This window comes from Phyllobates terribilis, unplaced genomic scaffold (assembly GCF_046119375.1).
Source record: "Phyllobates terribilis strain yellow unplaced genomic scaffold, ASM4611937v1 Scaffold_9__5_contigs__length_417890890, whole genome shotgun sequence".
NCBI classification, from domain to species: domain Eukaryota; kingdom Metazoa; phylum Chordata; class Amphibia; order Anura; family Dendrobatidae; genus Phyllobates; species Phyllobates terribilis.
In genome coordinates this window covers 359,375,303-359,447,391 of record NW_027362769.1, presented here as the reverse complement: position 1 = coordinate 359,447,391, position 72,089 = coordinate 359,375,303, and the positions used below count along the sequence as shown (strand labels likewise).

Genomic DNA, 72,089 nt, shown 5'->3' with positions numbered 1-72,089 from the left:
TGATCTATATACTGTACACACTGCTCTATATACTGTACAGGCTGCTCTATATACAGTACACACTACTCTATATACTGTACACACTGCTCTATATACTTTACACACTGCTCTATACACTGTATATTCTGCTCTATATACTGTACACACTGCTCTATATACTGTACACACTGAACTATATACTGTACACACTGATCTATATACTGTACAGGCTGCTCTATATTCTGTACAGGCTGCTCTATATACTGTACACACTGATCTATATACTGTACAGGCAGCTCTATATACTGTACAGGCTGCTCTATGTACTGTACACACTGCTCTATACACTGTATATACTGCTCTATATACTGTACACACTGCTCTATATACTGTACAAGCTGCTCTGTATACTATACACACTGCTCTATATATTGTACACACTGCTCTATATACTGTACAGGCTGCTCTATATACTGTACACACTGCTCTATATACTGTACACTCTGCTCTATATACTGTACACACTGAACTATATACTGTACAGACTGCTCTATATACTGTACACCCTGCTCTATATACTGTACAGGCTGCTCTATATACTGTACACACTGAACTATATACTGTACAGGCTGCTCTATATACTGTACAAACTGAACTATATACTGTACACACTGATCTATATACTGTACACTCTGCTCTATATACTGTACACACTGAACTATATACTGTACAGACTGCTCTATATACTGTACACCCTGCTCTATATACTGTACAGGCTGCTCTATATACTGTACACACTGATCTATATACTGTACACTCTGCTCTATATACTGTACACACTGAACTATATACTGTACAGACTGCTCTATATACTGTACACCCTGCTCTATATACTGTACAGGCTGCTCTATATACTGTACAAACTGAACTATATACTGTACACACTGATCTATATACTGTACAGGCTGCTCTATATTCTGTACAGGCTGCTCTATATACTGTACAGGCAGCTCTATATACTGTACACACTGCTCTATATACTGTACAAACTGAACTATATACTGTACACACTGATCTATATACTGTACAGGCTGCTCTATATTCTGTACAGGCTGCTCTATATACTGTACAGGCAGCTCTATATACTGTACACACTGCTCTATATACTGTACAGGCAGCTCTATATACTGTACATACTGATCTATATACTGTACAGGCTGCTCTATATTCTGTACAGGCTGCTCTATATACTGTACACACTGCTCTATATACTGTACAGGCAGCTCTATATACTGTACACACTGATCTATATACTGTACAGGCAGCTCTATATACTGTACATACTGATCTATATACTGTACAGGCTGCTCTATATTCTGTACAGGCAGCTCTATATACTGTACACACTGCTCTATATACTGTACAGGCAGCTCTATATACTGTACACACTGCTCTATATACTGTACTCACTGCTCTGTACACTGTATATGCTGCTCTATATACTGCACACACTGCTCTATATACTGTACACACTGCTCTATATACTGTACACACTGCTCTATACACTGTATATACTGCTCTATATACTGTACACACTGCTCTATATACTCTACAGGCTGCTCTATATACTGTACACACTGAACTATATACTGTACACACTGATCTATATACTGTACAGGCTGCTCTATATTCTGTACAGGCTGCTCTATATACTGTACACACTGCTCTATATACTGTACAGGCAGCTCTATATACTGTACACACTGCTCTATATACTGTACACACAGCTCTATATACTGTACACGCTGCTCTATATACTCTACACACTGCTCTATATACTGTACAGGCTGCTCTATATACTGTACACACTGCTCTATATACTGTACACGCTGCTCTATATACTCTACACACTGCTCTATATACTGTACAGGCTGCTCTATATACTGTACACACTGCTCTATATACTGTACAGGCTGCTCTATATACTGTACACACTGCTCTATATACTGTACACGCTGCTCTATATACTCTACACACTGCTCTATATACTGTACAGGCTGCTCTATATACTGTACACACTGCTCTATATACTGTACAGGCTGCTCTATATACTGTACACACTGCTCTATACACTGTATATACTGCTCTATATACTGTACACACTGCTCTATATACTGTACAGGCAGCTCTATATACTGTACACGCTGCTCTATATACTGTACACACTGCTCTATATACTGTACAGGCAGCTCTATATACTGTACAGGCTGCTCTATATACTGTACACACTGCTCTATATACTGTACAAGCAGCTCTATATACTATACACACTGCTCTATATACTGTACACACTGCTCTATATACTGTACAGGCAGCTCTATATACTGTACACGCTGCTCTATATACTGTACACACTGCTCTATATACTGTACAGGCAGCTCTATATACTGTACAGGCTGCTCTATATACTGTACACACTGCTCTATATACTGTACAAGCAGCTCTATATACTATACACACTGCTCTATATACTGTACACCCTGCTCTATATACTGCACACGCTGCTCTATATACTGTACAGGCTGCTCTATATACTATACACACTGCTCTATATACTGTACACGCTGCTCTATATACTGTACAGGCAGCTCTATATACTGTACACACTGCTCTATATACTGTACAGGCTGCTCTATATACTGTACACTGTTCAGTATACTGTACAGGCTGCTCTATATACTGTACACACTGCTCTATATACTGTACACCCTGCTCTATATACTGTACACACTGCTCTATATACTGTAGAGGCAGCTCTATATACTAAACGCACTGCTCTATATACTGTACAGGCTGCTCTATATACTGTACAGGCTGCTCTATATACTGTACACACTGCCCTATATACTGTACAGGCAGCTCTATATACTGCACACACTGCTCTATATACTGTACAGGCTGCTCTATATACTGTACACACTGCTCTATATACTGTACAGGCAGCTCTATATACTGCACACACTGCTCTATATACTGTACAGGCTGCTCTATATACTGTACACACTGCTCTATATACTGTACACACTCTTCTATATACTGTACAGGCTGCTCTATATACTATACACACGGCTCTATATACTGTACACACTGCTCTATAAACTGTACAGGCTGCTCTATATACTGTACACACTGCTCTATATACTGTACAGGCTGCTCTATATACTGTACAGGCTGCTCTATATACTATACACACGGCTCTATATACTGTACACACTGCTCTATAAACTGTACAGGCTGCTCTATATACTGTACACACTGCTCTATATACTGTACAGGCTGCTCTATATACTGTACACACTGCTCTATATACTGTACAGGCTGCTCTATATACTATACACACGCTGCTCTATGTACTGTACAGGCTGCTCTATATACTGTACACACTGCTCTATATACTGTACAGGCAGCTCTATATACTGTACACACTGCTCTATATACTGTACAGGCTGCTCTATATACTGTACACACTGCTCTATATACTGTACAGGCAGCTCTATATACTGTACACACTGCTCTATAAACTGTACAGGCTGCTCTATATACTGTACACACTGCTCTATATACTGTACACACTGCTCTATATACTGTACAGGCTGCTCTATATAGTGTACACACTGCTCTATATACTGTACAAACTGCTCTATATACTGTACACCCTGCTTTATATACTGTACAGGCTGCTCTATATACTGTACACACTGCTCTATAAACTGTAAAGGCTGCTCTATATACTGTACACACTGCTCTATATACTGTACAGGCAGCTCTATATACTATACACACTGTTCTATATACTGTACAGGCTGCTCTATATACTGTACACACTGCTCTATATACTGTACAGGCAGCTCTATATACTGTACACACTGCTCTATAAACTGTACAGGCTGCTCTATATACTGTACACACTGCTCTATATACTGTACACACTGCTCTATATACTGTACAGGCTGCTCTATATACTGTACACCCTGCTCTAAATACTGTACAGGCTGCTCTATATACTGTACAGGCAGCTCTATATACTATACACACTGCTCTATATACTGTACTCCGGGACTAAACATATTTTAGAAAAACATAACAAGATAAAAACAATAATAATACAATAAGAAAAACATATAAAGATGGTTACGGCATGTCCGTAACCGGGTGCAGTCTTTGAAGAAAAGCAAGGTGTCCATTTCACCAAAACAGGGAGACCTAACCAGGTAGGGGTTTGTCCTACCCCGAGTCCTTAACAGTCTTTAGTCCGTCCTGGGTTGCGCTCCAACTATGTACAAGGATTCCTGGTAAATCCACCAAGGACTCCTACAAATAACTAGAAACACAAAATTATACACAAGCAACAATACACAGGTAAACATAAATAAAACAATTTATACACTTCAAATCCTCCACAGTGCGGGTAACTGGCCTCTAGTGGCCCTAGTGGACCTACGGAGCTGACTGCCTAGCCCTGAACTACAGGGTGTAGGAGCTGTCAAGGGTAAACTGGGCAGCTGTCTACCGGCTCTTTGGCTCACTAGGGATATGGCAGGCTCACTGCAAGCAGAGAGTTGATTCTCCTGGTCTGCGGGTGTGGGGTCTTCTGCCTCCTGGACCGGCTGTTCTTCCAGCTCTACCTGTTGCTCCGTAGGTGCTTGGGATGCTGGTTGGAGGAAGGTGAGTACGGGTACCACAACTGCACCATTGACTTGAGTCCAAGACCGAGGGAAGTCCCCGAGCACAGTACTAACCATATCTTCCCTTTCCTCTACGGGTCGATGGTCTTCTTGTTCCTCTTCAGGGTTCCTCAGTTGTTCGGGACACTTCTTCAGGTGGTCCCGGGATACAATAGCTGTGGTTTCCCCTCCGTCTTTACTGATGGTACAAACCTTCGGGTTCTCGTGGCTTGAGGGCAGTACGGTGTACGGGTCCTTTTCCCACTGGTCGTCCAACTTGTGGAGCCGTCTCTTCCTCTTCAAGACCTGCTCTCCGGGTACCAGGGGAACAGCGGGAGCATACTGGTTGTAAGTTTTCTCTTGTCTTTCCCTAGCCTGACAGAGACTTCGCTCCACGCTCTCCTGTACTCTCCGGTACTGCTGCTGCCTCTCCGTGTCCCAGTCTGTTTCTGGTGAAGTGTCCTCGGGTGTCAGGACTCCCATTTCCAGGTCAACAGGTAACTTACCAGGTCTTGCCCTCATTAGGTAAGCCGGGGTACAGTTGGTGGAACCTACCGGGATGTGGTTGTATAGGTCCACCAGATCGGGCAACTTCTCAGGCCACAGACTGCGTTCTTCCAGGGGCAACGTTTTTAAAAGATCCATTACCACCTGGTTCATTTTCTCACAAAGTCCATTAGTTTGCGGATGGTAGGGTGTCGTCCTTATCTTCCGGCAGCCATACAGATTGCAGAATTCCTGGAAGACTTCCGCTTCAAAGGCAGGTCCCTGGTCCGTCAGCACTTGGTCCGGGTACCCGTGTGGACGGCAAAAGTGCTGCTGGAAGGCTCTAGCTGCTGTTTGAGCCGTTAAGTCCTTGACGGGGACGACAACCAAGAACCGGGAGTAATGATCCACGATGGTTAACGCGTAGACGTAGCCACTTCTGCTTGGGGTCAGTTTTACATGATCCAAGGCTACCAGTTCCAACGGTTGCCGGGTGACGATGGACTGCAGGGGAGTCTTCTGGCTGGCACGGTCCTTCCTTCTCAGGTTGCACGGGCCACAGTCTCTGCACCACTTCTCAATGGTTCCCCTCATGCCTACCCAGTGGAATCGCTCGCGCAGCAGGAACTCCAGCTTCTTCCACCCGAAGTGTCCAGCTCCGTCGTGGTATGCCTCCATCACCATGGCTGCGTCTCTTCGTGGCACCACTACTTGCCAGAGTAGTTCATGCGTCCGGGAGTTAACCATTCTGCGGCACAACTTCCCCTTGTAAAGGAACAGTCGACTCTTCTCTGCCCATAGTTGTTTGGCTTCCTCCGGAGCGTCTGGTTCAAGGCAAGCCTCCGGGCGAGTCAGCATCTCCTTCACCAGTCGGACGGCAGGGTCGCTGTCTTGCGTTTCCGCCCAGTTGTAGTGAGGTAAGGGGTTCAACGTAGCAGCCTGCTTACTCCTTACCCGGTGGGAATACTGGATAGTCCCATGACGGTGGAACGCAGGGAGTTCAACTTCTTCCAGTCCCTCCGGATCTTCTCCTTCGTCCGGCAGGTTGGGCATCCTGGACAGGGCATCCGCGTTGGTATTGGAGCGTCCGGCCCGGTATTTGATTGTGAACTCGTAGTTGGACAGACGGGCCATCCACCTCTGCTCCAGGGCACCGAGTCTTGCCGTGTCCAGGTGTGTCAACGGGTTAAACTCTAGCTTAAATGAGCTGTAATTCTCGGGGTTCCTTTCGGTGGGTCGCAGTTTTCGGCTGGCGTAGGCGATTACTCGTTCCTTCCCCTGCTGGATCTGGGACAGTACGGCTCCTAGCCCGATGTTACTGGCGTCGGTGTAGAGGATAAAGGGCTGGCTATAATCCGGGTACGCCAGGATTTCGTCCCCCGTGAGGGCCATCTTCAGCTGGCGGAAGGACTCTTCTTCCAACTCCTCCCATTTGAAGGGCGGCTTCTGGTTCTTGGCCTTCCAGGACTGGCCTATCAGGAGGTCCTGCATAGGTGCTGCCTTTTTGGTGAAACCGGGAATAAACCTTCGGTAGTAGCCTACGAACCCGAGGAACTGCCGCACTTCTTTTACGCTGGAGGGGCTTGGCCATTCCTTAATTGCGGTGATCTTATCAGGGTCGGGAGCCACTCCGTCAGCGCTCACCACGTGTCCCAGGTACTGCACCTTTGGTTTCAGGAGGTGACACTAGGAGGGTTTCACCTTTAGGCCGTAACTCGCCAGAGCTTCGAACACTTCCGCCAGGTGTTTCAGGTGGTCCTCATACGTCTTGGAATATACGATGACATCGTCCAGGTACAACAAGACCGTCTCGAAGTTTCTGTGGCCCAGACAACACTCCATTAGTCGTTGGAAGGTTCCTGGTGCGTTGCAGAGTCCGAACGGCATGCAGGTGAACTCGCTAAGTCCCATCGGGGTGGTGAATGCGGTCTTCTCCCGGTCCGCCTCTGCTACAGGAACCTGCCAGTACCCGCTAGTGAGATCCAAGGTAGAGAAGAAGTTAGCAGATCTTAAAGCAGCCAATGACTCCTCTATCCTTGGTAAGGGGTACGCATCCTTGTGTGTGATACGGTTGATTTTCCGGTAATCTACACACATCCTCATGGTGTTGTCTTTTTTTCTGACTAAGACTAGTGGAGCTGCCCAGGGGCTACAGCTATCCCTGATCACCCCAGCCTCCTTCATGTCTCTAAGCATCCCCTTGGCGTGTTGGTAGTGGGCAGGGGGTACGGGTCGATACCTCTCTTTTATAGGAGGATGGTCTCCCGTGGGGATGTGGTGTTCTACCCCCTTGACTCGCCCGAAGTCTAACGGGTGTTTACTGAACACTCTCTCGTACTCCTGAACCACCCGATAGACTCCTTGTTTCTGGTGTGAGGGAGTGGAGTCAGTACCCAGATGTAGTTGCTGACACCAGTCCTCCATGTTTTTCTTAGAGCCGTTACCTTCCTCCGGGTGAGATGGAGGCAAGGGTTCCACAGATTGTATAGAATTTTGGTTAATGGTATATAATTTGGCTAGCGTGGCATACCGGGGCAGGTACACTTCCCTCTCCCCGATATTTATTATGCGAACGGGCACCCTCCCATGGCGTACATCAACCACCCCCCGTGCTGTCAAAATGGTGGGCCTACTGTCTGAGTAAACTGGTTCTACCATTGCCTGATAATCCCTACCTCTCAGACCAATAGCTGCCCGGCACCAAATCATCATTTCACTTTTTGGGGGCATGGCAATAGGAAAAGGGTCACACATTCTTACGCTACCAATCTCACCGCCGGAGAGTTCCACCTGTTGCCGTCGCATCAGTGCCCGGATCTCTTTCTGGAGCACCCGCTGCTCGCCGGAGCTGGCGTTCTTGGCAACCTGCTGTAAAAGGAAAATCACCTCTGCAAGACAATTTTCAATTACATTAGTTCCTAGAGTTATTTTTGGGTGACTCTCATGTTTGTCAATATCTACAATGATCAGTCCCTGTGCTGCCAGTTCGACTCTACCGATTTTGATGGTCACCTCTTTAAATCCGATCTGTGGCACGGGCTGGCCATTGCTGGCGATGATACTCAAGTCGTCGTCAGGGTAGCGGGTAATATCCGAGTCATTCCAGTACTGCTTAAAGAGCACGTACGGGATGGTGGTGACCTGCGACCCGGTGTCCAGTAGGGCACTCATGGGAATGCCATCCAGTACCACCGGCAAGACTGGACGTCCTCCCACATATCTGTCGCGCCAGTTCGATGGGCCTGGTGATCTTTTTCCTGGGGGTTGGCCCTCTACCCCAGGTTGTGCCCGTTTAAAGAACAGTACCTTGCCATATGTCCGGGTTGATTGCAGCGGCGGCAGATGGGTCGTCCGTCCTCGCTGTATCGGTCACTGGGTCTTCCTCTGGCCGGTGGGGTCCTCCTTGGTCGACGCCACGGGATGTCCTCCGGTCCGGATGCCAGCTGGATCTTCCCTGGGGTGGAAACCTGTAAAGACTGCACAGTTCGGGTTAGCGCAGCAACGCTCTTAGCTAGCTCTTGGACCTGATGGTGTAGGTCTGGAGCCGGGTCATTGTCCAAAGCCTGCGCATCAGCTCCCACAGGCCCTGCCGACAAGGGCGCCGCCTCCTGGTGGTAAGTAATAGCTGGGCGCCTGTGGGTCATAACGCCACCCGGTGCCGGTTCTCGGAGCACCCGGATGGCTCTGTCCTTGAACTGTGCAAAGCCCAGATGGGGATCCTGTAAGGCCATCGCCCGCAACTGGGTTCGGTGGGCATTACAATACAGTCCCTCTATAAATTGTTCAGTCAACAGCCTGTCCTCGTTTCCCACTCCATCAGGGTCGGTCTGCTTAATGGCCCTCAGGGCCTCTTGTAGGTTTAGTGCATAGTCCCTTATACTCTCATGCGCTCGCTGCTTGCACCCGTAGAATCTAAGCTTAATCTCGGCTGAGGTGCGGGTATCAAAGGTATCCTTCAGCCGGGTTAGTATCCCTGCGACAGTCTTCCTCCCAGGTGGCCAGGATTTTACTTCCCTTTTAGCTGCCCCGGTTAGTTGGGCCACCAGGATGCTCACTTTTTGCTCTTCTGTGAGGGGGTACACCTGGAAGAGGCTATCCAGCTTTTCTCTAAAGTCATGCAGGGTATGTGACTCCCCTGAGTACTGGGGTAGCCAAGCTGCTCCCGGGATATAGGGCATGGTGAAGGGCATAACTGCAGCAGCGGTGGCGCTGGCGGGGGTTGAGGCAGTGAAGCTCTCCTCCGTATCCGACATCTTCCTCCCCCCTAGTGGACCGTGGCCTACCTTGCGATGATCCTGTTCCGTAGGCCGCGGCTCCGCAGTAGATCGTCAGGGTTGAGGACCTTCCGTCGCGCTCCAGTGACGTCAGCGTCTGCTGGGCTCCTTCCAGGACCTTACGCAACGTCCGGACGTGAGGCGGGGATTCAGTTCTCGCGCGCTTTCGAAGTCCACGCCCCTCTTCTTCCCGCGCGGCGTCCTCAAGATGGCGTCCAATGGCGGGAAAACTCCACGGATGGCGGGAAGAAGGCCGAAGATGGCGCCGGATGGCGGGAAAACTTCGCGGATGGCGGGAAGAAGGCAGAAGATGGCGCCGGATGGCGGGAAACCTCACCACTGGTAAGTTTGAACAGTCTTTAGTTTTCAGGCACGCAGTACCCGGTGGTTGCGGGCACGAAATCCTGCCGACTACGCCAAAGTTGACGCGCCCCTGGGCCTGCTGTGTCGCATAGCGTCTCGCGCACGGGGGCTTACCCGGAACCGGATCAGATGAGGGTTGTAGTCTCCGAGTGGCGGGGACCCGGTCCGTGCCCAGGGGGTCAGACTCAGTGTGTGGCAGTCTTGATAGATGTTATTTGAGTGTCGACTACGCCACCCGTTGATTTGCAGCTATGGAGCTGCCGCTGCAGGGCAGACCGCTGAGGCCGGTGTAGAATTGTGCAGCGTGATAGTATAACCCCCAACGGGAGGGGTATGGCCTCAGGGCAGCCGACGTGGAAGATGGGGGTAGCAGGAACCACTCAGAGACGGTGCGGTGTAATTCAGGGTCTTTACTGGTAACAACGATAGACCCTCCCGGAGTACTTGCTAGCGAACGGGGCCTGGTCAGTCCTTGAGCAGATGGGATCTCCCCTGGCCAGGCGGAGTTGTAGGCCTCCCAAACTGACTGTACTCTTCTGGCTACCTTGCTAGAAGCGGATATAAGTAGCCCACGTCCCTGAGTGTACCGTGTGGTGCTCACCCGTATGGCCGGTGACTCGGGGCCTTCTATTGGCTTCCGCTCCACGATGGCGGTGCTGGTCCCACACGTGTGACCGTGCCTTCGGGTTTCTGGGCCTGAGGACCTGAAATCCCCTGCCGGTCGGCTTCTGCTGCTGGGTAAGAGTTAGTCCCCACAGCCTCGGACGCCGGGTCCGGTAAGAAAGCTTCTCAGTCAGGGCGAGCTCTGCAGCTGCCAGCCCCTGACTCGTAGTAGTATTGCTCCCACTGAGCTCCAGCTGTTTCTTCCTATGACTGTCTCTTGTCTCTACTCTCCTTGACTCCTAACCCTGCTTCAGCCCCGGGTTTATATAGGGGAAGTTCTTCCCCACCCAAGACTGGGCAGGAGGTGTGGCATGCACAGGATCCCTGACCAAAGGACCTCCCACCTGCTCTCAGACATAACATCTCTATCACTGTGGCAACCAGACCCCTGGGGTGTCACATATATACTGTACAGGCAGCTCTATATACTATACACACTGCTCTATATACTGTACAGGCAGCTCTATATACTGTACACACTGCTGTATATACTGTACAGGCTGCTCTATATACTGTACACCCTGCTCTATATACTGTACAGGCTGCTCTATATACTGTACACACTGCACTATACACTGTATATACTGCTCTATATACTGTACACACTGCTCTATATACTGTACAGGCAGCTCTATATACTATACACACTGCTCTATATACTGTACAGGCTGCTCTATATACTGTACACACGGCTCTATATACTGTACACGCTGCTCTATATACTGTACACACTGCTCTATACACAGTACAGACTGCTCTATATACTGTACACACTGCTCTATATACTGTACAGGCTGCTCTATATACTGTACACACTGCTCTATATACTGTACAGGCAGCTCTTTATACTGTACACACTGCTCTATATACTGTACACACTGCTCTATACACTGTATATACTGCTCTATATACTGTACACACTGCTCTATATACTGTACAGGCAGCTCAATATACTGTACACACTGCTCTATATACTGTACACACTGCTCTATATACTGTACAGGCAGCTCTATATACTATACACACTGTTCTATATACTGTACACACTGCTCTATATACTGTACAGGCTGCTCTATATACTGTACACCCTGTTCTATATACTGTACAGGCAGCTCTATATACTGTACACACTGCTCTATATACTGTACACACTGCTCTATATACTGTATAGGCTGCTCTGTATACTGTACACACTGCTCTATATACTGTACACCCTGCTCTATATACTCTACAGGCTGCTCTATATACTATACACACTGCTCTATATACTGTACAGGCAGCTCTATATACTGTACACACTGCTGTATATACTGTACACGTTGCTGTATATACTGTACAGGCTGCTCTATATACTGTACACCCTGCTCTATATACTGTACACACTGCTCTATATACTGTACAGGCAGCTCTATATACTGTACACACTGCACTATACACTGTATATACTGCTCTATATACTGTACACACTGCTCTATATACTGTACACACTGCTCTATATACTGTACAGGCAGCTCTATATACTATACACACTGCTCTATATACTGTACACGCTGCTCTATATACTGTACACACTGCTCTATACACAGTACAGACTGCTCTATATACTGTACACACTGCTCTATATACTGTACAGGTTTCTCTATATACTGTACACACTGCACTATACACTGCATATACTGCTCTATATACTGTACACACTGCTCTATATACTGTACACACTGCTCTATATACTGTACAGGCAGCTCTATATACTATACACACTGCTCTATATACTGTACACGCTGCTCTATATACTGTACACACTGCTCTATATACTGTACAGGCTGCTCTATATAGTGTACACACTGCTCTATATACTGTACAGGCAGCTCTATATACTGTACACACTGCTCTATATACTGTACAGGCAGCTCTATATACTGTACACACTGCTCTATATACTGTACAGGCAGCTCTATATACTGTACACACTGCTCTATAAACTGTACAGGCTGCTCTATATACTGTACACACTGCTCTATATACTGTACACACTGCTCTATATACTGTACAGGCTGCTCTATATACTGTACACCCTGCTCTATATACTGTACAGGCTGCTCTATATACTGTACAGGCAGCTCTATATACTATACACACTGCTCTATATACTGTACAGGCAGCTCTATATATTGTACACACTGCTGTATATACTGTACAGGCTGCTCTATATACTGTACACCCTGCTCTATATACTGTACAGGCTGCTCTATATACTGTACACACTGCACTATACACTGTATATACTGCTCTATATACTGTACACACTGCTCTATATACTGTACAGGCAGCTCTATATACTATACACACTGCTCTATATACTGTACAGGCTGCTCTATATACTGTACACACGGCTCTATATACTGTACACGCTGCTCTATATACTGTACACACTGCTCTATACACAGTACAGACTGCTCTATATACTGTACACACTGCTCTATATACTGTACAGGCTGCTCTATATACTGTACACACTACTCTATATACTGTACAGGCAGCTCTTTATACTGTACACACTGCTCTATACACTGTATATACTGCTCTATATACTGTACACACTGCTCTATATACTGTACAGGCAGCTCAATATACTGTACACACTGCTCTATATACTGTACACACTGCTCTATATACTGTACAGGCAGCTCTATATACTATACACACTGTTCTATATACTGTACACACTGCTCTATATACTGTACAGGCTGCTCTATATACTGTACACCCTGTTCTATATACTGTACAGGCAGCTCTATATACTGTACACACTGCTCTATATACTGTACACACTGCTCTATATACTGTATAGGCTGCTCTATATACTGTACACACAGCTCTATATACTGTACACACTGCTCTATATACTGTACATACTGCTCTATATACTGTATAGGCTGCTCTATATACTATACACACTACTCTATATACTATACACTCAGCTTTATATACTGTACAGGCTGCTCTATATACTATACACACTGCTCTATATACTGTACACACTGCTCTATATACTGTATAGGCTGCTCTGTATACTGTACACACTGCTCTATATACTGTACACCCTGCTCTATATACTCTACAGGCTGCTCTATATACTATACACACTGCTCTATATACTGTACAGGCAGCTCTATATACTGTACACACTGCTGTATATACTGTACACGTTGCTGTATATACTGTACAGGCTGCTCTATATACTGTACACCCTGCTCTATATACTGTACACACTGCTCTATATACTGTACAGGCAGCTCTATATACTGTACACACTGCACTATACACTGTATATACTGCTCTATATACTGTACACACTGCTCTATATACTGTACACACTGCTCTATATACTGTACAGGCAGCTCTATATACTATACACACTGCTCTATATACTGTACACGCTGCTCTATATACTGTACACACTGCTCTATACACAGTACAGACTGCTCTATATACTGTACACACTGCTCTATATACTGTACAGGCTTCTCTATATACTGTACACACTGCACTATACACTGCATATACTGCTCTATATACTGTACACACTGCTCTATATACTGTACACACTGCTCTATATACTGTACAGGCAGCTCTATATACTATACACACTGCTCTATATACTGTACACACTGCTCTATATACTGTAAACGCTGCTCTATATACTGTACACACTGCTCTATATACTGTACACACTGCTCTATATACTGTACAGGCTGCTCTATATACTGTACACACTGCTCTATATACTGTACAGGCAGCTCTATATACTGTACACACTGCTCTATATACTGTACAGGCAGCTCTATATACTGTACACACTGCTCTATATACTGTACAGGCAGCTCTATATACTGTACACACTGCTCTATAAACTGTACAGGCTGCTCTATATACTGTACACACTGCTCTATATACTGTACACACTGCTCTATATACTGTACAGGCTGCTCTATATACTGTACACCCTGCTCTATATACTGTACAGGCTGCTCTATATACTGTACAGGCAGCTCTAAATACTATACACACTGCTCTATATACTGTACAGGCAGCTCTATATATTGTACACACTGCTGTATATACTGTACAGGCTGCTCTATATACTGTACACCCTGCTCTATATACTGTACAGGCTGCTCTATATACTGTACACACTGCACTATACACTGTATATACTGCTCTATATACTGTACACACTGCTCTATATACTGTACAGGCAGCTCTATATACTATACACACTGCTCTATATACTGTACAGGCTGCTCTATGTACTGTACACACGGCTCTATATATTGTACACGCTGCTCTATATACTGTACACACTGCTCTATACACAGTACAGACTGCTCTATATACTGTACACACTGCTCTATATACTGTACAGGCTGCTCTATATACTGTACACACTACTCTATATACTGTACAGGCAGCTCTTTATACTGTACACACTGCTCTATACACTGTATATACTGCTCTATATACTGTACACACTGCTCTATATACTGTACAGGCAGCTCAATATACTGTACACACTGCTCTATATACTGTACACACTGCTCTATATACTGTACAGGCAGCTCTATATACTATACACACTGTTCTATATACTGTACACACTGCTCTATATACTGTACAGGCTGCTCTATATACTGTACACCCTGTTCTATATACTGTACAGGCAGCTCTATATACTGTACACACTGCTCTATATACTGTACACACTGCTCTATATACTGTATAGGCTGCTCTATATACTGTACACACTGCTCTATATACTGTACACCCTGCTCTATATACTCTACAGGCTGCTCTATATACTGTACAGGCAGCTCTATATACTATACACACTGCTCTATATACTGTACAGGCAGCTCTATATACTGTACACACTGCTGTATATACTGTACACGTTGCTGTATATACTGTACAGGCAGCTCTATAAACTGTACACCCTGCTCTATATACTGTACACACTGCTCTATATACTGTACAGGCAGCTCTATATACTGTACACACTGCACTATACACTGTATATACTGCTCTATATACTGTACACACTGCTCTATATACTGTACACACTGCTCTATATACTGTACAGGCAGCTCTATATACTATACACACTGCTCTATATACTGTACACACTGCTCTATATACTGTACACGCTGCTCTATATACTGTACACACTGCTCTATACACAGTACAGACTGCTCTATATACTGTACACACTGCTCTATATACTGTACAGGCTTCTCTATATACTGTACACACTGCACTATACACTGTATATACTGCTCTATATACTGTACACACTGCTCTATATACTGTACAGGCAGCTCTATATACTATACACACTGCTCTATATACTGTACACACTGCTCTATATACTGTACACGCTGCTCTATATACTGTACACACTGCTCTATATACTGTACAGGCTGCTCTATATACTGTACACACTGCTCTATATACTGTACAGGCAGCTCTATATACTGTACAAACTGCTCTATAAACTGTACAGGCAGCTCTATATACTGTACACACAGCTCTATATACTGTACATACTGCTCTATATACTGTACAGGGTGCTCTATATACTGTACACACTGCTCTATATACTGTACACACTGCTCTATATACTGTACAGGCTGCTCTATATACTGTACACACTGCTCTATATACTGTACAAACTGCTCTATATACTGTACACCCTGCTTTATATACTGTACAGGCAGCTCTATGTACTGTACACACTGCTCTATAAACTGTAAAGGCTGCTCTATATACTGTACACACTGCTCTATATACTGTACAGGCAGCTCTATATACTATACACACTGTTCTATATACTGTACACACTGCTCTATATACTGTACAGGCTGCTCTATATACTGTACACACTGCTCTATATACTGTACACCCTGCTCTATATACTGTACAGACTGCTCTATATACTGTACACCCTGCTCTATATACTGTACAGGCTGCTCTATATACTGTACAGGCAGCTCTATATACTGTACACACTGCTGTATATACTGTACAGGCTGCTCTATATACTGTACACCCTGCTCTATATACTGTACAGGCTGCTCTATATACTGTACACACTGCACTATACACTGTATATACTGCTCTATATACTGTACACACTGCTCTATATACTGTACAGGCAGCTCTATATACTATACACACTGCTCTATATACTGTACAGGCTGCTCTATATACTGTACACACGGCTCTATATACTGTACACGCTGCTCTATGTACTGTACACACTGCTCTATACACAGTACAGACTGCGCTATATACTGTACACACTGCTCTATATACTGTACAGGCAGCTCTTTATACTGTACACACTGCTCTATATACTGTACAGGCAGCTCTTTATACTGTACACACTGCTCTATATACTGTACACACTGCTCTATACACTGTATATACTGCTCTATATACTGTACACACTGCTCTATATACTGTACAGGCAGCTCTATATACTGTACACACTGCTCTATATACTGTACACACTGCTCTATATACTGTACAGGCAGCTCTATATACTATACACACTGTTCTATATACTGTACACACTGCTCTATATACTCTACAGGCTGCTCTATATACTGTACAGGCAGCTCTATATACTGTACACACTGCTCTATATACTGTACAGGCAGGTCTATATACTGTACACACTGCTGTATATACTGTACACGTTGCTGTATATACTGTACAGGCTGCTCTATATACTGTACACCCTGCTCTATATACTGTACACACTGCTCTATATACTGTACAGGCAGCTCTATATACTGTACACACTGCACTATACACTGTATATACTGCTCTATATACTGTACACACTGCTCTATATACTGTACAGGCAGCTCTATATACTATACACACTGCTCTATATACTGTACACACTGCTCTATATACTGTACACGCTGCTCTATATACTGTACACACTGCTCTATACACAGTACAGACTGCTCTATATACTGTACACACTGCTCTATATACTGTACAGGCTTCTCTATATACTGTACACACTGCTCTATATACTGTACAGGCTTCTCTATATACTGTACACACTGCTCTATATACTATACACACTGCTCTTTATACTGTACACACTGCTCTATATACTGTACACACTGCTCTATACACTGTATATACTGCTCTATATACTGTACACACTGCTCTATATACTGTACAGGCAGCTCAATATACTATACACACTGCTCTATACACTGTACACACTGCTCTATATACTGTACAGGCTGCTCTATATACTGTACACACTGCTCTATATACTATACAGGCAGCTCTATATACTATACACACTGCTCTATATACTGCACACACTGCTCTATATACTGCACACACTGCTCTATATACTGTACACGCTGCTCTATAAACTGTACACACTGCTCTATATACTGTACAGGCAGCTCTATATACTGTACACACTGCTCTATATACTGTACAGGCTGCTCTATATACTGTACAGGCAGCTCTATATACTGTACACACTGCTCTATATACTGTACACACTGCTCTATACACAGTACAGACTGCTCTATATACTGTACACACTGCTCTATATACTGTACACCCTGCTCTATATACTGTACAGGCAGGTCTATATACTGTACACACTGCTCTATATAATGTACAGGCTGCTCTATATACTATACACACTGCTCTATATACTGTACACCCTGCTCTATATACTGTACAGACTGCTCTATATACTGTACACACTGCTCTATATATTGTACAGGCTGCTCTATATACTGTACAGGCAGCTCTATATACTGTACAGGCTGCTCTATATACTGTACACACTGCTCTATATACTGTATATACTGCTCTACATACTGTACACACTGCTCTATATACTGTACACACGGCTCTATATACTGTACAGGCAGCTCTTTATACTGTACACACTGCTCTATATACTGTACACACTGCTCTATACACTGTATATACTGCTCTATATACTGTACACACTGCTCTATATACTGTACAGGCAGCTCAATATACTGTACACACTGCTCTATATACTGTACACACTGCTCTATATACTGTACACGCAGCTCTATATACTATACACACTGTTCTATATACTGTACACACTGCTCTATATACTGTACAGGCTGCTCTATATACTGTACACCCTGCTCTATATACTGTACAGGCTGCTCTATATACTGTACACACTGCTCTATATACTGTACACACTGCTCTATATACTGTATAGGCTGCTCTATATACTGTACACACTGCTCTATATACTGTACACCCTGTTCTATATACTCTACAGGCTGCTCTATATACTGTACACACTGCTCTATATACTGTATAGGCTGCTCTATATACTGTACACACTGCTCTATATACTCTACAGGCTGCTCTATATACTGTACACACTGGTCTATATACTGTACAGGCAGCTCTATATACTGTACACACTGCTGTATATACTGTACACGCTGCTGTATATACTGTACAGGCTGCTCTATATACTGTACACCCTGCTCTATATACTGTACACACTGCTCTATATACTGTACAGGCAGCTCTATATACTGTACACACTGCACTATACACTGTATATACTGCTCTATATACTGTACAGGCAGCTCTATATACTGTACACACTGCTGTATATACTGTACACGCTGCTGTATATACTGTACAGGCAGCTCTATATACTATACACACTGCTCTATATACTGTACACACTGCTCTATATACTGTACAGGCAGCTCTATATACTATACACACTGCTCTATATACTGTACACACTGCTCTATATACTGTACACGCTGCTCTATATACTGTACACACTGCTCTATACACAGTACAGACTGCTCTATATACTGTACACACTGCTCTATATACTGTACAGGCTTCTCTATATACTGTACACACTGCTCTATATACTGTACAGGCAGTTCTTTATACTGTACACACTGCTCTATATACTGTACACACTGCTCTATACACTGTATATACTGCTCTATATACTGTACACACTGCTCTATATACTGTACAGGCAGCTCAATATACTATATACACTGCTCTATACACTGTACACACTGCTCTATATACTGTACAGGCTGCTCTATATACTGTACACACTGCTCTATATACTGTACAGGCAGCTCTATATACTATACACACTGCTCTATATACTGTACACACTGCTCTATATACTGCACACACTGCTCTATATACTGTACACACTGCTCTATATACTGTACAGGCAGCTCTATATACTGTACACACTGCTCTATATACTGTACAGGCTGCTCTATATACTGTACACACTGCTCTATATACTGTACACCCTGCTCTATATACTGTACAGGCAGGTCTATATACTGTACACACTGCTCTATATACTGTACAGGCAGCTCTATATACTGTACATACTGCTCTATATACTGTACACACTGCTCTATATACTGTACATACTGCTCTATATACTGTACACACTGCTCTATATACTGTACAGACTGCTCTATATACTATACACACTGCTCTATAAACTGTACAGGCTGCTCTATATACTGTACACACTGCTCTATATACTGTACAGGCTGCTCTATATACTGTACACACTGCTCTATATACTGTACACACTGCTCTATATACTGTACAGGCTGCTCTATATACTGTACACACTGCTCTATATACTGTACACCCTGCTCTATATACTGTACAGGCAGGTCTATATACTGTACACACTGCTCTATATACTGTACAGACTGCTCTATATGCTGTACACGCTGCTCTATAAACTGTACACACTGCTCTATATACTGTACAGGCAGCTCTATATACTATACACACTGCTCTATATACTGTACACACTGCTCTATATACTGTACAGGCAGCTCTATATACTATACACACTGCTCTATATACTGTACACACTGCTCTATATACTGTACACGCTGCTCTATATACTGTACACACTGCTCTATACACAGTACAGACTGCTCTATATACTGTACACACTGCTCTATATACTGTACAGGCTTCTCTATATACTGTACACACTGCTCTATATACTGTACAGGCAGTTCTTTATACTGTACACACTGCTCTATATACTGTACACACTGCTCTATACACTGTATATACTGCTCTATATACTGTACACACTGCTCTATATACTGTACAGGCAGCTCAATATACTATATACACTGCTCTATACACTGTACACACTGCTCTATATACTGTACAGGCTGCTCTATATACTGTACACACTGCTCTATATACTGTACAGGCAGCTCTATATACTATACACACTGCTCTATATACTGTACACACTGCTCTATATACTGCACACACTGCTCTATATACTGTACAGGCAGCTCTATATACTGTACACACTGCTCTATATACTGTACAGGCTGCTCTATATACTGTACACACTGCTCTATATACTGTACACCCTGCTCTATATACTGTACAGGCAGGTCTATATACTGTACACACTGCTCTATATACTGTACAGGCAGCTCTATATACTGTACATACTGCTCTATATACTGTACACACTGCTGTATATACTGTACACACTGCTCTATATACTGTACATACTGCTCTATATACTGTACACACTGCTCTATATACTGTACAGACTGCTCTATATACTATACACACTGCTCTATAAACTGTACAGGCTGCTCTATATACTGTACACACTGCTCTATATACTGTACAGGCTGCTCTATATACTGTACACACTGCTCTATATACTGTACACACTGCTCTATATACTGTACAGGCTGCTCTATATACTGTACACACTGCTCTATATACTGTACACCCTGCTCTATATACTGTACAGGCAGGTCTATATACTGTACACACTGCTCTATATACTGTACAGACTGCTCTATATGCTGTACACGCTGCTCTATAAACTGTACACACTGCACTATATACTGTACAGGCAGCTCTATATACTGTACACACTGCTCTATATACTGTACACACTGCTCTATATACTGTACAGGCAGCTCTATATACTGTACACACTGCTCTATAAACTGTACAGGCTGCTCTATATACTGTACACACTGCTCTATATACTGTACAGACTGCTCTATATGCTGTACAGGCTGCTCTATATACTGTACAGGCTGCTCTATAAACTGTACACACTGCTCTATATACTGTACAGGCAGCTCTATATACTGTACACACTGCTCTATATAATGTACAGGCTGCTCTATATACTGTACACCCTGCTCTATATACTGTACAGGCAGGTCTATATACTGTACACACTGCTCTATATACTGTACAGGCAGCTCTATATACTGTACATACTGCTCTATATACTGTACACACTGCTGTATATACTGTACACACTGCTCTATATACTGTACATACTGCTCTATATACTGTACACACTGCTCTATATACTGTACAGACTGCTCTATATACTATACACACTGCTCTATATACTATACACACTGCTCTATAAACTGTACAGGCTGCTCTATATACTGTACACCCTGCTCTATATACTGTACAGGCAGCTCTATATACTGTACACACTGCTCTATATACTGTACACACAGCTCTATATACTGTACACACTGCTCTATATACTGTACAGGCTGCTCTATATACTGTACACCCTGCTCTATATACTGTACAGGCTGCTCTATATATTGTACACACTGCTCTATATACTGTACACACTGCTCTATATACTGTACAGGCAGGTCTATATACTTTACACACTGCTCTATATACTGTACACACTGCTCTATATACTGTACAGGCTGCTCTATATACTGTACACACTGCTCTATATACTGTACAGGCTGCTCTATATACTGTACACACTGCTCTATATACTGTACAGGCTGCTCTATATACTGTACACACTGCTCTATATACTGTACAGGCTGCTCTATATACTGTACACACTGCTCTATATACTGTACAGGCTGCTCTATATACTGTACACACTGCTCTATATACTGTACAGGCAGCTCTATATACTGTACAGGCTGCTTTATATACTATACACACTGCTCTATATACTGTACAGGCTGCTCTATATACTGTACACACTGCTCTATATACTGTACACACTGCTCTATATAATGTACAGGCTGCTCTATATACTGTACACACTGCTCTATATACTGTACACACTGCTCTATATACTGTACACGCTGCTCTATATACTGTACACCCTGCTCTATATACTGTACTGGCAGCTCTATATACTGTACAGGCTGCTCTATATACTGTACACACTGCTCTATATACTGTACACACAGCTCTATATACTGTACAGGCTGCTCTATATACTGTACACACTGCTCTATATACTGTACAGGCAGCTCTATATACTGTACAGGCTGCTCTATATACTGTACACTCTGCTCTATATACTGTACAGGCTGCTCTATATACTGTACAGACAGCTCTATATACTATACAGACTGCTGTATATACTGTACACACTGCTCTATATACTGTACAGGCTGCTCTATATACTGTACACGCTGCTCTATATACTGTACAGGCTGCTCTATATACTGTACACACTGCTCTATATACTGTATAGGCTGCTCTATATACTGTACACGCTGCTCTATATACTGTACAGGCAGCTCTATATACTGTACACATTGCTCTATATACTGTACATGCTGCTCTATATACTGTACAGGCTGCTCTATATACTGCACACGCTGCTCTATATACTGTACAGGCTGCTCTATATACTGTACAGGCAGCTCTATATACTATACACACTGCTCTATATACTGTACACACTGCTCTATATACTGTACAGGCTGCTCTATATACTATAGACACTGCTCTATATACTGTACACACTGCTCTATATACTGTACAGGCTTCTCTATATACTGTACATGCTGCTCTATATACTGTACACACTGCTCTATATACTGTACAGGCTGCTCTATATACTGTACACACTGCTCTATATACTGTACAGGCTGCTCTATATAATTTACAGGCTGCTCTATATACTGTACAGGCAGCTCTATATACTGTACACACTGCTCTATATACTGTACAGGCAGCTCTATATACTGTACACACTGCTCTATATACTGTACAGGCTGCTCTATATACTGTACACACTGCTCTATATACTGTACAGGCTGCTCTATATACTGTACACGCTGCTCTATATACTGTACAGGCTGCTCTATATACTGTACACACTGCTCTATATACTGTATAGGCTGCTCTATATACTGTACATGCTGCTCTATATACTGTACAGGCAGCTCTATATACTGTACAGAAAGCTCTATATACTGTACATGCTGCTCTATATACTGTACAGGCTGCTCTATATACTGCACACGCTGCTCTATATACTGTACAGGCTGCTCTATATACTGTACAGGCAGCTCTATATACTATACACACTGCTCTATATACTGTACACACTGCTCTATATACTGTACAGGCTGCTCTATATACTATAGACACTGCTCTATATACTGTACACACTGCTCTATATAATGTACAGGCTGCTCTATATACTGTACACACTGCTCTATATACTGTACAGGCAGGTCTATATACTGTACACACTGCTCTCTATACTGTACAGGCAGCTCTATATACTGTACACACTGCTCTATATACTATACACACTGCTCTATATACTTTACATGCTGCTCTATATACTGTACACACTGCTCTATATACTGTACAGGCTGCTCTATATACTGTACACACTGCTCTATATACTGTACAGGCAGCTCTATATACTGTACACACTGCTCTATATACTGTACAGGCAGCTCTATATACTGTACAGGCTGCTCTATATACTATACACACTGCTCTATATACTGTACAGGCTGCTCTATATACTGTACACACTGCTCTATATACTGTACACACTGCTCTATATAATGTGCAGGCTGCTCTATATACTGTACAGACTGCTCTATATACTGTACACACTGCTCTATATACTGTACACGCTGCTCTATATAATGTACACCCTGCTCTATATACTGTACAGGCAGCTCTATATACTGTACAGGCTGCTCTATATACTGTACAGGCTGCTCTATATACTGTACACACTGCTCTATATACTGTACAGGCAGCTCTATATACTGTACACACAGCTCTATATACTGTACAGGCTGCTCTATATACTGTACACACTGCTCTATATACTGTACAGGCAGCTCTATATACTTTACAGGCTGCTCTATATACTGTACACTCTGCTCTACATACTGTACAGGCTGCTCTATATACTGTACAGACAGCTCTATATACTATACAGACTGCTGTATATACTGTACACACTGCTCTATATACTGTACAGGCTGCTCTATATACTGTACACGCTGCTCTATATACTGTACAGGCTGCTCTATATACTGTACACACTGCTCTATATACTGTATAGGCTGCTCTATATACTGTACACGCTGCTCTATATACTGTACAGGCAGCTCTATATACTGTACACATTGCTCTATATACTGTACATGCTGCTCTATATACTGTACAGGCTGCTCTATATACTGCACACGCAGCTCTATATACTGTACATGCTGCTCTATATACTGTACAGGCAGCTCTATATACTATACACACTGCTCTATATACTGTACACACTGCTCTATATACTGTACAGGCTGCTCTATATACTATAGACACTGCTCTATATACTGTACACACTGCTCTATATACTGTACAGGCTTCTCTATATACTGTACATGCTGCTCTATATACTGTACACACTGCTCTATATACTGTACAGGCTGCTCTATATAATTTACAGGCTGCTCTATATACTGTACAGGCAGCTCTATATACTGTACACACTGCTCTATATACTGTACACACTGCTCTATATACTGTACAGGCAGCTCTATATACTGTACACACTGCTCTATATACTGTACAGGCTGCTCTATATACTGTACACACTGCTCTATATACTGTACAGGCTGCTCTATATACTGTACACGCTGCTCTATATACTGTACAGGCTGCTCTATATACTGTACACACTGCTCTATATACTGTATAGGCTGCTCTATATACTGTACACGCTGCTCTATATACTGTACAGGCAGCTCTATATACTGTACAGGCAGCTCTATATACTGTACATGCTGCTCTATATACTGTACAGGCTGCTCTATATACTGCACACGCTGCTCTATATACTGTACAGGCTGCTCTATATACTGTACACACTGCTCTATATACTGTACAGGCAGCTCTATAAACTGTACAGGCTGCTCTATATACTGTACAGGCTGCTCTATATACTGCACACGCTGCTCTATATACTGTACAGGCTGCTCTATATACTGTACACACGGCTCTATATACTATACACACTGCTCTATATACTGTACAGGCTGCTCTATATACTGTACACACGGCTCTATATACTATACACACTGCTCTATATACTGTACACACTGCTCTATATACTGTACACTCTGCTCTATATACTGTACACACTGCTCTATATACTGTACAGGCTGCTCTATATACTATAGACACTGCTCTATATACTGTACACACTGCTCTATATACTGTACAGGCTTCTCTATATACTGTACATGCTGCTCTATATACTGTACACACTGCTCTATATACTGTACAGGCTGCTCTATATACTGTACACACTGCTCTATATACTGTACAGGCTGCTCTATATACTGTACACACTGCTCTATATACTGTACAGGCAGCTCTATATACTGTACACACTGCTCTATATAATGTACAGGCAGCTCTTTATACTGTAAACACTGCTCTATATACTGTACACACTGCTCTATATACTGTACAGGCTGCTCTATATACTGTACACACTGCTCTATATACTGTACATGCTGCTCTATATACTGTACACACTGCTCTATATACTGTACAGGCAGCTCTATATACTGTACACACTGCTCTATATAATGTACAGGCTGCTCTATATACTGTACAGACTGCTCTATATACTGCACAGGCTGCTCTATATACTGTACACACTGCTCTATATACTGTACAGGCAGCTCTATATACTGTACAGGCTGCTCTATATACTGTAGAAATAGTTAAAATATCCTGCGCTGGTAAGGTTTAGGCCGTATACTTGAAGGGGGAAGGTTGTTGGGGACAAAAATGTGGACAATAAGAGAGGATGATAAAAGAGTTTTTATTTTAAATAGTAAATCTCGCATAAAAATGACGTTAAATCATAATGAAGGTTAAAAAATGATAAAATATTAGATAGAGATAGCTGGTGGGTCTTTTGGGGTGGAGGCTTTTTGGAGGTTCCTGGTAGTGGTAGTCTCGTGGGTTTCTAGGCCAGTTTTTAGAAGGATAGTAGTCTGGATATTTCCTATGTGTAAAAAGGAGAAAGAGAAGGGGAAAAAAAAGGGGGGGTGGGGTTTTAGTGACCGGATTGTTCCCCGTATACTTAGAGTGGCTGCTCTCACCGGTGTAAGAAGTGATTTACCTGTTGTCGGTCTAGGTAGATTTCCAGGTGTTGATGGCTTGTGCTTGGGCTGATGATCGTTTGTAGATATTTAGGCAGCGGGATTAGAGAGTGCTACTAATGAAAATAGAGTAATATTAGTTAAGCCAATAACGCTTGGTATAGGGTCTGAATGGCACATATAAGGGGATGCAGTTTTTTACCTGTAAAGGAGGGGGGTTCTGTGTAAGTAGCAGGATTGCACTAGATGGTGTCTGCGGTCTTGATTGTTGTCCGGTTCTGGGTGATGGACACCTGTTGTTAATCGCAGTGCTTGAAGCTGCTTGCTACTGTTGGCGGATAGTAGAAGGGTTTTGTTATACCTGTGGTACAGTACAGCGGGTCTGAGTGGCACAGGTGAGAAGATATGCGTATTACCTGTACGAGGTGCTGTATAGGTTCCAAGGTAGCCTGGGCTGGTGACTACGGTCTTAAAGCCAGTTATCTGAGGCTGGGTGATGGACAGCTGTATGCGTATCCAAAAGAGCTTTGAAGGATAAATGTTAATATAGGTATATCTATGGATTCTATTAAATAGGGGGAGGGGGGGGGGGAGACCTGTATAGTGCAGGTAAAATGATTAGAATGTTACCTGTTGGGTTAGAGCACTGAAAGTGTGCTTGTTCCTTGGACTCACTGGTAGTATCAGTAGCAGTGGGGAAGCAGTATCTGTGCTCTATGTTAGGGTACTGAGGATCTGCTTAAACCTCTTGAGCTTATTCGTGGTGGTAGTTGCAATCAGGGGAGATGGGCAGTCTAGTGTGTGTGCAGCATGTGCACACTGCAGTGCAGTCTTAGATGCTGAATGTCACCGTGGGAGCAGAGCTCAGTACTTACTGTTAGTAGTCTGTCAGGGATGGTTCTGCTAACAGGGACTCGTTGGCATCCCACTGTGCTCTCAGAGTCACAACTGGCAGCGGGGGGTAGAAGAGTAGTGGGGCATAGAGATGGGTCGCGCAGGGAGTGAGACAGGGTCCCGGCCGGTGACCAGCTGTTCTCCCTTGCGCTGCGTGTCCTCCGTCGGCGGTCTGTGGAGGGCGGGAAGGACCTGGAGTTTGCGCCGTGTATCAACGCAGTAGGACCTGCGTGACGTAAGTGCGCGTGACAGCGCGCATGTGACCCGTACCGGTACGGTGGCTTACAGGGACCAAAAAGACCAACGCGTTTCAAGAACTACGGTTCTCTTCCTCAGGGATGGTCTACTGCTGTAAGTAGGTCACTTATATATGCGCGCTTGTGCATAATTAATTAGTGGGGGCGGGGTCTGCTTGGTAATATGCTTTAGTTTGGATGGATGCATTAGTCATCATTGAAAGCAAATAACTCAATCTCAGAATTGAGTCCCTTTGGTTTTAATGTGTCCAGGTTGAATATCCACTTGCTTTCAACCCTGGACATTTGTTTTAGATAGTCCCATTTGCGCCATTGTTTGTGGACCTTCTGTAGGCCTGTGATGGTAGTGCCCTTAATGGAACCTCCATGTTTTTCGGAGTAATGTATAGATAGAGGGTGTCCGTCAAATTTTTTGGAAATATTGCGCAGATGTTCATTTATGAGCACTTGTAGGGGGCGTTTGGTTCTACCTATATAAAGTTTGTTGCATGGACATCGGAGGTTGTAGATGACGCCATCGGTGTTGCAAGTAATGAAGTCTGAGATTTTGTAGGTGGTTTGGTCTTCCGTGATTATTTTTTGTTTTTTAGTGTGCAGCTTCTTGCTGCACATTTATTACAGGGATAAAAACCAACAGTTTCTTTAACACCTTAAGCCCCGCGGGTGGTTTGCACGTTAATGACCGGGCCAATTTTTACAATTCTGACCACTGTCACTTTATGAGGTAATTACTCTGGAACGCTTCAACGGATCCCCCTGATTCTGAGACTGTTTTTTCGTGACATATTGTACTTCATGATTGTGGAAAAATTTCTTCGATAACACTTGCGTTTATTTGTGAAAAAAACGGAAATTTGGCGAAAATTTGGAAAATTTTGCAATTTTCAAAATTTGAATTTTTAAGCCCTGAAATCAGAGCGATATGTCACACAAAAGAGTTAATAAATAACATTTCCCACATGTCTACTTTACATCAGCACAATTTTGGAACCAAAATTTTTTTTTGTTAGGGAGCTATAAGGGTTAAAAGTTGACCAGCGATTTCACATTTTTCCAACAAAATTTACAAAACCATTTTTTTAGGGACCACATCACATTTGAAGTCACTTTGAGAGGTCTTTATGACAGAAAATACCCAAAAGTGACACCATTCTAAAAACTGCACCCCTCAAGGTGCTCAAAACCACATTCAAGAACTTTATTAACCCTTCAGGTGCTTCATAGGAATTTTTTGAATGTGGAAGAAAAAAATGAACATTTAACTTTTTTCACAAAAATATTACTTTAGACCCAATTTTTTTTATTTTCACAGGAGTAACAAGAAAAAATGGACCGCAAAATTTGTTGTGCAATTTCCCCTGGGCACGCAGATACCCAATATTTGGGGAAAAAACACTGTTTGGGCGCACTGTAGGGCTCGGAAGGGAAGGAGCGCCATTTGACTTTTTGATTGTAAAATTTGCTTGAATAATTAGCGGACACCATGTTGCGTTTAGAGAGCCCCTGTGTGCCCAAACATTGGAGCTCCCCCACAAGTGACCCCATTTTGGAAACTAGACCCCCCAAGGCACCTATCTAGATGCATAGTGAGCAGTTGCAACCCCCAGGTGCTTCACAAATTGATTCGTAAAAATGAAAAAGTGAAAAAAAAAACACTTTTTCATTGTTACGAATCAATTTGTGAAGCACCTGGGGGTTCCAACTGCTCACTATGCATCTAGATAGGTGCCTTGGGGGGTCTAGTTTCCAAAATGGGGTCACTTGTGGGGGAGCTCCAATGTTTGGGCACACAGGGACTCTCTAAATGCAACATGGTATCCGCTAACAAATTGAATGGAAAATCGGCTCAAATTGTTAGCGGACACCACATTGCGTTTGGAGAGCCCCTCTGTGCCCAAACTTTGGAGCTCCCCCACAAGTGACCCCATTTTGGAAACTAGACCCCCCAAGGCACCTTTCTAGATGCATAGTGAGCACTTGGAACCCCCAGGTGCTTCACAAATTGATTTGTAATAATGAAAAAGTGAAAAAAAAAACACTTTTTCATTTTTGTGAATCAATTTGTGAAGCACCTGGAGTTACAAGTGCTCACTATGCATCTAGATAGGTGCCTTGGGGGGTCTAGTTTCCAAAATGGGGTCACTTGTGGGGGAGCTCCAATGTTTAGGCACACAGGGACTCTCCAAATGCAACATGATATCCGCTAACAATTTGAGCCGACAATTTGTTAGCGGATATCATGTTGCATTTGGAGAGTCCCTGTGTGCCCAAACATTAGAGCTCCCCCACAAGTGACCCCATTTTGGAAACTAGACCCGCCAAGGCACCTATCTAGATTCATAGTGAGCACTTGGAACCCCAGGTGCTTCACAAATTGATTCATAAAAATGAAAAAGTGTTTTTTTTTTCACTTTTTCATTATTACGAATCAATTTGTGAAGCACCTGGGGGTTTCAAGTGCTCACTATGCATCTAGAAAGGTGCCTTGGGGGGTCTAGTTTCCAAAATGGGGTCACTTGTGGGGGAGCTCCAAAGTTTGGGCACAGAGGGGCTCTCCAAACGCAATGTGGTGTCCGCTAACAATTTGAGCCGATTTTCCATTCAATTTGTTAGCGGATACCATGTTGCATTTAGAGAGTCCCTGCGTGCCCAAACATTGGAGCTCCCCCACAAGTGACCCCATTTTGGAAACTAGACCCCCCAAGGCACCTATCTAGATTCATAGTGAGCACTTGGAACCCCAGGTGCTTCACAAATTGATTCATAAAAATGAAAAAGTGTTTTTTTTTTCACTTTTTCATTTTTACGAATCAATTTGTGAAGCACCTGGGGATTCCAAGTGCTCACTATGCATCTAGATAGGTGCCTTGGGGGGTCTAGTTTCCAAAATGCGGTCACTTGTGGGGGAGCTCCAATGTTTGGGCACACAGGGGCTCTCCAAACGCAACATGGCGTCCGCTAACAATTTGAGCCGATTTTCCATTCAATTTGTTAGCGGACACCATGTCGCGTTTGGAGAGCCCGTGATGTGCCTAAACAGTGGAGCTCCCCCACAAGTGTCCCCATTTTGGAAACTATACCCCTCAAGGATTTTATTAAGGTGTATAGTGAACATTTTGAACCCAGAGGTACGGCACAGAATTTGTTTACATTAGGTCATCATATTGAATAAGTTGTCATTATTCTTGAGCGCAAGTGCTCGCTACTTGAGTTTGCATCGGGTACTCAGGTATGCACCATGTACAGCGTGTGCTCGAGTGACATGCTCGAGTCCCTGCTCCGCATGTTTCACGGTTATTGGACACCCAAAAAAAAAACATGCGGGGATCGCTCGTGCATGGCAGGCAATCCCCGTAAAGTTTTTTGGCCGCGAAGCATATGGGGCAGAGACTCGAGCATGTCACTCAAATACCCACGATACTCAATGCATACCAGAGCACCCGATGCAAACTCAAGTAGCGAGCACTTGCTCTCAACACTAGTCGCCATATCGTCATCTTTTTTTCTTACTTTTGAAAAAAATCCCAACCCCAGCCCTAACCCTAGCACAACCCTAGCCCCAGCACAACCCTAGCCCCAGCACAACCCTAGCCCCAGCACAACCCTAGCCCCAGCACAACCCTAGCCCCAAACCCAGCCCTAACCCTAGCCCAATCCTAACCCAAGAGTTTATTTTTGACGCCGTTCCTTGTGCGGTATAAGTGATTAGACGACTTTATTCTTCGGGTCGGTGTGATTACAGCAATGCCAGAATCATATGGGGTTTTTATGACTGACAGCTGTCACACACTAAAAGACGCATTTTTTGTAAAATCTAGTTTTTGCATCGCCATATTTTGAGAGCTATAATTTTTCCAGATTTTGGCAGACAGTCATGTGACGGCTCGTTTTTTCCGGGATGACTTGACGTTGTTATTGGTGCCATTCTCAGGCACGTGACATTTTTTGATCGCTTTCTATTCCGATTTTTGGGAGGCAGAATAAACAAAAACCAACAATTCAGGAATTGTTTTTTTTTTTTTTTTTTATTTTGTTCCGCGTGTGGTAAAATTGATGAGGTAGCTTTATTCTTCGGGTCAGTACGTTTACAGCGGTACCACATTTGTATCATTTTTCTATGTTTTGGCGCTTATACACAATAAAAGCTATTTTATAGAAAAAAATATTTTTTAGTATCGCTTTATTCTGAGAGCTATAACTTTTTGATTTTTCAGCTGATGGAGCTGTATGGCGGCTTGTTTTTTGCGGGACGAGATGACGTTTTCAGCGGTATCATTTTTATTTATATGCGTCTTTTTGATCGCGTGTTATTCCACTTTTTGTTTGGCGGTATGGTGATAAAGCATTGTTTTTTGCTTCGTTTTTTTTTTTTTTTACCGTGTTCACTGAAGGGGTTAACTAGTGGGACAGTTTTATAGGTCAGTTTTTTCCGGACGCGGTGATACCAAATATGTGTACTTTTACTGTTTTTTTTTTTGTTTTTTTTATAATAATATTTATTGATGGGTACATTATATTTTTATTTTTGGTGTATTATTTTTTTTATTTTTTTAGAATATTTTTGCACATTTTTTTTTTTTTTCCACTTTCACACAGTTTATACACTTTATTACTTTGTCCCACTCTGAGACTTTCACTTTTTTTTTTCTGATCGCCTGCATGGCACAGGAATGGAGCACCATCCCTATGCCATGAAGGCTGTCAGAAATGCACAGTGTGAAGATTGCTTGGAGATGCACTGCGCATGTCCAAGCAATCTTCCTGCTCTCTGGTGACCCGGATGTTGTCATGACGACATCGGGTCGTCATGGCAACACCCGGTAAGCCTTTGCAGACTGCGCTGGAAGCCGGAAGAGGTGGTGAGTATCGCCGATCACCTCCCCTTGCCCCCGCAATGCCGCGATCGACTTCAATCGACTTCGATCGCAGCATCGCGGGGGTTAATGTGCTGGGAGCGGTGCAGGACCGCTCCCTGCACATAATACCGGGTGTCAGCTGTGACAATCAGCTGACACCCGGCGGCGATCGCGCCCGCACAGCCTGTGTGCGCGCGCGATCGCGATGACGTACTAATACGGGTCTGGCTCTTAAGTCCCAGGGCACAGACGCGTATTAGTACGTCAGATGTTATTAAGGGGTTAATAAGTGTGGGTTGATTAATGATTTGAGGATTGCGAACTGTTGGTGCGATGAGGTTCCCTAGGTTTTTTGCTTTCCTATAGATGAATCTTGGTTTTGGTGGAATAAGGTCGCCTATTGTTTTGTCATCGTGAAGGATATGCCAGTGTTTTGAAATTATTTTTCTTAATAAATATGTATTGGAGTTGTATTGAGTTATGATAGGGATATCTGGTTGTGTTGTAGGGTCAGTGGCATTAATTTTTGTGGTGCTGTTCTTGAGGAGGTTATCTCTGGGTATAGTTTGAATCTGATTTTTCACTTTTTGTAAAAATTGTGGATTGTAACCTTTTTCTAAAAATTTATTTGTTAATTGTATGGCTTCTTCGTTGAAGTCCCCAGTGTTGGAGCAATTTCTATATAATCTCATGTATTGACTGCGTGGGATGTTTAACAGCCAGCTGGGGAGGTGACAGCTGTCCAGAGAGATGAAGCTATTTGAGTCCGTTGGCTTCATATATGTTTTTGTATGGATTTTTTGATCTTGGATATATATGTTGAGATCTAAGAAGTTTAGCTGTTTTTGGCTTATGTTGGAGGTAAATTCCAAGAAAAAGTTATTGATATTGATCTCCCTGATAAAGGAGTCTAGGGATTCTTGGTCACCAGACCAGATAAAAAGTACGTCGTCAATAAATCTTTGCCAAAATACCAAGTTAGGTCTGAGTGTGCCGCCTGGGTGGATAGCTAACTCCTCCCATTTGCCAACGTATAGATTGGCATAGCTTGGGGCAAATCTAGTACCCATTGCTGTGCCCCATTGTTGTGTGTAGAAAAGTTTATCGTGTTTAAAATAATTATTCGTCAGTATGAACTTCATACATTCCTTCATGAACATTATTTGTTCTTTAGGTAGTTTGTTTTGTTTCAAAAGAAAATGTGTGGCTGCGTCGCAGCCCGCATTATGCTGAATCATGGTGTATAAGGACGAGATGTCCAGGGTGCCTAGGATGAAATTGTCATGCCATTTGATTTTTTGTAAAAGCTGAAGTACATGTTGACTGTCTTTTAAATATGTCGGCAAAAGGGGTACTAGGTCTTGTAAGTGTTTATCCACAAATCTGGATAGATTTGATGTTAGGCATTGGATACCTGAGATGATAGGTCTGCCTGGAGGATGGGAGAGTGACTTATGTATTTTTGGTAGATAATAAAATGTTGCAAGACGTGGGTGGGAGATAGTGATGTATTCAAACTCCTGTTTCGTAAGGAAGCCTTTATCTAGTCCTTTGGTAGTTAGTGTTTTTAGTTCTTTTAGGTACATATCTGTGGGGTCCTCCCTCATAGTATTGTATGTTCTTGTGTCACTTAGTAGTCTGTTTGTTTCTGATTGATATTGTTCTAGATCCAGTATAACTATACCACCTCCTTTATCAGCTGGACGGATAATTATGTTCTGATTTTTCTGTAAGATATATATTGCTTTCCTTTCAGAGGCGTTAAAGTTGTATTGGAATTTGTTACATTTTTTGTGGCTTAATTTACGGATATCTGAGATGACATTGTTTTGAAAACTTTCGAGTGCAGATGAGTATTCGTTTAATGGATGGAATTTGGATTTGGTTTTTAAGTTGGTGTGGGCATATTTCAAAGTGAGTGAGTTTCTAGGTTCATTTATGTGCCCCCGGTCCTGATGTTTCAGGTAGTATTTTTTGAGTGCTAGTTTTCGCATAAACTGTTTGACTCCAATGAAAGCTTGAAATTTATTGAATCCTGTGGAGGGGGCATATTTAAGACCTTTAGTTAGGAGGTTGATTTCGTTTGGTTTTAGGGTATGTTTACTGAGATTGAAGATAGTGTCGGCTTTTTGGTTTATCTCTTCTGTATCTGCCTTTTTCTTTTTGGAGAGTTGCCCTCCTCTACCTCCCCTCTTACGTTTGTTTTTTGTGCCCTCTGAAAAAAATTTGAGGAGCTGGTTTTCTTGCGTACTTGTGGGTGTCTGGGGTTACTATCGCGACTTTGTCTCTTGGGGGTGTTATTGGAGGCCATGTCTGGTTGGTCTTCCTCGTTGAATGGAGATTCATTAATAGTTTCTAGAATGTCAAATCTATTATTTAAAGTGGTGGGAGTGGCTATAGGTTGTGTGACTTCAATAGTCATCAGGGGTTGGATTGGGTGATTTGGGGGGTTTGGGAGGTTAGGTGGGTTTAAATTAGTAATATACTGTACACACTGCTCTATATACTGTACAGGCAGCTCTATATACTGTACACACAGCTCTATATACTGTAAAGGCAGCTCTATATACTGTACAGGCTGCTCTATATACTGTACACTCTGCTCTATATACTGTACATCCTGCTCTATATACTGTACAGGCTGCTCTATATACTGTACACACTGGTCTACATACTGTACAGGCAGCTCTATATACTATACACACTGCTCTATATACTGCACACGCTGCTCTATATACTGTACAGGCAGCTCTATATACTGTACACACTGCTCTATATACTGTACAGGCTGCTCTATATACTATACACGCTGCTCTATATACTGTACACACTGCTCTATATACTGTACACGCTGCTCTATATACTGTACAGGCTGCTCTATATACTATACACACTGCTCTATATACTGTACAGGCTGCTCTATATACTGTACAGGCAGCTCTATATACTGTACACACTGCTCTATATACTGTACAGGCTGCTCTATATACTATACACTCTGCTCTATATACTGTACACACTGCTCTATATACTGTACACGCTGCTCTATATACTGTACAGGCAGCTCTATATACTGTACACACTGCTCTATATACTGTACAGGCTGCTCTATATACTATACACTCTGCTCTATATACTGTACACACTGCTCTATATACTGTACACGCTGCTCTATATACTGTACAGGCTGCTCTATATACTATACACACTGCTCTATATACTGTACAGGCTGCTCTATATACTGTACACACTGCTCTACATACTGTACAGGCTGCTCTATATACTGTACACGCTGCTCTATATACTGTACACACTGCTCTATATACTGTACACACTGCTCTATATACTGTATAGGCTGCTCTATATACTGTACAGGCTGCTCTATATACTATACACACTGCTCTATATACTGTACAGGCTGCTCTATATACTGTACACACTGCTCTACATACTGTACAGGCTGCTCTATATACTGTACACGCTGCTCTATATACTGTACACACTGCTCTATATACTGTACACACTGCTCTATATACTGTATAGGCTGCTCTATATACTATACACACTACTCTATATACTGTACACACTGCTCTATATACTGTATAGGCTGCTCTATATACTATACACACTACTCTATATACTGTACACACTGCTCTATATACTGTATAGGCTGCTCTATATACTATACACACTACTCTATATACTGTACACACTGCTCTATATACTGTATAGGCTGCTCTATATACTATACACACTACTCTATATACTGAACACACTGCTCTATATACTGTACAGGCTGCTCTATATACTATACACACTGCTCTATATACTGTACAGGCTGCTCTATATAGTGTACACACTGCTCTACATACTGTACAGGCAGCTCTATATACTGTACAGGCTGCTCTATATACTGTACAGGCTGCTCTATATACTGTACACACTGCTCTATATACTGTACACACTGCTCTATATATTGTACAGGCTGCTCTATATACTGTACACACTACTCTATAAACTATACACACAGCTCTATATACTGTACAGGCAGCTCTATATACTGAACACACAGCTCTATATACTGTACACACTGCTCTATATACTGTACAGGCTGCTCTATATACTATACATACTGCTCTATATACTGTATAGGCTGCTCTATATACTATACACACTACTCTATATACTATACACGCAGCTTTATATACTGTACAGGCTGCTCTATATACTATACACACTGCTCTATATACTGTACACACTGCTCTATATACTGTACAGGCTGCTCTATATACTGTACACACTGCTCTATATACTGTACACACTGCTCTATATACTGTACAGGCAGCTCTATATACTGTACAGGCTGCTCTATATACTATACACACTGCTCTATATACTGTACACACTGCTCTATATACTATACACACTGCTTTATATACTGTACAGGCAGCTCTATATACTATACACACTGCTCTATATACTGTACACACTGCTCTATATACTGTACACACTGCTCTATATACTGTATAGGCTGCTCTATATACTATACACACTGCTCTATATACTGTACACACTGCTCTATATACTGTACACACTGCTCTATATACTGTATAGGCTGCTCTATATAGTATACACACTACTCTATATACTGTACACACTGCTCTATATACTGTATAGGCTGCTCTATATACTATACACACTACTCTATATACTGTACACACTGCTCTATATACTGTACAGGCTGCTCTATATACTATACAGACTGCTCTATATACTGTACAGGCTGCTCTATATACTGTACACACTGCTCTATATACTGTACACACTGCTGTATATACTGTACACACTGCTCTATATACTGTACAGCCTGCTCTATATATTGTACAGGCTGCTCTATATACTGTACACACTACTCTATATACTATACACACAGCTCTATATACTGTACAGGCAGCTCTATATACTGTACACTCTGCTCTATATACTATACACACTGCTCTATATACTGTACACCCTGCTCTATAAACTGTACAGGCTGCTCTATATACTGTACACATTGCTCTACATACTGTACACACTGCTCTATATACCATACACACTACTCTATATACTATACACGCAGCTCTATATACTGTACAGGCTGCTCTATATACTGTACAGGCTGCTCTATATACTATACACACTGCTCTATATACTATACAGACTGCTCTATATACTGTACAGGCTGCTCTATATACTGTACACACTGCTCTATATACTGTACACACTGCTGTATATACTGTACACACTGCTCTATATACTGTACAGGCTGCTCTATATATTGTACAGGCTGCTCTATATACTGTACACACTACTCTATATACTATACACACAGCTCTATATACTGTACAGGCTGCTCTATATACTGTACACACTGCTCTATATACTGTACACTCTGCTCTATATACTATACACACTGCTCTATATACTGTACACCCTGCTCTATAAACTGTACAGGCTGCTCTATATACTGTACACATTGCTCTACATACTGTACACACTGCTCTATATACTGTACACCCTGCTCTATATACTGTACAGGCAGCTCTATATACTATACACACTGCTCTATATACTGTACAGGCTGCTCTATATACTATACACACTGCTCTATATACTGTACAGGCTGCTCTATATACTGTACACCCTGCTCTATATACTGTACAGGCAGCTCTATATACTGTACACGCAGCTCTATATACTGTACAGGCAGCTCTATATACTGTACACGCAGCTCTATATACTGTACAGGCTGCTCTATATACTATACACACTGCTCTATATACTGTACAGGCTGCTCTATATACTGTACACACTGCTCTGTATACTGTACACACTGCTCTATATACTGTACAGGCTGCTCTATATACTGTATATACTGCTCTATACACTGTATATACTGCTCTATATACTGTACACACTGCTCTATATATTGTACAGGCTGCTCTATATACTGTACACACTACTCTATATACTATACACACAGCTCTATATACTGTACAGGCAGCTCTATATACTGAACACACAGCTCTATATACTGTACACACTGTTCTATATACTATACACACTACTCTATATACTATACACGCAGCTCTATATACTGTACAGGCTGCTCTATATACTATACACACTGCTCTATATACTGTACAGGCTGCTCTATATACTGTACACACTGCTCTATATACTGCACACGCTGCTCTATATACTGTACAGGCTGCTCTATATACTGTACACGCTGCTCTATATACTGTACAGGCTGCTCTATATACTGTACAGGCTGCTCTATATACTATACAGGCAGCTCTATATACTGTACACACTGCTCTATATACTGTACACACTGCTCTATATACTGCACACGCTGCTCTATATACTGTACAGGCTGCTCTATATACTGTACACACTGCTCTATATACTGCACACGCTGCTCTATATACTGTACAGGCTGCTCTATATACTGTACAGGCTGCTCTATATACTGTACACACTGCTCTATATACTGTACACACTGCTCTATATACTGTACAGGCTGCTCTATATACTGTACACACTGCTCTATATACTGTACACACTGCTCTATATACTGTACAGGCTGCTCTATAAACTGTACAGGCTGCTCTATATACTGTACAGGCTGCTATATATACTGCACATGCTGCTCTATATACTGTACAGGCAGCTCTATATACTGTACAGGCAGCTCTATACACTGTACACACTGCTCTATATACTGCACACGCTGCTCTATATACTGTACAGGCTGCTCTATATACTGTACAGGCAGCTCTATATACTGTACACACTGCTCTATATACTGTACAGGCTGCTCTATATACTGTACACACTGCTCTATATACTGTACAGGCTGCTCTATAAACTGTACAGGCTGCTCTATAAACTGTACAGGCTGCTCTATATACTGCACAGGCAGCTCTATATACTGTACAGGCAGCTCTATATACTGTACACACTGCTCTATATACTGTACAGGCTGCTCTATATACTGTACACACTGCTCTATATACTGCACACGCTGCTCTATATACTGTACAGGCAGCTCTATATACTGTACACACTGCTCTATATACTGTACAGGCTGCTCTATATACTGTACAGGCAGCTCTATATACTGTACACACTGCTCTATATACTGTACAGGCTGCTCTATATACTGTACACACAGCTCTATATACTGTACAGGCTGCTCTATATACTGCACACGCTGCTCTATATACTGTACAGGCAGCTCTATATACTGTACACACTGCTCTATATACTATACAGGCAGCTCTATATACTGTACAGGCAGCTCTATATACTATACACACTGCTGTATATAATTGTTGTGCAGTCTGTGCACTATATACAGCTGTGCTCTGTGTGTAGACGCTGCATTTTGTGTCTTCTCTCAGCAGTTCACCTTTTGCACAATAGTGGGGTGTACTTATATTACAGGTCAGGGAGGTGGCAGTCAGCGGAGGCCATCGCCTGTGTTACCCTTCTGGGGTCTCAGCAGCTCCAGATCGTCTCCACATCGTACAATCCGCTTTCTGTACGACAGACATTATCCGGGCAGGGAAGCACAACTGGAGTGCGGAGCTTCTCTCTGTTGGGAGGAGACGGGGCCCATGTTCAGTGTCAGTGGATAAAGAGGGAGAGGACAAGAGAAAGAGCAGAAGAGCGATCAGTACCTGAGCAGGAAAGAATCTCCTGAGGAGGATGTGATGACTGAGGATCTAACTGCATGCCTGACCTATACTGCATGCCTGACCTATACTGCATGCCCGACCTATACTGCATGCCCGACCTATACTGCATGCCCGACCTATACTGCATGCCTGACCTATACTGCATGCCTGACCTATACTGCATGCCTGACCTATACTGCATGCCTGACCTATACTGCATGCCTGACCTATACTGCATGCCTGACCTATAGGCTCCTGACAGCAGAGTGTAATGTTCTGAGCAATGAACTCTCAGCAATCTGCAATCCACAATCGTACGTGTCCTGTCACAAACCTCCTGCCTTTAGCTGTAGAATTGATCTGTAAATGGATTACTGGAAAACTGCTGAGGAGATGATCGGGGAGACATAATGAGATCTGCATGGGAAAGTAGAATTGATCTTTCTAGAAATGTCTCTTGTAGGATAAATCCCCGATCAGTATATAGTCCTCCACAATAGTGATTGTGATGCAATGTACTGAAGAAAAAGATCTGCTCCCCTAATCCCGAAACTCTACAGACTCCTGTATGTGATGTAAACGAGGAATAATCGCTGCCTCAATCACACCCATCCTCAAAAAGCCCTCCCTTGACCCATCCTCTCTGTCTAGCTATCGCCCCATATCACTTCTCCCCTATGCCTCAAAACTACTGGAACAACACGTCCATTCTGAGCTGTCCTCCCACCTCTCCTCCTGCTCCCTCTTCGACCACCTACAATCTGGTTTCCGACCGCACCATTCTACTGAAACTGCACTGACCAAAGTTACCAACGACCTACTAACCGCCAAATATAAGCGACACTATTCTGTCCTCCTTTTAGACCTGTCATCTGCCTTCGACACAGTGGACCATTCCCTCTTACTAAAAACTCTCATCTCTCGGCATCACAAACTGGGCCCTATCCTGGATCTCCTCATATCTAACAGACAGGACATTCAGTGTCTCTCACTCACAGACCACCTCCTCATCTCACCCCCTATCTGTCGGTGTCCCCCAAGGTTCAGTTCTAGGACCCCTGCTCATCTCCATCTACACCTTAGGCCTGGGACAGCTCATAGAGTCTCATGGCTTTCATTATCACCTCTATGCTGACGACACACAGATCTGCCTCTCTGGACCTGATATCACCTCCTTACTAACCAAAATCCCACAATGTCTGTCTGCTATTTCATCCTTCTTCTCTGCTAGATTTCTAAAACTTAACATGGACAAAACAGAATTCATCATCTTTCCGCCATCTCATTCAACCCCCCCAACTGACCTATCAACGTCAATGGCTGCCCATTGACTAATCCACTTTTCCCCCAGCCTCTCCTCTCTGTCAATCTCTTCACTGGCTCCCCATTGAACAGAGACTCCAGTTAAAATCCCTAACCATGACATACAAAGCCATTCACAACCTGTCTCCTCCACATATATCTTGCCTACTCTCCCGCAACATACCCGCACGCAACCTCCGATCCTCACAAGATCTCCTTCTCTACTCCCCTCTTATCGCCCCTTCCCACAATCACATACAAGATTTCTCCCGTGCGTCTCCCCTACTCTGGAACTCTCTACCCCAACACATCAGGCTCTCGTCCACCGTGGAAACCTTCAAAAAGAGCCTGAAGACCCACCTCTTCCGACAAGCCTACAACCTGCAGTAACCACCACTCCACAAATAATGCTGCACGACCAGCTCTACCCTCACCCATCACTTGTAGACTGAGCCATCGCAGGCAGGGACCTCGCTCCTCATGTACCAGTCGCCATCACATGGTGTTCAAGATTATTGTAATTGCTCTTGTATGTATACCCCTTCTTCACATGTAAAGTGCCATGGAATAAATGGCGCTATAATAATAATCTGATGTGGAAATATGTAGTAGAGTCACATTCTTCTCACTGCAGGACCTGGATCCAATGGTCTGTAGTAACCGCGGATCAGTGTTATCTCACTAGTGTTAGAATTACTGTCCGCCGTTCTCCCCAATATGGGAAGCACAAAACTTACACTGATGAGAACCGGACACCTGAGCGATCTACCAGTCAGAATACAGAGATCACCAGTGCACAGCAGAGATCAGCTCCCGGCACAGCAACAGGAGATTGTAGCCTCTCACTTAGAAGATGTGGTGGCTCTGAAAAGAGCCTTTGGGTTGTCAGGATGGAGCAGAGAATACAATTAACCTCCGAAGCCGTAGAGAGTGCGGCCCTGGCGCTTGAGCGCGTACACCACGTCCATAGCGGTGACGGTCTTCCTCTTGGCGTGCTCGGTGTAGGTGACGGCGTCACGGATCACGTTCTCCAGGAAGACTTTCAGGACACCGCGAGTCTCTTCATAGATGAGGCCGGAGATGCGCTTGACGCCTCCTCTGCGAGCGACACGGCGGATGGCAGGCTTGGTGATGCCCTGGATGTTATCACGGAGCACCTTCCTGTGCCGCTTGGCACCGCCCTTCCCGAGACCTTTCCCTCCTTTACCGCGACCAGACAGCCTCTAAATAGTCAGTAGAAAAATGACTAAACCGCACCGACTCTTCTTTTATATAGCGTATAAGTGGACCAGAGAGAGGACTGCAGAGATGCCGCGTTTCCAGGGCGGGTCTTACAGAATCTACATTAGCTCCTCCTTCCTCTGCTGATTGGCTGAACACTGAACTGTTGGGGAGTTTGAATTTCCCGCTCATTGTGCAGTTTCCGCAGCGTCTAATATATATTTTTCCCTGTGATGAGAAATGTGTCAGATACAGTCCATAAATAAAAGGGCAGACACGACACCAACCTCCTGCAAGTGAGATGAAGCTGAGTAGAAGCATCAGATCACTGCTGAATATACAGATAGCGGCACTGACAGTGATTAACCCCCACTTCCATCATACCAGCATATTCCTAACATGCTATTCACATCTCCATGGTCATTTCCGCATCTTACTACTCCCCTCATCATCCCTTGCCATGGCTTCATTCTGTACAATCTACATGTATTAATACATGTGACATTCTGGCTGCTCCCGGTGACTAATCTATAGGATCCTGACTGAGCTCTGTGACGTTTCCAAAACGGGCTTGTCACTTCTGATAGAATTGCTCTTGGGGTGCGGTGATTTGCCAGGAGCAGCAGCATGTGACCATGCCTGGACACGATCAGAGGAGGATTGTGGCAGCCAGGATTATTGCCTCTTCTAAGGACAGTGCAGGGAGGAAGCCGCGGTCAGCAGCACTGCTCAGATACTTAATATTTTGCCACCACTGGGATTTTCCGCTCATCAGAAATGACAATATTTACTTTCTCCTAATAACACTTGTATTGTAATTGACAGAGATCATAAAACTCAGATATCACTTGTTTCTTCATTTGAGGATTTGCACTTAGAGAACATTTGTTATCTTCCTGTAGAAGATAATGACAACAGCTCAGATTGAGCAAATAAAAAAGGAACCGTATAAATAACAAAATCACTGAGCAGCTGATTGATTCTCATTCCAGTGGTCCCATATCCAATGGAGAATACACTGTGATCTGGAAGGTGATTACATGAATGTGCTCAGTGGAGTTTATCTATAGACCGGACACTTCTCTTCACAGCAGAAGTAGTAACACAATTACATGTAGAAGCTGCGGAAACTACAAGGAGCGGGAAATTCAAACTCCCTAACGTCCTGTGTTCAGCCAATCAGCAGAGGAAGGGGAGGAGCTAATGTTAATAGTTACCGAATAGGAAGTCCCCGCTCAGGGGCTGATGGCTTTTTCTGTTCTTTGTCCTGCTGTATCACGTAGTTTCAGGACTGTCGGATATCAGGAAATTTGCTTGTGTTGAGCGATCAATGGTCTCTTGGTTCCATACAGGAATTTCTATCATTTCCAGGATCGAGGGAACAGTATCCGCTTTCTATAACACAAAGTGCAGAACTGATTCTAACAATGGTGACTCCATCACACCAGCAATATTCCGAGTGCCGGGAATATAAAGAAACGAGATACTGCAGTTTACAGAGAACTTTGAAAGAAGGAGGTGGGGATTTTATAAAATGTAGGTTAATATTATCTAGATAAACCTACTACAGAGCTGCAGAGGATATTAGTCTCTTAATCCTGATGCGTTTTCAGGATCAGACCCGTGCGGCTGATAGGAGTCAGCGAGTGTTCACAGGAGATAGCGCTGGATAATGGACGTCCTATAATGATCGCATCATATACACCAAGAAATCTGCGCATTTATCCCTTCAAAACACAGTCCAGACTCCTAATACATTAAATAAAGCTGATATTATTGGATGTGCGGCAGGATCGGTGCGAAAACTAGTGGGGATACGAATATTAAGTGGTTGAATGAGTAGAATGTACTTCGTGTAGTAATCAATCATTTCTACACACCCTTATAACTGCATTGGAGGGAATAATCCCCCCAGATACCAACTGCAGACTGAGAAGAGAACTGAGCGCCCCTGATGTTACTGAGCACAAGTGAACACTCAGCAGAATATGAAGCAGATGTGAGGGATCAGCTCCTTATTATGGAGGATTTGGTGGCCCTGAAAAGAGCCTTTGTTATAGTCAGACGTGTAGGACGGATCTAAGCTCTCTCCCCACGGATCCGGCGGGCCAGCTGGATGTCTTTGGGCATGATGGTGACCCTCTTAGCGTGGATCGCGCACAGATTTGTGTCCTCGAACAGCCCCACCAGATAAGCCTCGCTGGCCTCCTGCAGCGCCATGACGGCCGAGCTCTGGAAGCGGAGATCGGTCTTGAAGTCCTGGGCGATTTCTCTCACCAGGCGCTGGAAGGGAAGCTTACGGATCAGCAGCTCGGTGGACTTCTGGTAACGGCGGATCTCACGGAGAGCGACTGTCCCTGGCCGGTAGCGGTGAGGCTTCTTCACTCCGCCAGTGGCGGGAGCGCTTTTCCTGGCGGCCTTAGTGGCCAGCTGCTTGCGGGGAGCTTTCCCTCCGGTGGATTTACGAGCGGTCTGCTTAGTTCTGGCCATAGCTCTGTATAGAGGAGAACAGAAGTGATGAGAGGAGCGGAGAGAGCGGGATATTTATACTCCTCTGCTCCTGTTACCGCGTCATGTGAACACGCCCCCTGCACTGCATTGGTAATAAAAATTAACATGAGCCGCCAAAACAGGTGTGATATCCGCGACCAATCATTATTCACAAAATCATCCCAACGCCCATTAATCCCGCCCTCAAAAAGAGGGGCAGGGTCTCTGTTCTCTCTTTTCTGGCTGCGGATACTGGCACAGGGTCACACCATGTCTACATGCGGCTTCTACAGCAGGAGCCGCCGATGTCACTGAGCTGTACAGGCTCTCAAGTGGTGATTGATTAGGATGATGTAAGAATTAGATTTCTGTAGGACATCGGCCCCTTCCCTCCATTGATTACACTGATCGGTCACCTGCACTGGTGTGATCGGGACACAGAGCAGCTCTATGCGGAGATGTGGGGAAAAGCTTATTCATAATAACACTGGAGCCGCTCCCTGTACACACTATAATCTAGAAGCGGCAGGATATACGGGCACTGATCATACAGCTCTGCCGGGGACAAGGTGGTGGCACTGATCATACAGCTCTGCAGGGGACAAGGTGGTGGCACTGATCATACAGCTCTGCCGGGGACAAGGTGGTAGCACTGATCATACAGCTCTGTCGGGGACATGGTGGTGGCACTGATCATACAGCTCTGCCGGGGACAAGGTGGTGGCACTGATCATACAGCTCTGCAGGGGACAAGGTGGTAGCACTGATCATACAGCTCTGTCGGGGACATGGTGGTGGCACTGATCATACAGCTCTGCCGGGGACAAGGTGGTAGCACTGATCATACAGCTCTGTCGGGGACATGGTGGTGGCACTGATCATACAGCTCTGCCGGGGACAAGGTGGTGGCACTGATCATACAGCTCTGCAGGGGACAAGGTGGTGGCACTGATCATACAGCTCTGCCGGGGACAAGGTGGTGGCACTGATCATACAGCTCTGCAGGGGACAAGATGATGGCACTGATCATACAGCTCTGCCGGGGACAAGGTGGTGGCTCTGATCATACAGCTCTGCCGGGGACAAGGTGGTGGCACTTATACAGCTCTGCCGGGGACAAGGTGGTGGCTCTGATCATACAGCTCTGCCGGGGACAAGGTGGTGGCACTTATACAGCTCTGCCGGGGACAAGGTGGTGGCTCTGATCATACAGCTCTGCCGGGGACAAGATGATGGCACTGATTATACAGCTCTGCAGGGGACAAGGTGGTGGCACTGATCATACAGCTCTGCCGGGGACAAGATGATGGCACTGATTATACAGCTCTGCAGGGGACAAGGTGGTGGCACTGATCATACAGCTCTGCCGGGGACAAGATGATGGCACTGATTATACAGCTCTGCAGGGGACAAGGTGGTGGCTCTGATCATACAGCTCTGCCGGGGAAAAGATGATGGCACTGATTATACAGCTCTGCAGGGGACAAGGTGGTGGCTCTGATCATACAGCTCTGCCGGGGACAAGGTGGTGGCACTGATCATACAGCTCTGCCGGGGACAAGGTGGTGGCACTGATCATACAGCTCTGCCGGGGACAAGGTGGTGGCACTGATCATACAGCTCTGCCAGGGACAAGGTGGTGGCACTTATCATACAGCTCTGCAGGGAGGGGACAAGGTGGTGGCTCTGATCATACAGCTCTGCCGGGGACAAGGTGGTGGCTCTGATCATACAGCTCTGCCGGGGACAAGGTGGTGGCACTGATCATACAGCTCTGCCGGGGACAAGGTGGTGGCACTGATCATGCAGCTCTGGCGGGGACAAGGTGGTGGCACTAATCATACAGCTCTGCCTGGGACAAGGTGGTGGCACTGATCATACAGCTCTGCCGGGGACAAGGTGGTGGCACTGAAAATACAGCTCTGGCGGGGACAAGGTGGTGGAACTAATCATACAGCTCTGCCGGGGACAAGGTGGTGGAACTAATCATACAGCTCTGCCGGGGACAAGGTGGTGGCACTGATCATACAGCTCTGCCGGGGACAAGGTGGTGGCACTGATCATACAGCTCTGCCGGGCACAAGGTGGTGGCACTGATCATACAGCTCTGCCGGGGACAAGGTGGTGGCACTGATCATACAGCTCTGCCGGGGACAAGGTGGTGGCACTGATCATACAGCTCTGCCGGGGACAAGGTGGTGGCACTGATCATACAGCTCTGCCGGGGACAAGGTGGTGGCTCTAAAAAGAGCCTTTGTGGGGTAATTTCAGGGCGGTTTTGGCTTATTTCTTAGCTGCGGGCTTCTTGGCTTTAGCTGCCTTCTTAGCAGGACTCTTGGCAGCTTTGGGTTTAGCAGCTTTCTTAGCCGGACTCTTCGTCACCTTCTTGGGCTTCGGAGCGGCCTTTGGCTTCTTGGGGCTCTTGGCCGCCTTCTTGGCAGCTGCTGCGGGCTTCTTGGCCTTTTTCGGGCTCTTCTTGGCCGCGGTCGGAGCCTTCTTGGGCTTCTTAGGAGACTTGGCGGCTTTCTTGGCTGCAGCGGGTTTCTTGGGCTTGGCCGCAGCTGCTGACTTCTTCTTGGCCGCTTTGTCCTTAGTCTCCTGCTGCTTCTTGTTCAGCTTGAAGGACCCGGAGGCGCCGCTGCCCTGCACCTGGAGGAGGGCGCCCTTGGTGACCAGAGACTTGACGGCCAGCTTCAGGCGGCTATTGTTCTTCTGTACATCGTATCCTCCGGCAGACAGAGCCTTCTTCAGGGCGGCCAGAGACACCCCACTGCGCTCCTTAGAGGCGGACACGGCTTTCACGATCAGATCGGCGACGCTGGGACCGGAGGGTTTCTTGCTTTTCTTGGCGCCCCCGGCGGCGGATTTCTTCTGCAGTTTCTTGGATTTGGCGGCCGGTTCTGCGGGAGGGGGAGCGGCGGCTGGTGCGGTCTCTGCCATCGTGTGCTGCGGAACTAGAACAGAAATATCTCCTGATAGGAAAACACTGAGGCCGGAGCTGGAGGCGCCTGTTAAATGTACAGGCTTACTGCGCACTGATTGGCTGCTGAGCAGCATCGTCCTGAGCATCTATTGGCTGACACTGACACAGGCCCCGCCTCCTCCCTGCTGAGCCCGAGTGAAGCTCCGCTCTCCCCTTGTGCTTCCCTGCCCGGGATAAAAAGCCCTTTACCGGCTAACACCGGACAGCAGAGCGCGCTTTCTCCGTCGCTTCCTCTTCTCCATCATCTCCACTGACCGTTTGTAGCCGTCACCAGCAGAGATGCCGGGAAAGAGCCGAGAGGAGGTCCCGGGATCATCGCCGCCGTCCTCCCGATCTGCGCATCACTGTGTATCCGGGGAGATAAAACTGCTGCGGGAGCTCGTTCCTCCTATTCCCGGCTCTTGTCACCATCACAGGGATCTTTACTACAATATCCATCGTACAGGAAGCGGATTGTACGATGTGGGGACGACCTGGAGCTGCTGAGAGCCCAGAAGGGTAACACAGGCGATGGCCTCCGCTGACTGCCACCTCCCTGACCTGTAATATAAGTACACCCCGAATGTGCAGAGTATTGGGGGGTGAACACGTATCCACATAGGGGGCTGATTGCAATCACCTGTGTAATATCGTGTCTGACCCTGTGTGAAGCTGTGACGCTGCGGCAGTTAATGGAGGGAAGAGCTCTGATAAGGCGCCAGCTTCACAATGCGACTCATCCCCAACACAACATGTGTACAGCCCAGATCAGCAGCCTTATAGATGTCCCAGATAATAGAGCAACGTGTACAGTATATAGTTCAGTGTGTACAGTATATAGAACAGTCTGTACAGTATATAGAGCAGTGTGTACAGTATATAGAGCAGTGTATACAGTATATAGAGCAGTATGTACAGTATATAGAGAAGTCTGTACAGTATATAGTTCTGTGTGTACAGTATATAGAGCAGTGTGTACAGTATATAGTTCAGTGTTTACAGACAGTATATAGAGCAGTGTGTACAGTATATAGAGTAGTATATACAATGTATAGAGCAGTGTGTACAGTGTATAGAGCAGTATGTACAGTATATAGAGCAGTATATACAGTGTATAGTGCAGTGTGTACAGTATATAGAGCAGTGTTTACAGTATATAGAGCAGTGTGTACAGTATATAGAGCAGTGTGTACAGTATATAGAGCAGCATTTAAAGTATAAAGAGCAGGCAAATTTTGGCCACACACCAATACACGCCCATTTACGGATTTCTTTCTCCCCTGGTAGGAGGAGTTGTCAAAGGGGAGCTGGTAATGAGGGGCATTCAGCAGACGGCCCTCATCCCCATTCCTGGTATGGATGGCCCACTAATCCCCATTCCTGGTATGCATGCCCCCCATCCCCATCCTGGTATACATGGCCCCCTCCTCCCCAATCCTGGTATGCATGGCCCCCTCCTCCCAATCCTGGTATGCTTGGCCCACTTATCCCCATCCTGGTATGCATGGCACACTTATCCCCATTCATGGTATGCATGGCCCCATCACCCCCATCCTGGTATGCATGGCCCCCTCCTCCCAATCCTGGTATGCATGGCCCCCTCCTCCCAATCCTGGTATGCATGGCCCCCTCTTCCCCAATCCTAGTAGGCATGGCCCCCTCCTCCCCAATTCTGATATACATGGCCCCCTTATCCCCAATCCTGGTATGCATGGTCCCCTCCTTCCCATCCTGGTATGCATGGCCCCCTCCTCCCCAATCCTGGTATGCATGAGCCCCTCCTCCCCAATCCTGGTAAGTGTGTACCCCTCTTCCTCAATCCTGGTATGCATAGCCCCCTCATCCCCATTCCTGGTGTTCATGGCCCCCTCATCCCCAATCCTGGTGTGCATGGCCCCCTAACCCCTTATCCTGGTATGTATGGCCCCACTATCCTAGTGTGCATGGCCCCCCATCACTGCACACATGAAAAAAATAAACACTTCTACACGCCTTCCTTCCTCCCCTCTGCTCCAGCGCTGTGTCCTGTGTGTCAGTAGCTGATCTCAGTATCTGAGCAGCGCATGACATAACTGCCATGCTCTATTAGATGCCAAGGTGAGTTGCGGGGATATTCACTCCTCTCCACGCCGGGACTATGAGCGTGGAGAGGAGTGAATAGTCACTCTCCTTAATAGTGCGCACTTTCAGCACGAGAGCAGCTCCTGCTGCGACTCTGCGATCCTCTGTGACCGCTACTAAAGAGAATGAATATTCACTCCTCTCCACTCCCATGGGCTTGAAGAAGAGTGAATATTCATTATGTTTAGCATGGGGCACACGTGGTAGTTGTGGCTGCTGTCTACTACCTGTGCCCGCTGCTCCACCACCGCAACACCACCCTCCACAGCCGGGAGAACAGCTGAGCCGTGACGGGAAGCGGGACTGAGCCCTCAAAGCGGGACAGTCCCGCCAAAAACAGGACGGTTGGAAGCTATGTGTACAGTATATACCTGTCAACATACAGTTGAACACACACAAACACAAAGTAACTGTAGGGGTTGCTCAGGCACCTCCTTATTGGGGAGAGTGCCTTTTATACAAGATGCCTGGGCTGGGAGAATCTTTGCAGGTGCGCATGCTGCCCCTTTAAGAGCATGGGAGCAGTGTAGTGTGCTCAGGAGAAGTGGGGAGAGGAGCGTGAGGATGCTACCGTAACCAGGGCAGTGAGTTTGTCAGCGTCCCTCATGAAGAGTGCAGGGGAACTATGCGAGGGCGCCGGCAATGGATAGTACAACCTTCTTGTAGTAATGCCCCATCCTGGTCACCTTCTTGCAATAATGTGCTCATCCTCGTCTTCATCTTGTAGTAATACCCCATTCTTGTCCCTATATTGTAGTAATGTCCCCTATTGTACTGTTGTTCACATACACATAAAAGACAAACAAAAAGCTTGTTCACACCTGTCCTCCGTTCCTTGATGTCCTTTTTGTACATGCGGCCTACATGCACTCTAGACCCCTTGATGATCGCGGCGAGGTCCAGGGGTCCGCCGACGTCAGCGCATTGGACACATATTCAATTGAAATGTATTGCCGCGCAGAGACAAGGTCTCTGCACAGCAATACCAATACATTCAGCCCCTCAATGTCCCCACAGCCAGCTCCCTCATATTATCTCCACAGCCAGCTCCAATATCCATGGACCCTTCCCAGCCTATTAATATCAGCCCCCAGATGTGTGCTTTGCCTTAGCTGGTTATTAAAAATAGGGGGACCCCACCTCATTTTTTTAGGTTTACCCCATTTTTAACAACCAGCAGAGGCAAAGAAGACAGCTGGGGGCTGATATTAATAGGGTGGAAAGGTGCATGGAAATTGTCCCCTTACCAACAGCTGTCTGCTGTCACTTGGCTGGTTATTAAAAATAGGGAGGCCCCACGTCATTTTTTTTAGACTATTTTTTATTAAATAGGTTAAATAAGCATAGCCACCCTTTAGTATCATATGAAGGGCACTAAAGAGTGCTACTTTATTATATGTAAGGGGGTTGTGACATTAAATATCTACAGGATATCTATCTATCTATTCTAAGGGTTTTGCTGTGGATTTATTGTACTTGGCTGATGACATTTCCTGTCTTTACTGAGATGTGTGCGAGAAAAAAAGGACGGAGTACGCATGGTCCGTGTGCCGTCCGTTTTTTTTTCGTACTCATTGACTTGCATTGGTGAGTCTCAGGCGTTCGCATGCTGCAATTTTTTTACTCAACCCATTTCCACCTGACGAAAAAATCTCACAGATGAACACTGCCTTATTGAATCACATTGGTGCAAGTGCAATGCAATTTTTTTTTCTCACATTGGAATCGCCGGATTTACACATAGATGTGAGCGAACCCAAAGGGCTCATAGTCATCTGCATTTAAATCGGACGAGTGCAATCCAATAAAAAATTGGATTGCACTCTCACTAATGTTATTGAATGATTGTGTTCATCTGTGATTTTTTCTCAGCTCGAATCGGACTGAGAAAAAATCTCAGCATGCTGCGAGTGGCCGCATATATCGGACGAGACTCAGCAATGCAAAGCAGTGGGTGCGAGAAAAAAATCGTCACACAGACCATGAGTGTATATGCACAGTGTGACCCGTCAGAATAGAATAGATAGAATAGATATATGCATAGAATAGATAGAAAGAAGTCAGTGAGATATATAATTAGCGCAGTGCGTGTGTAGCTCACTGTACATGTATTTAACTAGTAAAGAAAGAAAAAATGGCGTGGTGCCCCCCTCATTTTTCTTAATCAGCTTAGGGAAAGCAGACAGCTGGGGTCTGGTGTTATTATGCCGGGAAGGGCTCACTATCCATGAATCTTCCCAGACTATTAATAACAGCTCACTAGTGATGGGCGAGCACTAAAATGCTCGGCTGCTCGTTGTTCGGGTCGAGCACATTGGAATACTTGGGTGCTCGACCCGAGCAACGAGCACAATGTAAGTCTATGGGAAACTCGAGCATTTTTCAGGCGGCTCCCCCCGCAAGTCTGCAGAGGGCCTAAAAATTGCCCACATCGATGGGAACAGTGTTCAAATGTTATGGGAACAGCATTTCGGACTCCCAGGTCACTGGTGTCAACAACGTTGTCAGAGGTATTACGCCACTTTTACGGACTCACAATAAAACATACAAAAACTAAACCAAAATGCATTTTCCTGGGAAATATGTTAAGGAACATCGTTTCCAGGGTAATGACTTGTATATAAGGCAAAATAAATAACCAAAACCAAAAATACTCCTCCACACCTTGGGCTATGATCACACGTAGCGTTTTTCATGTGTTATTGCACTTTTGCATTGCTTTCAAACATGACAAATGCATTCATTGGGAAATGTCATTTTAACATTTTACAACCATATCTGGCCATGTGGTGTGTGAGACATGATCAGACACATCCTGTTTAATTTATGAAGGAGGGACTCTGAAAGTCACAAAGCCTATTTTTATAGGGCCATCAGGCGACCTTTACTATTCTTAAAGGGCCAGAAGTCGGCCCTCACTATTCTTAGAGAGATATCAGCCGGCTATGCTTTGCTGTTCCCATTTCTAAAGAGTGGATCTCCTATACTGTTATTGCATATGCAGTGAGTGGCAGGGCTGCCCAAAATGTGGACCCACCCCAATACCCCTTTGAAAATTTGGACCCACCCCAATACCCCTTTGAAGTGACTTAGAGGAGGGCCTCCTGAAAACAATGTTCCCATTATTAGGAAGTGGGTCTCCCATACTGTTAGCCTATGCAGTGAAAGCAAGGGCTGCCAAAAATTTGGACCTACTACAACGCCCCTTGGTAGAGATGTAGAGGAGGGCCTCCTGAAAACAATGTTCCCATTATTAGGAAGTGAGTCTCCCATTGTGTTTGCCTATGCAGTAAATGCAAGAGTTGCCAAAAATTGGGAGGCACTCCAATGCCTTTGGAAGGAGACGTGGAGGAGGGCCTCATAAAAAAAATGTTCCCATTAGAAAGGAGCTAGTCTCTTATACTTGTAATGCCCATGAACTAAGTGTATGGGATGACAAACATTTACCCCTGGGGGGTATACATGAACATACTGCATAAAAAAAATTTACGGGCATCATAAACACCCTTTAACAAAAATTATGTGGGTGTTGCATAATGGACCACTGTCACCCTGGTGATATGGTGGTGGAGGATGAGGATGAGGAGAAGGAGGAGGACAAGAGCAAATAGCCAAAATCAGAAGGCATATAACCATGTGTGGGTGTGAAAAGGTGCATGGGAATACAATTCCCAAAAAAGACACTGGATTTGAGTTTATGTTACGCTGCTATCATCCGGCGTTGTTGAGAAGTCGGGCCCAATCCAGCCCATGTTCATTTTTATAAGAGTCAGCATGTCAACATTTTCAGTTTCGGTTATAATTCCACCGGCAGAACTAAAAACCCGCTGAGACAAAGCAGCAGCATTTTCAGTTGACAGGCGGATGCGCTTATCAGTTATAATTCCACCAGCGGCACTAAAAACCCGCTCTGATAAAATGCTAGCGGCAGGGTAGCCCAGGACCTCCAAGGCATAGAGAGCCAGTTCATTCTACGTATCCAGCTTGAATACCCAATAATTAAAAGGCACAGAGGAATCACGGAGGACGTTGGTACGGTCGGCAAGGTACTCCCTCAGCATCTTCCCAAACGTTGCACTCCTTGTGAGAGTACCCCACGCCTCAGGGCCTGTGCGATGGGAGGGGCTGTGAAAATTCTCCCAGAACATTGACAGTATTCCCTGGTCTCTGCTGGATTGAAGTTGTGTCTCTCTCGCCTGTATTCCTTGGTTGTCCAACGAACTGTGACCTCTGCCGCAAGCGGTTTCAGATGGGAATTTTTAAAATAGTTCCGCAACAAGGGCCTTCTGGTACAGCCCCATTTTAGTAGACCTGTCCGCCTCAGGAATAAGAGATATAAAGTTCTCCTTGTAGCGTGGGTCTAGAAGTGTCACCAACCAGTAATGACTTTCACCTAAAATTTTGAGAACCTGAGGGTCACGGGAAAGGCAGCGTAACATAAACTCAGCCATGTGTGCCATACTGATAACAGGCAAGACTTCCATGTCCTCTCCAAGATGACAACTGACCAAGCTATCCTCCTCCTCCTCTCTGTCCTCAGGCCATCCAAGCTGAACAGACGGTATGACAGTTGTGTTGGTAGTACCATCTATAGCTCATAAAACTAGCTCCTGTTCTTCCTCCTCCTCCTCTCCCTTATTGCCACCCAGTCCACATTGGGATGAGATGAGGCTGGGCTGTGTATAATCACCCTATATGGTTCCTTGATCCATCTCATCGTGCTCCGCCTGCAATGCATCCTCTCTGATTGTGAGAGAAGACAGAGAAGCGGGATGGTGACGTTAATTATGGCATCATCGGCGCTCACCATCTTGGTGGAGTCCTCAAAGTTTTGGAGGATGGTACATATGTCTGACATCCATGTCCACTCCTGAGGTCTTATGTGTGGAGTCTGAACTTCATACCGACGGCCTTGATGATGCTGGTACTCAACAACTGCCCTTTTCTGCTCACAAATCCTTCCCAACATCTGCAGTGTAGAGTTCCAATGCGTGGGGACATCACACACCAATCTGGGAACCAGAAGCTGCAAACACTGCTGAAGCACGGCAAGGGCGGTGGAAGCTGTAGGTGACTTTCTAAAATGCATACACAGGTGGTGTACTTTAACAAGCAGATCCGGCAGCTCCAGGTAGGATTTGAGAAACTGCTGAACCACGAGGTTAAGCACATGGGCCAGGCATGATATGTGTGTGAGCCACCACTAGGTTCCGGCCATTTTCATTCACGACCATGATTGGCTGTAGGTTCAACGGTGTGAGCCACTGATCGGCCTGCTCTTTCAGAGCTGTCCGCAACTCTTCAGCATTGTGCGGTTTGTCACCTAAGCATATTAGCTTTAGCACAGCCTGTTGCCGCTTGGCCGAGGCAATGCTGCAGTGCTTCCAGCTTGTGACTGATGTGGTCATTTCTAAGATGGAGGAGGAGGAGGCTGAGGAGGATGAGGTGCAGGAGCTGTAGACTGTGGGGGCAACTCTGATTGACTTAGGGCCCGCAATCCTTGGTGTTGGGAGGACGTGTTGTGTCCGAATGTCCGACTGGCTCCCGACTTCCACTATGTTAACTCAGTGTGCCGTCAGCGAGATGTACCATCCCTGCCCACAAGCACTTGTCCATGTGTCCGTGGTTATGTGGACTTTCCCGGTAACTACGTTGTTTAGGGCACGGCTAATGTTTTGGGACACGTGCTTGTGTATTGTCCCACATTTCGCGACTGCTTGCGCTAGAAATGTTGTCTTTTAGGCTCGTTGAGACGGAAGCATTCCTCAACCTGATGGCGGCGACCGTTCCTCGGTACTCGGTCCCCAGCTGCCACTATTTCTCCTGGTGTGCCGTCCCCGCATTACACAAGCAAGTATCCCAAAACGTGCTTGTGTAATCCAAAAGCCGTGCCCTCAACAACGCAGTTACCAGGAAAGTCCACCAAACCACGGACACATCGACAAGTGCTTGTGGGCAGGGATGGTACATCTCGCTGACAGCACACTGGGTTTACATAGTGGAAGCCGGGACCCAGTCGAACCTTGGGACGGAACAAGTCCTCCCGACGCCAAGGATCGCGGGTCCTAGATTAATCAGGGTTGCCCCCACAGTCTACAGCTAATGCACCTCAGCCTCCATCTCCGAAATTACCACATCAGTCACAATCACAACCTGGAAGCACTGCAGCACTGCCTCGGCCAAGCGGTAACAGGCTGTGTAGAAGCTAATATGCTTAGGTGAAAAATCGCACAATTCTGAAGAATTGTGGACAGCTCTGAAAGAGCAGGCAGTTCTGTGGCTCACACCGCTAAACCTACAGCCAGGCATGGTCGTGTGTGACATGGGTCGGTACCTGGTTGCTGCTCTGAGGTGAGGCGAACTCACACACGTACCATGTCTGGCCCATGTGCTGAACCTCCTGGTTCAGCGATTTCTCAAATCCTACCCAGAGCTGCCTGATCTGCTTGTCAAAGTATGCTGCCTGTGTTCCCATTTTAGAAAGTCACCTACAGCTTCTGCCGCCCTTATCATGCTTCAGCAGCATTTGCAGCTTCCGGCTCACTGACTGGTGTGTGATGTCCCCACGCATTGGAACTCTATATTGCAGATGTTGGGAAGGATTTGTGAGCAGAAAAGGGCAGCTGTTGAGTACCAGCATCAACAAGGCCATCGGTATTCAGTTCAGACAACACACATAAGACCTCAGGAGTGGACATGGATGTCAGACATATGTACCATTCTCCAAAACTTTGAGGACGCCACCAAGATGGTGAGCGGCGATGACGCCATAATTAGCGTCACCACCCCATTTCTCTGTCTTCTGAAACTCTTTCTGCTCACAATCAAAGGGGATGCATTGCAGGCGGAGCACGAAGAGATGGAGCAAGGAACCATAAAGGGTGATTACACACAGCCAAGCCTCATCTCATCCCAACATGGATTGGGTGACAATGAGGAAGAGGAGGAGGAGGAAGGACAGGAGCTAGTTTCATGCACTATAGACGGTACTACCTGCTCAGCTGTCATACAGTCTGTTCAGCGTGGATGGCCAGAGGACAGAGAGGAGGAGGAGAGCATGGTCAGTCATCCTCTTGGTGAGGACATGGAAGTCTTGCCTGTTAGTAGTCTGGCAAGCATGACTGAGTTTATGTTACGCTGCCTTTCCCATGACCCTCGCGTTCTCAAAATTTTGGGTGACAGTCATTACTGGTTGGTGATACTTCTAGACCCACGCTACAAGGAGAATTTTATATCTCTTATTCCTGAGGCGGTCTACAAAAATAGGGCAGTACCAGAAGGCCCTTGTTGCGGAACTATTAAAAAAATTCCCATCTGAAAACGCTGGCAGCAGAGGGCACACTTCGTTGGATAACCAAGGAGTACAGGCGAGAGAGACACAACTCCAATCCAGCTGAGGCCAGGGAACACTGTCAAAGTTCTGGGAGCGTTTTCTCAGACCCTCCCATCGCACAGGCCCTGAGGTGCGGGGTACTCTCACAAGGAGTGCAAAGTTTGGGAAGATGCTGAGGGAGTACCTTGCCGACCGTACCAATGTCCTCTGTGATTCCGCTGTGCCTTATAATTATTGGGTATCCAAGCAGGATACGTGGAATGAACTGGCTCTCTATGCCTTGGAGGTCCTGGCCTGCCTTGCCGCCAGCGTTTTATCACAGCGGGTTTTTAGTGCCGCTGGTGGAATTATAACTGATAAGCGCTTCTGCCTGTCAACTGAAAATGCTGACATGTTGACTCTTATAAAAATAAACAAGGGATGGATTGGGCAAGACTTCTCTACACCACCGAATTATAGCAGCGTAACATAAACTCAAATCCAGTGTCTTTTCTTGGGAGGTGTATTCCCATGCACCTTTTCACACCCACACATTGGTATACGCTTCCTGATTTGGGCTATTTGCTCTTGTCCTTCTCCTCATCCTCATCCTCCACCACCATATCACCAGGGTGACCGTGGTCCATGATGCATCACCCACATAATTTTTTTAAAGGGTGTTTATGATGCCTATAAAAAAAAAAATTATACAGTATGTTCATGTATACCCCCCAGGGTTAAATGTTTGTCAGCTCATACACTTAGTGCATGGGCATTACAAGTATAGGAGGCCCACTCCTTTTTAATGGGAACATTTTTTTATGAGGCCATCCTCCATGTCTCTTCCAAGGGGTATTGAAGTGCCTCCAAATTTTTGGCAGCCCTTGCATTCACTGCATAGGCCAACACTATGGTAGACTTTCTCCTTTCTAATGGGAATTTGTCGTTACTGTGGCCCTGCTCTATGTGTCTTTAAATTCTTAGTGGGTTTTTTCCTAAAATTGGTCAGCCGTTGGACTCACTGCATACCCTATAACTGTATAGCAGACCCTCTCCTTCCTAATGGGTACATGTCGTACCTTGTTACTGTGGCCCTGCTCTATGTGTCTTTAAATTCTTAGTGGGGTTTTTCCTAAAATTGGTCAGCCATTGGACTCACTGCATAACCTATAACTGTATAGCAGACTGTCTCCTTTCTAAATGGAATGTGTCGTTACTGTGGCCCTGTTCTATGTGTCTTTAAATTCTTAGAGGGGTTTTTCCCAAATTTTGGCAGCTCTTGCAGTCACAGCATGGGCATTACCACTATAGGAGACCCGCTCCTTTATAATGGGAACATTTTTTTACTGAGACCCTCCTCTATGTCTCTTCAAAGGGGTATTGGATTGCGTCCAAATTTTTGGCAGCCCTTGCAGTCACTGGATATGCAATAACAGTATAGGAGACCCACTTGTTAATAATGGGAACAACAACGCATAGCCGCCTGATGGCTCTCTAACAATAGCGAGGGCCAACTGCTGGCCTTTTAAGAATAGTAAGGGCCGTCTGATGTCCCTATAAAAATAGGCTTTATGACTTTCAGAGTCCCTCCTTCATAAATAAAACAGTATGTTTCTGATGATGTGTCACACACCACATTGCCAGATAAGGTTGTAAAATGTTAAAATGACATTTCCCAGTGAATGCATTTATCTTTAAAAATAACGTAAAAAAACCAAACAATAGGATCTTTCTTTAGTATAAATAACAGCGTCACTAATTTAACCTCAATGTAATCACATTGCTCAGCTCCTGCACCTCCTCCTCCATCTCCGAAATGACTACATCAGTCACAAGCTGACAGCACTGCAGCACTGCCCTGGCCAAGTGGCAACAGGCTGTGCTGAAGATAACATGCTTAATGCTTAATTGACAAACCGCCCAGCGCTGCAGAGTTGTTGAAAGCTGTAACACGGCAGCCTGATCTGTGGCTCTCACCACTGAAAATACAGCCAGGCATGGTCGTGTGTGACAATGGGCGGAACCTAGTGGCGGAGAAATGACAGCCGGAGTAGATACGGTTTCCCTCTATGCCAGTACTTTCACCGAGCTAAATACAACTCTCAGCAAAAAAAGCTGTGGACTGGCTCCGTACCATCCCTGGCCACATTCACCTGTCCACGTGTTTGTGGGTAGGCAGTCTTTACCAGTAAGTGCACTGGGGAGGGCACGGGTAATGTTGTGGGACCCGTGCTTGTGGAAGGCGGAGAAGATACCGGGAGAAATAGTGGTGGCTGGGGACCAAGCATGAGCACCCAGCTGACGCCGGCATGAGGTTATGAAAAGCATCCGCCTCCACGACCCTAAAAGGCCACATTTCAAGTGCAAGCAGCTGTCAAAAATTTGGCAGTATAGTATTGCAGCCTGTAGGTGGGTGGGTGGCTGGCTGCATACTTGTGCTTGCATTCCAAGGAATGGGGTAGGGACAACTGAACACTGCACTGGGACAAGGACATGGACGGTGATTGTTGCAAGTCTGCAACGACAGGAGCATGGCGGGAGGCATCTTATTACTTATGATGGGCACACTTTTAGGCAGTGACCTGGGAGTCAGAAATGGTTCCAGAGGTCTTCCCCATGCTGTTCCCATGTCTTTTCAGCACTGTATGCATGTGTCTGATGATGTGTCACACACCACATGGCCAGATAAGATTGTAAAATGTTAAAATGACATTTCCCAGTGAATGCATTTGTCTTTGTTGAAAGCAATGCAAAAGTGCAAAAACGCATAAAAAATGTTATGTTTGAATATAGCCCAAGGTGTGGAGGAGTATTTTTGGTTTTGGTTATTTATTTTGCCTTATATACAAGTCATTACCCTGGAAAGGATGTTCCTTAATATATTTCCCAGGAAAATGCATTTTGCTTTTGTTTTTGTATGTTCTATTGTGAATCCGTAAAAGTGGCGTAATACTCTGACAACGTTGTTGACAGCAGTGACCTGGGAGTCAGAAATGCTTCCAGGGGTCTTCCCCATGCTGTTCCCATGTCATTTGAGCACTGTTCGATTTGGCCAATTTTTAGGCCCTCTGCAAACCACCGGGGGGAGCCGCGTGAAAAATGCTTGAGTTTTCCATAGAATTACATTGGGCTCATTACTCGGGTAAAGCACCCGAGTATTCCAATTTGCTCGACCCGAGCAACGAGTACTCGAGCATTTTAGTGCTCGCTCATCACTACTCCCTAGCTCAGCAGCAGCTCTCCCTACACTGTCTGATTCCGGAGTGACTGTGACAAGCATGGCGGCGCCAGGTCTGATATAGACCTCTGATATAGACCTGATGACGCTGTGCGACCAGCCAGTCACTGTAATGCCACAGCCAACTTGGCTATGACATGACATTGACTGTCACGCAACCCCTGCATGGTAATTGGCTGTATATTATGCGCCAAACATGCGGGGCGGCGATTCAAGCTCCCGAACATTCAAAAAATACTCGCCAGCAACGAGCATCTCGAGCTCGTAACGAATAGTGGTGAGCATGCTGCTCATCACTAATAAACTCCACCGACCACAATCTCTTGTAATCACCTTTCATAAAACAGTGAAGTAATTTCATTATTTAGAGAAACTAAACCGAATCAATTCCTAAAATAGGAATGAGACGAAAAGGAGTCAGATCTGAGGAGCAAGGGCTTAAATAAGTCACTGAACTTCCATCTGAAATCACAAGGGCATTGGTGAAAGTGCTGAGCTGTGAAGGAGAACCCAAAAGCAGCCCCAGTTTTTTCGCCATCTTCTTCGTTAGCCCTTAGCCTTCACTTCTACTTGGGCCACCTGCTATTTACCCCGTCATTAGACAGAGACCCGGGCTATGTGGCCAGACAACTCGGGGAGACGGGAGAGAACACAGAAGCAGCCACAGCTCTGATGTAGACGCGGTGGTGGCTCTCAGAAGAGCCTTTGGGGTGATGGCGGAGCAGCAGACGAAGCAGATCACTTGGCGCTGATGTATTTGGTGACGGCCTTGGTGCCCTCGTACACGGCGTGCTTGGCCAGCTTTCCGGGCAGCAGCAGGTGCACGGCGGTCTGGATCTCCCGGGAGGTGATGGTGAAGCGCTTGTTGCAGTGAGCCAGACGGGAGGATTCCCCATGTGATGCGCTCGAAGATGTCGTTGACAGAGTAGTTCATGATGCCCATGGCCTTGGAGGAGATGCCGGTGTCGGGGTGGACCTGCTTCAGCACCTTGTACACGTAGATGGCGTAGCTCTCCTTCCTGCTCTTCCTAAGTTTCTTGCCGTCCTTCTTCTGAGTCTTAGTGACGGCTTTCTTGGAGCCCTTCTTGGGCGCTGGCGCAGACTTGGCGGGATCAGGCATGGTGAGTATACAGAGATCACAACTCAGAGAAGAGAGAACAATGTTCCTGCTCCTCCAGCGCAGCGGTATTTATAGCCACACATGCAAATGAGCAATGCTGTTTGCTCCTCTTCTACTGGGTAAGAAAGTCATGTGACCTTCGTAAGCTGAGCCCGCTGCGTCTTATTGGTGTTTCTACAAGTCTGCTCTCCTTTGGCGGCTTCAGATCCATCCAATGATAAGGCAGGAGGTCGGGGCAGCAGCGGATAAAAAGCGACTGAGGAGACAGAAACGGCATTATTGGAGAGTTCAATTCTTCCTCTAATTTTGACTTTTTGGAGACTATTACAGCGATGTCTGGACGCGGCAAACAAGGAGGCTAAGTCCATGCTAAGGCAAAGACCCGCTCATCCCGGGCAGGACTCCAGTTCCCAGTCGGCCGTGTGCACAGGCTTCTCCGCAAGGGCCATTATGCCGAGAGAGTCGGAGCCGGCGCTCCGGTCTGTATCGTCGGCGTCCCTGCCTCCTGCTAGGCAGAGACGCCGTTCCTCTCACCTCCCTGCTCAGTCCTCGGCGTCCTCTTCCCGCGCTGCTGCCAGCGCTCGCCGCTTCCCGGGCACTGTGCTTAGGGCGCGCGCGCTCCCTCTCTCTTAAAGGGGCCGTGCGCGCCGTCCTAAGGAATCCGCAGCCAATTGCTGGTGGAGCTCCCATATATAAGGCACCTCCTTTGCAAAGTTGTTGCAAAGCCTTTCACCTCTGCTTCAGCCTTCACGTCCCATTGCCAGTCTGCTTTCCAGCTCTGTCTACCTGCTAGCATTTCTGCGGTCCGACAGTCTGTCTACCTGCATCCACCAGTCTGTCTATGGACCAGTCTGCCGGTGGATCAGGAAGCACCTGCCTGATACTTGCCTGATACCTGCCTGAGACCACCTGCCAGCCAGCCGAGAGACTCTTACCCGCTCACCTGGGAGCGCTCACCTGCTGCCCGCCAGTTAGTCTACCTGGAGGTGCTGCCTTCACTTGCCGTGACCACCTGCCAGCCAGCCGAGAGACTCTTACCCACTCACCTGGGAGCGCTGACCTGCTACCCGCCTGCTAGCCTACCTGGAGGCTCTGCCGTCACTTGCCGTGACCACCTGGCTGTCTAGAGACTCTTACCTTGCTGTCACTTGCCATGACCATCTGCCTGTCTAGAGACTCTTACCCTGCTGTCACTTGCCATGACCACCCGTCTGTCAAGAAACTGTTCCCGTCACTTGCCGTGACCTCCTGCCCTTCTACCCAGAGACTGTTCCTGTCACTTGCCGTGACTACCTGCCCGCCTTCCCTGGGAGCCACCCGCTTCCTTACAAGGACTGCCCCTTTGTATAGTAGCTCAGAGGTTCCACCTCCCAGACCCGTTACACGGTCTATCTGGCCGCTGTGCTGGAGTATCTGACTGCTGAGATCCTGGAATTGGCCGGCAATGATGCCGGGGACAACAAGAAGACCCGCATCATCCCCTGTCACCTGCAGCTGGCGGTGTGCAATGACAAGGAGCTCAACAGGCTGCTGGGTGGGGTGACCATTGCCCAGGGAGGTGTCCTTCCAAAGATCCAGGCCGTGCTGCTGCCCAAGAAGACCTAGAGCAGCAAGGCGAGCAAGAGCAAGTGAGCGCCGCTCCTCCACATCTGTCAGAACAACTAAAGGCTCTTCTAAGAGCCACCACATCCTCCTCATAAGAGCCCGCACCGCAGATAGCAGGCGATGGTCCACACTAGGGTCTGCTGACACCTGTGTACCAGACGGTATATAGATCTATCTGTGTACATGATCCTTGCTCCACTGTATGATTTGCTGCAGAGGACTCATTTAATCTGTGCAGGACCTCTGGCGCTGCTTGATTACCGGCACTTCACCTGACAAGGCTATGCGCAGTGCACTGTGCGGCTGTGTCTGCTAGTAATGACAAGGCAGGGGTGACACTGCGCCTATAATTGTGCTTGTGTATCGCCCCACCACAGCATTACTACCCGACACAGCCGCACAGTGCACTGTGCATGGCCATGTCAGGCGAAGTGACGGCAATCAAGCAGCGCCAGTAGTCCTACACAGATGCCGTGGAAGCGGTCCGGGCCCGATGGCGAGTGGGACCCCTGATGGTCCAGGGTCATATCTGTGACACGCTAGCAGCACTGCACTGACTCATGCCTGAGGAGTTGCTGGACAGGACACAGACCAAGGCAGGTGAGTGAGGTTTGTTGCCGGCTTCCCCAAACCCCATGATAAAAATAATTTTAACGTGTGTGTGTGTATGACTGTGTATACATATTTATGTCTGTTTTATGTGTTTTAAAGAATGTGTTCAAATATGTACGTATGCCTGTATGCACGTGTCTGCTTATTATATGTGTACATATCTGTGTACCATGTGCACGTGTGTGTATGTATGCTTACCGTGTGCTTGCATAACTGCGTACTGTGTGTGTATGTGCATGTCTGCGTACTGTGAGTGTGTGTGTGTGCATGTCTGCGTACTGTGTGTGTGTGTGCATGTCTGCGTACTGTGTGTGTGCAGGCATGTCTGCATATATGAAGGATGAAGAGGCAGGCTGGGTCCTGTGTTGTAAAACTATTTTTCTCTGCGTCATGTGACACTCCCTCTCCGATCATTCCTCCTCCCTAGTCTGACGCAGCGGCATGATGACGCACCACGCTGTGTCAGAGAGTGGAGCTGGCAGCGGCTGAGGTGATGAGAGAGACGTGCTGCAGAGACGGAAGCAGCGGAGAATGAGGAGCGGTAAGTATGTATTTATTTTTTTATTTATTTTAAAATTAATATTATTATTTATTATAGCGCCATTTATTCCATGGCGCATTACATGTGAAAAAAGGGGAATAAATAGCAAAAACAATTACAATAATCTTGAACAAAACGTGACAGCGACTGGTACAGGAGGAGCAAGGACCCTGCCCACGAGGGCTCACAATCTACAAGGGATTGGCGAGGATACAGTAGTTGAGGGTAGGGCTGGTAGTGGAGTGGTATGGTGGAGCGAGGGTTACTGCAGGTTGTAGGCTTGTCGGAAGAGGTGGGTTCAGGTTCCTTTTGAAGGTTTCCATGGTAGGCGAGAGTCTGATATGTTGGGGTAGACAGTTCCAGAGTAGGGTGGATGCACAGGAGAAATCTTGTATGCGATTGAGACAGGAGGAGATAAGAGAGGAGTAGAGAAGGAGATGTTGTGAGGATCGGAGGTTGCGTGCGGGTATGTACCGGGAGACTAGGTCAGAGATATATGGAGGAGACAGACTGTGGATGGCTTTGTATGCCATGGTTAGGGTTTTGAACTGGAGTCTCTGAGCAATGGAGAGCCAGTGAAGAGATTGACAGAGAGGAGAGCCTGTGGAATAGCAGGGGGACAGGTAGATTAGTCGGGGAGCAGAGCTTAGGATAGATTGGAGGGGTGCGAGAGTGTTGGAAGGGAGGCCACAGAGCAGGAGGTTGCAGTAGTCGAGGCAGGAGATGAGGGCATGCACTAGTGTGTTCGCAGATTCATGGTTGAGGAATGTGCGGATCTGAGAGATATTTTTAAGTTGGAGTCGGCAGGAAGTGTAACTGACTTGGATATGTGGTTTGAAGGAGAGATTAGAGTCCAGGGTTACCCCAAGGCAGTGAGCTTGAGGGACTGGGGAGAGTGGACAGCCATTGACATTGATAGATAGTTCAGTTGGGGGGGTTGAGATGGGGAAAGATGATGAATTCTGTTTTGTCCATGTTAAGTTTTAGAAATCTAGCAGAGAATAAGGATGAAATAGCGGACAGACATTGTGGGATTTTGGTTAGTATGGAGGAGATATCGGGTTCAGAGAGGTAGATTTCTGTGTCGTCGGCATAGAGGTGATACTGAAAGCCGTGAGACTCTATGAGCTGTCCCAGGCCTAAGGTGTAGATGGAGAAGAGTAAGGGTCCTAGAACTGAACCTTGAGGGACACCGACAGATAAAGGGTGAGATGAGGAAGTGGCGTGTGAGTGGGAGACACTGAATGTCCGGTCTGTTAGGTATGAGGAGATCCAGGATAGGGCCAAGTCTGTGATGCCGAGAGATGAGAGAGTCTGGAGTAAGAGGGAATGGTCCACTGTGTCAAAGGCAGATGACAGGTCCAGGAGGAGGAGGACAGAATAGTGTAGCTTGGATTGGCTGTTAGTAGGCCATTGGTGTTATGGTTAATATTTTATATCTAGCTTCATTATTTATTTAGGAAAACAATTTATATTTTTGCTAAGTCTGAAGCCTCTGCTTAAAACTTGCATCATGGAATCTCTGACTAAGATACTGGTTTCCTGTGAATTCCCTGACAAGAAGGTTTACGTTGGGCCAAGGTAAGTGTGTTATCACTGATTGTCTATTTTGGTTTCCTGTTCAGTTGTATGTAACAATTGTAGTTCCGTTTTGTCTAGCTAATAAAGGTGGTGAGTCTTAGCTGCCACACAGAAGACTCTACCTGCTGACAATGCATATCGCATGCATTTTGTCTCTCTCCCTTCATCGATGAAGTATTTTAATTTGAATCTCACTGGCAATGTGAAGACCCTTTGCTGTCTATTCCAAAGTTCTCCCTAATAACAAAGAAGGGTCACCACAACATTGGTGACCTTAGTCAGTGCAGTTTCAGTAAAATTGTGCGATTGGAAACCAGATTGTAGGTGGTTGAAGAGGGAGCAGGAGGAGAGGTGGGAGGACAGTTCAGAATGAACGTGTTGTTCCAGTAGTTTTGAGGCATAGGGGACAAGTGATATGGGTCGATAGCTAGTCAGAGAGGATAGGTCAAGGGAGGGCTTTTTGAGGTTGGGTGTGATCGAGGCATGTTTGAAGTATGAGGGAAAGACGCCAGTTGTTGATGACAAGTTGAAAAGGTGGGCTAAGGTTGGGATGAAGATAGTGGTAAGGTTTGGGATGAGGTGGGACGAGATTGGGTCAAGTTCACAGGTGGTGAGGTGTGATTTGGAAAGTAAATAGGAAAGTTGATCTTCCGTAATGGTAGAGAACGTGGTTATGGAGGAGGATGATTGAGTAGATGTGGGGAGAGGCTGTAGGCAGGGTGGACTGGCCCTCCGGAGGATCGGGAAAACCCCGGGTGGGCCCCGAGTCCCGATGGCGACGCCCCCAAGCCCCACAACCTGCCCCCCTGGTTCGCTAATCATATCGGCAGCACTGCCGATATGATTAGTGATGGGCCCTCTGCAACGTCAAAGCAGGGAGAGCGATCTCCCTCCTCTGCCTGCTACGGCAGTGATCCTCTGCCTCCTATGCGCAGTGCAACACTGCCGGTCCGTGCGCAGGAGGTCAGTCTCAGGGCGATGACGTTATCTCCCTAGGACTGCTTCCTGTGCGCACTGTGGAGGTCGGACGCGGCGTCGCCCGAGGCAGCGGCAGCAGAATCTATTGGCTCCTACCATGAATATATTATTGGAGGCAGGAGAATGTATGGGCTCCTACCAGGTATATATTATTGGAGGCATCAGAATCTATGGGCTCCTGTCAGGTATATATTATTGGAGGCAGGGGAATGTATGGGCTCCTGTCAGGTATATATTAATGAAGGCAGTAGAATCTATGGGCTTCTGTCAGCTATACATTATTGGAGGCAGCAGAATCTATGGGCTCCTGTCAGGTATATATTATTGGAGCCAGCAGAATCTATGGGCTCCTATCAAGTATATATTATTGGAGGCAGCAGAATCTATGGGCTCCTGTCAGGTATATATTATTGGAGGCAGCAGAATCTATGGGCTCCTGTCAGGTATATATTATTGGAGGCAGGGGAATGTATGGGCTCCTGTCAGGTATATATTATTGAAGGCAGTAGAATCTATGGGCTTCTGTCAGGTAAATATTATTGGAGGCAGCAAAATGTATGGGTCCTGTCAGGTATATATTATTGGAGGCAGTAGAATGTATGGGCTCCTGTCAGGTATATATTATTGGAGGCAGCAGAATGTATGGGCTCCTGTCAGGTATATATTATTGGAGGCAGGGGAATGTATGGGCTCCTGTCAGGTATATATTATTGAAGGCAGTAGAATCTATGGGCTTCTGTCAGGTATATATTATTGGAGGCAGCAGAATCTATGGGCTCCTGTCAGGTATATATTATTGGAGCCAGCAGAATCTATGGGCTCCTATCAAGTATATATTATTGGAGGCAGCAGAATCTATGGGCTCCTGTCAGGTATATATTATTGGAGGCAGCAGAATCTATGGGTTCCTGTCAGGTATATATTATTGGAGGCAGAGGAATGTATGGGCTCCTGTCAGGTATATATTATTGAAGGCAGTAGAATCTATGGGCTTCTGTCAGGTATATATTATTGGAGGCAGCAGAATGTATGGGCTCCTGTCAGGTATATATTATTGGAGGCAGCAGAATCTATGGGCTCCTGTCAGGTATATATTATTGGAGGCAGCAGAATCTATGGGCTCCTGTCAGGTATATATTATTGGAGGCAGCAGACTCTATGGGCTCCTGTCAGGTATATATTATTGGAGGCAGCAGAATGTATGGGATCCTGTCAGGTATATATTATTGGAGGCAGCAAAATGTATGGGTCCTGTCAGGTATATATTATTGGAGGGAACAGAATGTATGGGCTACTGTCAGGTATATATTATTGGAGGCAAGAGAATGTATGGGATCCTGTCAGGTATATATTATTGGAGGCAGCAGAATGTATGGGCTCCTGTCAGGTATATATTATTGGAGGCAAGAGAATGTATGGGATCCTGTCAGGTATATATTATTGGAGGCAGCAGACTCTATGGGCTCCTGTCAGGTATATATTATTGGAGGCAGCAGAATGTATGGGTCCTGTCGGGTATATATTATTGGAGGCAGCAGAATCTATGGGCTCCTGTCAGGTATATATTATTGGAGGCAGCAGAATGTATGGGATCCTGTCACGTATATATTATTGGAGGCAGAAGAATGTATTAGACTTGTCAGGTATATATTATTGGAGGCAGTAGAATGTATGGGATCCTGTCAGATATATATTATTGGAGGCAGCAGAATGTATGGGTCCTGTCAGGTATATATTATTGGAGGCAGCAGAATGTATGGGTCCTGTCGGGTATATATTATTGGAGGCAGCAGAATCTATGGGCTCCTGTCAGGTATATATTATTGGAGGCAGCAGAATGTATGGGCTCCCGTCAGGTATATATTATTGGAGGCAGCAGAATGTATGGACTCCTGTCAGGTATATATTATTGGAGGCAGGAGAATGTATGGGCTCCTGTCAGGTATATATTATTGGAGGCAAGAGAATGTATGGACTCCTGTCAGGTATAAATTATTGGAGGCAGAAGAATTTATGGGCTCCTGTCAGGTATATATTATTGGAGCAGCAGAGTGTATGGGCTCCTGTCAGGTATATATTATTGGAGGCAGCAGAATCGATGGGCTCCTGTCAGGTATATATTATTGGAGCCAGCAGAATATATGGGCTCCTACCCGGTGTATATTATAGGAGGCAGCAGATTCTATGGGCTCCTGTCAGGTATATTTTATTGGAGGCAGCAGAATCTATGGGCTTCTGTCAGGTATATATTATTGGATCCAGCAGAATCTATGGGCTCCTGTCTGGTATATATTATTGGAGGCAGCAGAATCTATGGGCTCCTGTCAGGTATATATTATTGGAGCCAGCAGAATCTATGGGCTCCTGTCAGGTATATATTATTGGAGGCAGCAGAATCTATGGGCTCCTGTCAGGTATATATTATTGGAGCCAGCAGAATCTATGGGCTCCTGTCAGGTATATATTATTGGATGCAGCAGAATCTATGGGCTCCTGTCAGGTATATATTATTGGAGGCAGGAGAATGCATGGGCTCCTACAAGGTATATATTATTGGAGGCAGAAGAATCTATGGGCTCCTATCAGGTTTATATGATTGTAGCCAGCAGATGTATGGGCTCCTACCAAGTATATATTATTGGAGGCAGGAGAATCTATGGGCTCCTGTCGGTATATTGTCAGGTATATATTATTGGAGGCAGGAGAATGTATTGGCTCCTACCAGGTATATAATATTGGAGGCAGGAGAACGTATGGGCTCCTGTCAGGTATATATTATTGGAGGCAGCAGAATCTTTGGGCTCCTGTCAGGTATATATTATTGGAGACAGCAGAATGTTTGGGCTCCTGTCAGGTATATATTATTGGAGGAAGCAGAATCTATAGGCTCCTGTCAGGTATTTATTTTTTGAGGTAGCAGAGTATATGGGCTCATGTCAGGTATATATTATTGGAGGCAGCAGAATCTATGGGCTCCTGTCAGGTATATATTAGGTATATATTATTGGAGGCAGGAGAATGTATGGGCTCCTGTCAGGTATATATTATTGGAGGCAGTAGAATGTATGGACTCCTTTCAGGTATATATTATTGGAGGCTGGAGAATCTTTGGGCTCCTGTCAGGTATATATTATTGGAGGCAGGAGAATGTATGGACTCCTTTCAGGTATATATTATTGGAGGCTGGAGAATCTTTGGGCTCCTGTCAGGTATATATTATTGGAGGCAGGAGAATGTATGGACTCCTGTCAGGTATATATTATTGGAGGCAGCAGAATGTATGGGCTCCTGTCAGGTATATATTATTGGAGGCAGGAGAATGTATGGGCTCCTGTCAGGTATATATTATTGGAGGCAGCAGAATCTATGGGCTGCTGTCAGGTATATATTATTGGAGGCAGGAGAATGTATGGACTCCTGTCAGGTATATATTATTGGAGGCAGCAGAATGTATGGGCTCCTGTCAGGTATATATTATTGGAGGCAGGAGAATGTATGGACTCCTGTCAGGTATATATTATTGGAGGCAGCAGAATCTATGGGCTCCTGTCAGGTATATATTATTGGAGGTAGGAGAATGTATGGGCTCCTACCAGGTATATATTATTGGAGGCAGCAGAATGTATGGGCTCTTGTCGGGTATATATTATTGGAGGCAGGAGAATCTATGGACTCCTTTCAGGTATATATTATTGAAGGCAGGAGAATGTATGGGCTCCTGCCAGGTATATATTATTGGAAGCAGCAGAATCTATGGGCTCCTGTCAGGTATATATTATTGGAGGCAGGAGATTGTGTGGTCTCCTGTCAGGTATATATTATTGGAGGCAGCAGAATCTATGGGCTCCTGTCAGGTATATATTATTGGAGGCAGGAGAATGTATGGGCTCCTACCAGGTATATATTATTGGAGGCAGCAGAATGTATGGGCTCCTGTCAGGTATATATTATTGGAGGCAGGAGAATGTGTGGTCTCCTGTCAGGTATATATTATTGGAGGCAGCAGAATCTATGGGCTCCTGTCAGGTATATATTATTGGAGGCAGGAGAATGTATGGGCTCCTATCAGGTATATATTATTGGAGGCAGCAGAATCTATGGGCTCCTGTCAGGTATATATTATTGGAGGCAGCAGAATCTATGGGCTCCTGTCAGGTATATATTATTAGAGCCAGCAGAATGTATGGGCTTCTACCAAGTATATATTATTGGAGGCAGGAGAATCTATGG

General features: G+C 45.4%; 3 protein-coding genes and 1 pseudogene across 3 annotated transcripts; all 4 read right to left on the bottom strand.

Annotated features, from left to right (window-relative positions):
* Positions 1-42,986: 42,986 nt before the first annotated feature.
* On the bottom strand, positions 42,987-43,491 carry LOC141161360 (histone H4-like). Its single transcript, XM_073646167.1, has 2 exons — positions 43,414-43,491; positions 42,987-43,301 (listed from the first exon to the last, which is right to left on the bottom strand). The coding sequence occupies exons 1-2, from the start codon at positions 43,489-43,491 to the stop codon at positions 42,987-42,989; spliced, it is 393 nt and encodes a 130-aa protein (XP_073502268.1).
* Positions 43,492-45,362: 1,871 nt separating this feature from the next.
* Positions 45,363-45,795, bottom strand: LOC141161022 (histone H3). The gene has a single exon (XM_073645814.1). It carries the CDS (start codon positions 45,787-45,789, stop codon positions 45,379-45,381), a length of 411 nt encoding a protein of 136 aa, XP_073501915.1. The 5' UTR covers positions 45,790-45,795; the 3' UTR covers positions 45,363-45,378.
* A 2,277-nt stretch (positions 45,796-48,072) lies between these two features.
* Positions 48,073-48,729, bottom strand: LOC141161021 (histone H1A-like). The gene has a single exon (XM_073645813.1). The coding sequence runs from the start codon at positions 48,727-48,729 to the stop codon at positions 48,073-48,075; it is 657 nt and encodes a 218-aa protein (XP_073501914.1).
* Positions 48,730-62,160: 13,431 nt separating this feature from the next.
* On the bottom strand, positions 62,161-62,542 carry LOC141161020 (histone H2B 1.1-like; annotated as a pseudogene).
* Between the last annotated feature and the right edge of the window lie 9,547 nt (positions 62,543-72,089).

What these genes read in the sequence shown, in the direction of transcription:
- LOC141161360 (XM_073646167.1), bottom strand. Translation starts at nt 43,491, where the DNA reads ATGAGCGGGAAATTCAAACTCCCCAACAGTTCAGTGTTCAGCCAATCA. An exon ending in GAGGAGCTAATGTAGATTCT is followed by an intron (nt 43,302 to 43,413) that starts GTAAGACCCGCC and finishes CTGACTATTTAG; the next exon opens with AGGCTGTCTGGTCGCGGTAA.
- LOC141161022 (XM_073645814.1), bottom strand. Translation starts at nt 45,789, where the DNA reads ATGGCCAGAACTAAGCAGACCGCTCGTAAATCCACCGGAGGGAAAGCT.
- LOC141161021 (XM_073645813.1), bottom strand. Translation starts at nt 48,729, where the DNA reads ATGGCAGAGACCGCACCAGCCGCCGCTCCCCCTCCCGCAGAACCGGCC.